General features: G+C 33.4%; 3 protein-coding genes across 3 annotated transcripts; all 3 read left to right on the plus strand.

The window, feature by feature from the left end:
* Nucleotides 1-24,480: 24,480 nt before the first annotated feature.
* On the plus strand, nucleotides 24,481-28,953 carry LOC149568250 (pleiotropic drug resistance protein TUR2-like). The gene is made up of 12 exons (XM_089816701.1): nucleotides 24,481-24,800; nucleotides 24,894-25,014; nucleotides 26,739-26,789; nucleotides 26,890-26,978; nucleotides 27,069-27,153; nucleotides 27,374-27,533; nucleotides 27,616-27,692; nucleotides 27,799-27,852; nucleotides 27,944-28,034; nucleotides 28,138-28,439; nucleotides 28,658-28,839; nucleotides 28,935-28,953. Exons 1-12 carry the CDS (start codon nucleotides 24,481-24,483, stop codon nucleotides 28,951-28,953), a joined length of 1,551 nt encoding a protein of 516 aa, XP_089672827.1.
* Nucleotides 28,954-28,996: 43 nt separating this feature from the next.
* LOC149568251 (ABC transporter G family member 36-like) lies at nucleotides 28,997-34,824 on the plus strand. The gene is made up of 14 exons (XM_089821241.1): nucleotides 28,997-29,354; nucleotides 30,133-30,293; nucleotides 30,410-30,513; nucleotides 30,614-30,773; nucleotides 30,872-31,000; nucleotides 31,542-31,705; nucleotides 31,816-32,148; nucleotides 32,253-32,543; nucleotides 32,708-32,791; nucleotides 32,889-33,022; nucleotides 33,146-33,373; nucleotides 33,686-33,857; nucleotides 33,949-34,203; nucleotides 34,339-34,824. Exons 1-14 carry the CDS (start codon nucleotides 29,122-29,124, stop codon nucleotides 34,603-34,605), a joined length of 2,715 nt encoding a protein of 904 aa, XP_089677367.1. The 5' UTR covers nucleotides 28,997-29,121; the 3' UTR covers nucleotides 34,606-34,824.
* A 10,463-nt stretch (nucleotides 34,825-45,287) lies between these two features.
* On the plus strand, nucleotides 45,288-45,872 carry LOC149568252 (ABC transporter G family member 53-like). Its single transcript, XM_089817534.1, has 2 exons — nucleotides 45,288-45,385; nucleotides 45,520-45,872. The coding sequence occupies exons 1-2, from the start codon at nucleotides 45,296-45,298 to the stop codon at nucleotides 45,784-45,786; spliced, it is 357 nt and encodes a 118-aa protein (XP_089673660.1). The 5' UTR covers nucleotides 45,288-45,295; the 3' UTR covers nucleotides 45,787-45,872.
* The last annotated feature ends 17,877 nt before the right edge of the window (nucleotides 45,873-63,749 follow it).

Consider the following 63,749-nt stretch of genomic DNA (forward strand, 5'->3'; position numbering starts at 1 on the left):
TTTCAACGTTTCTATACTTCACCTTCTTTGGGATGGTGACAGTTGCCATGACTCCAAACTTCTCTGTTGCAGCAATCGTTTCATCTGCATTTTATTCTGCATGGAATCTCTTTTGTGGCTTTCTCATTCCTCGGCCTGTAAGCCTATCTCTTTAAAACTTTGAACTACAATTTTTTTTTTTTGGTTCAAGCAATTTTTACTTATTATAGTTAAAAATCTAAAGCAGTTTCTGATGTTTAATAATGCAACCAAGCCTGTTCTATTTGAAACAAAAAATTCCTGTGTGGTGGAGATGGTACTACTGGCTCACCCCTATTTCTTGGACACTTTATGGTTTGGTTGGATCTCAGTTGGGTGATGTAGATACAGAGTTTGAGACAGCGGATGGAAAGCTAGCGGTGTCGAAGTTCATAGAAACTTATTTTGGAATCAGACATGACTTTCTGGGAATTGCAGCATTAGTGATTGTGTGCCTCCCTGTTGGCTTTGCCTCGCTGTTTGGCTGGGCCATCAAGTATCTTAACTTCCAAAAAAGATAGGGATTCCATACAAGCCTGTGTACATGACAATCATCTAGTTTGTTAGATTATATATCTCAAGAATTTGATGGGATTGTCTCATCCAACCATATGTGGGCAAAAAGATTTGCTTCAATTGAGGTCATGTAAAAAAAAAATTGTTGATAGGTCAGTATAACTCAACTTTTTTGTGTCTATGTAACCGTCATTTTATTGTTATACAATATTCAATTTTGTCTATACTTTTTAGTTCTTTTATCTGTTTTTCACCCTTTTCCTTTCATTGTAATTGCAATGGGTGTCGTCTTACAATCTTAATTAAGAATTTGAACCCCAAAAATTGCCTACAGTGCATGACCATCGTCTTAGTCATGGTGGAAGAGGTGTATGGGAATTTGGATTGTTGTAGTAACATAAAGGAGTTGAGAAGAAAATAAAATGTTACAACGCATCTGTAGCGCCCCACACATTCAAGAGAAGACTAGAAGTGTGCGATACTTGAAGAAGATTTATCTTCTTCTTTGTATCTAGATGGTAGAGGGGAGTACCCAAATCAGAATTCTAATCATTTTCAAAACTTCAGTTATACAAGCATGCACGCTCAACCCCTATCGATATTTTGTTTTATTTGATGTATGTACACTCAGGCTCCATTTGGTTGGGGAAGAGGAATTTGGCTCAAAATCTTATTATCTCCTAACCAAGTTTTCAAAAATCTGATTTTGCATTTTTGGAAGATAGTTGAACTGTTTGGTTGCAACAAAAGATGAATATACAAATCCATATTCTTCGTTTGGTTGCCAATTTAGACATTAGAATTGAAATTATTTTCAAATGCACCCGTTGTCAAAAACAGAGAAACCCCACAGCCATCGGCTAAGAACAATGCAAAGGAAATAATGATCTAATTGTAAAAATGTCTCAAGAATGACAAAAAAAATTTAGCCTTGCTTATTCGAAGGGATTTGAAGTTGATGATGAGGGAATAATCCTTGCTCTCCACTAAAAACTTCACTTGCAAGCTATAAAATTTCCACTGTATTTTGTTCATCAGGCTGATCCATTGTCTCAACTAGTCTGTATAGTTGTTGTCGGCATTCAGAATCCATTGTTGTTATCCTTTACAAAGCTATATAGCTAGGTTGTGCAAATTTTAGATACAATTTTGATTTGTTTTTCAACACTTGTTTCCTCAAATCATCCCCTCACAATTAGAATACAATGTGAAGGAATAAGGGAGATGGATTGAAACATTGCAGAGAAATCCAAAGCCACAGTCATCGTCAAAGAGAAACTCGCCCAATAAGAAATCGCAAAAAATCACGGACATGACAATTTTATTAAAACACATTCATAAAACACAAAACCTGGTTTTGATTTCGAATTCCACCTTTTTTTTGGAAGATACTTCATCCAATTTTGGCCAAAAAATGGAAGACAAAAGTAAAAACCAAATAATAAATTTAAGCAACCAAATGGGGCATTATGAATAGTGTTTTCATGCATTTAGGGGGGTTTTGGAGCACTTTTATCAAGAAGTGGGAAGAAGTGGGAATGTGGATGAACATAATCAAAATAAACAACTTGAAAAAATGGATAATCAATAATGATTTAAAATTGTGGTTTTACAAAAGATAAAATGGTTGAGTATGTAGAACATTAAGTTACAAGTGTGTTATAATATTAATGTGGAAATGAAGAAGTATTCTATAGAAATATTTTAGGCTGTTATGTAGACTAATCACATGAATCAAAAGAAGGCTCATTATATCATACTTGTTCAACCCAACCTAGAAACATGGTGATAGAGCTTACCTAGGGGTAGCTATTAAAGAGAAAGTCCAGTTGTTAGCATCACAATTGCCAATAGGTTCACATCAGTTCAAATGCAAGACATGTAGATGGAAAAGACCTAAAGAAGGGTGGGAAGAGAGGACTCGCATATTTTATTTAATGACACTTTTCTCATAGAGTTCACCACATATGAAGACATTTGGACTCTATACAAAATCATCTTAAAGATGGAAAATGTACATAATTTATTTGAGAAGAATAAGATCAACCAAACTGCTTGGTGTGAAACTATAACATAAGCTTAGATATGGAAAGAAATAGAGTTAAAAGATTGTGGCCCCATAGTCTCCTTTTCATAAAAATAAAATTATGCATATAGATTCAATTGTTGATGTTTGATTGAGACATTACATTCTGATTCAGGAATCATAATCACCATGAAATGGGAACATGAGCTTGTGAAAGAAAAAGGTTGTATTATCTAGTTTAATTGTACTTCTTGTTGCCTTGGAAAGCTCAACCTGGTACCATTGAAATTGTTAAATTTGTTTGAGGTAGTTTTCAAGGGAAGGGGCAACTACTCAGAATTGGACATTTGAATATATTCAAAACAAGACATGATGAAGAGAGGCTTAGTCATGTTCACTCCATTCAGGACCTATTGATGCACATTTCTCATGTTTGCTAGTGGTCATGTCTGCATGCCCACTATCCTCGTGGCTATGAGGGTTTCCCAATCATACAATAAGTCCAAGATGCACAATTTAATAGTCAAAGAGGAAGTTAAAATATATAAAAACTATCTCAGGTAAGTTCAAATAAATTTGGTTTACAATATCTGTGATTGGATAAAAGGAAAATGTAAGAAACATTTTGTGCTCATGGCTATTGGAAAAAGGGAAGCAAAAACTAAATTTGATGATGATGTTCTCATAATGGTAAACCATTTTTTGTAGTTCCCATAATTGTCTATCACTTTGTAATAGTGTACTAGCCATTTCATATGATGTTGTGTAAATATTTGGATAAAGTGTTTTTTCTAAGAAATATATATTTATATAAGATAAATTGTGATATTATTATTACATTCTATTGTATAGGTTTAAGTTATATTTGTTGATTTTATGAATAATAGTTTACAAGATTCTTTTATGAAAGTGAATGTCATATAGGTGATGTTCATATAGATGTAACATTGGACCTTACAAAAGATAGTCCATCTTAGTACTACAACTAAAATGCACTTGATCATAGGATTTCTTCCAAGGTGTTGTTTCTATTAGATGGGTAGAGTTTTAAATAAGATCTTGTTAATTTACAAAATATTTTGCTAATCTTTAAAAAAAGTTATTTTATTTAGCCAGTCCCTTATTCTCCCAATTTTGATATTGGTAGCTTAATAAGATATTCACAACAAGTTAGAGTCAGCAATTTCATCCTCTATTTTTTGAGGCTTTCTAATTTTTAAATTAAAAAATTTATGATTGCGAAGATACTTTAACTATAATAGTGTCGATTTAAAAGTCTTTACTCAATGAATTACTTGATGATTGTAATAAAATAAAATTGGAGAAATGGTCAAAATAATGATAAACAAAATAAAATGAATAAATTTATTAGTTAATCAATGAGAAACAATAATTATGGTGAAGTTCAAAGTTGGATGTAGACTTTAAATATAGATTGAAATTTTGAAATAAAATGTATACCTTGATGTCAACAATGAGAAATATAGAAAATGAGAATTTAAAAAAATCTTGGTAAAAATGCTAAGAAATTTTGAAATGCCTTGGTGTTTTGATATGTACATTAGTGAACAAACAAGAGAACAAGAAATGCTAAGATATAGAGTGGCATTAAGCAAGTCACATGAAATAAATATGCTTAAGGTGTCAAAATATGTATTTACACACTTGATACACATGCCAATGCATTAGCGTCAGTGACACAAATGGAAATCTTAACTATACTTTGGGACAAGACATAAAGGTCATCACAAAACATGAACCATGGCAAAAATATAGGATTCCCAAAATAATTTGCACCTCCTCCAAATCACTTTGCTAAGTCACCCTCCAAATCACATTCAAATATGATAACATAAAGGGTCATGGCTAAAATAAAAAGTTGGAGATAGAAATTGGCCATATATATTTGATTTCAATTTTTGATGTGATTCCAAGTCCATTCTTTTATAACTTTCACCACTAGCTTACAAAACAATAAAGACCAATTGGCTTGCAGACCTTAGGTTTTTGTCTGGTCTTGGAATTTGTTTGAAGTCCAAATCCCCCTTTGAATTTGACCTTAAATTTTCATGTAGCCTTAAAACTTGTTTCCAAACCCAAAACTCTATTTATAATTTGTGAAAATATGTGTACACTATAAAGCTCCATTACTCATTCATGGGTTGTAGACTAATATAAAAGTTTGCGAAGGTTTTTGGTTCTAAATACCTACTTTCACTTAGCACCAACAACTTCCCAAACAAACCATCTACTTTTTTTAGTTATGTGGGCCCACCAAAGATTTCATCCAAACAAGCATTCAATGTCAACCCAATGAGATTGTGAAGAAATAAGGTAAAAGTACATGATTGTATCACATTTTTATAAAGGAAATGGAAAATACATACAAATTTAAGAGATTTTTGTTTTGAATTTTAAAATGATAAAAATTAGTAAATGCAAAGCTCTTTTTCTTGTGGGTGAGAACTTAAACAATATAGTTTAAGAAATACATAAGCACATGAGTCATAGAACCATAAAAGTTTTTGGATGGCGATAGGTAGCAAAATACCAAGCAAAAGAAGAATCCACACAAGAACTCTACAAAACCAACTAACCTAAAATATAAAATACCAATACAACCAAATGGTTATTATCATTGTCAATGTCCCATAAATATCAAATTGACATATCTTCATCAATAATTTGAAGAAGCAATTCGTACCACTCTTGATTTATGATGCAAGAGCATCGATAGTACATCGACAATCAACATCAACCAAAAAGATTTACATTTTATGCTTTGTTAGATCTTTTACTTTAGGTAAACAAATTGTTTGTAAAAAGCAAAATATTTTCTTAAATATTTTTGCATGACTTATATTAGACCTATGGTTTTAGTTTTGTGTATTTTTTTTATATTTAATTTGTTCAATGAAACCAAATTTTATTCAAATTTAAATTATTGGTGATTGTGACTAAGTTTAGGAACCACTACGAGTGATGTGGTCTTATAGGGACAACTAATTTCATCATGTTGTAAGAGGTGTTGTAATAAATCTTAATGGAGATTCTAAATTCAAAGTCAAATTTGAACGTTGAGGTAAGTAGTGTTAAGTAACATGGATTGGTTTCTACAAATGTTATTATATTGCCATTGTTATTGATATTTTCCAAATGTAGATACCAATCTCATATAAATATAAGTGGAGACATGTCTCTATGATTAATCATTGTTAGTTAATATATATTAACAATATAAATCACAATATAACATATGTATTATATATATATGTAGTGTATATATCAACATTGCATTTTAAAATTAAATCAATCTGACTATATAGCTATAATCTTAAGACTTCCTCTTAGCTAGGGAGGATTTGTTATGGAACACAATATGCTCTCAACAATATGGAGATATATCATGTCAAAGTGATATTCCTAGAATGGCATATTTATGAATATAAACATAAATTCATCGACACACACACACACACACACACACACACACACACACACACACACACACACAAAAGTAAATTTGGACCTCTTTTTTGATGCGCATCTGTTGAAAATGTGACTAGAAAATGTCAAAAATGATTGTTACTAAACTAGAGTCACAATTTTGACGCACAAGACGAGTGTTAATGTATCAATGAAAATATCTATCCAAAATTATTGTCATCATTGTCACATGGCGGTGTCAGACAACTAGTTTGAAACATCAAAATTGTGAAGACCACAAGAGATTCTTCGTCGGGTATTGCACACAATTGATGACAGGCTTCGTCAAACTATCAAGGACTTTGAGATGATTCAATGGGTTAGTTATCCTCTCGACAGTTGGATGCGTTGAAATAAAAACAACTTCTAGAGATGTTTCTATAGGTTTCTTATATCGTCGACATCGGTAAGTGTCAAAATATCGACACTAGTCATAGTTAAAAAAGAAAAATCTTACCCTTTGACACTAATTGTATTGATTATCGTTGATAGGCCATCAGGGCTCAAGGATTTTTCTATAGAAGTTGTTACTCTCAATCTTTAATTGTTTCTTATATTTGTATGGGCACTCCAATTGATACTAAAAAGTTATGGTAGCTCTCAAGTAATTAAGGAATCATATATGCTAAGAATTTATTTGTAAATGGTGATATATTTCAACTTCAATGTTGTTTGAAGAGTTTCATTTATTGGAATTAGATTTCATAAATTGGTACAAAAATAACAAGTTTTACATTGGTTTTATAACATTATTGTAGAAATTGAAAAGAAAAAAAAAATAGCATCAACTAGAAAAGAAATTTGATTATAATAAATAATACATAGAAGGCACAACAAAAAAAACTTTATTTTTAACAAGGGAGGATCATTTATTAATAGTTGATACGATACTTAACAAAATACATGTCTTTTATTGAGTCTACCTACTTCAATTATAGATAGCAAATTGAACACATGTCAAAGGTTGTGAATGAATAATCTACACTAAAGGAACTTGAAGATCATGGATGAAACTGTAGCTAAAACAACCTACGGTGAGTGTAAAAAAAAAGAACAATTTTTGAACAATAGTTCATTAAATTTTATTAACTAATCAAGTTATGGTGGAACTAAGTCTTAAAATCATGATTCTACAGAGCTTATTGCATCTAAAAATCACATTTTATTAAAACTAAAATAAACTAGAAAATTAGCGGTGAAGTGTTGGAGTTATCAATGTAGTGAAATGGTAAAATTGGAGTCAACATCAATTTTCATACTCCTCCTTGATACTAAAAGGATGCACAATCTTATCCCGTAGTGTCAAAAATAATCTTATCGCGTAGAGTTTTTTTTTAATAAAAATCTTACCCTTTGATTTGCATCAGTGGTCTGTAGTTTGGAAGATGCTTCTATCTTCACTTCTATCACTTGTATCCCCCAATATACCTTTTTAGCATATATTCTATAGAATATAGACTCTTTTATGCACAGTAACTCTATATCAAATCAATGAGAGTTCTCAATATTTTCCTATTAGTCTTTCTGACAAATATCAATTGTGTGTCTTAAGTTAGCCATCTTAAACTATTTATAGTGATACTTAGTTCATGCTTGAAACATTCTCCCTGTCATATCTTTGAATAAGAAACTAAAGTCATAGTTTTGTGCTCAAGGGCCAATTTTATGACTGCATTCTTCAAGTCCAACAGTGGCGAGTTGTAACGCCCCGCCAAGGGATCCAAAAGAATTTACCTAAAGTTTCACTAAGTTTGCTAAACATTTTTTTTTATTTTTTTATTTTTTTTATAAGAAAGTATAACATACACATCAAACACATAGTAGCGGAAGCAATAACATGTAATCATCGACAACCATACATCGCAAGTTACATTTCTTAAGGATCCCAAGACGTTGAGTCACATTTAAATTTAATTAAATTCTAAGTCTAACAATTACCACATACATATGAAAGAATAATCAGAAAGTCCAATGTCCATAATATACATTTGTTCCGAATGCCTCTTGGCAAATTAATTCGGAATGCTCAATCATCCACTGTACAAGTCACAGGGTATGAAAGGCTTAAAAGAATATACATATGTAAAAATAGAAATGCATCAACCTCCACGAATCCATGATACAAAGTACAGTAAAAATATATGAAACTATTCACCATACGTGATACATCCATACATCCATAATGATAAAACATCTATCATAAAATCTAACCATCCATCATAATAATCCAAGAACATAGTGAAGGTAAATGCCAACCAAGAAAACTCCAGCCACGGCGACTACGGATGGATCTCAATGGTAAGAGTAAAAAGCACTACCACCTGACCGCGTAGAACCTAAATGGTCCACTCCCACCGCGCTGAGGAGATAGTCTCAAGTCCCAAATAGGATAACAAAAACTATAATCATAAATACTCTCTGAGTCCAGGAAATTCTATAAGTATGCTAACTCAAGGGTTCCTAAAAAGATCGACATCTAAACCCAGAGGTACCACAAAGGCACGTAGGAAACCTAATATGCAAGCGAGAAAGTGTCATTGCAAAAGTCACGTAGAAGTTACCCGAGCAATCCCTTAGGAATCCCGGGTCCCTACTAATCCTGCGGCCACTAGTATCCTCTCGTACTGACGAGGCATACTATGGAATGCAAGGTTGTAACCAAGCGTTCTCTCTACCCCATCCTAGTCTGTACTAGCACTCAAGGCATGGGAGAGAACATACAATTATCTTGTTAGGTTCATTTTCTCTCTTTTAGTGTAAATATTTTCACTTATTAAAATGACTTACAATGGGTTTCTCAAGGCAGCCTCTTAGGGCTCCGACCCCCATTGCAAGCCACTTCCCGACTCTACACATAGATAACCTACCCTAGGCTCATGAAATCACAAATCAAAGAATCATAATAAATTCACCTCAGTCCTATACAAGCAACTGAAAAACATCATAAAAGATAAGCCACAAAATTTACATCATTTCTTCATGAGCAATAGATAAGCATCAAATAATAATCATATGATCACAATAATTCTCTATCAGCAACTGAAGGCATCAATGATAGATCACAAAATCCAATGGTTCTCCAATGAGCAACCAGAAAGTATCCCAATAGTAAATTACAATACTGATCGAAGACTCCAAAATGGTCAAGTCAACACATGACATCATCAAGAACATAACAAACACTTCAGTCCTCTCAAGCGACCGAAAAGCAATCCAAGTATAACTGATCGAGACTCAAAAATGGTTATCAAATATAACTGATCGAGACTTGAAAATGGTTAAGTTAGGTATCTCAAATACATACACCTCAACTTCACACAAGGAACTGGAAAGCAATAACAAAAAGTAAATACATCCATCATAGAGCATACTATCACATTACCTTGGTTGGTTTGAAAAGATCGAGAACAAATCATCATAACCTCACATTCACAACTCCGGGCCTCTGGTAACAACCTAAACTGGTCAATACTAGAACAACCCCAAAACACAGAGAACACATAAAAAACATCAAAGTCTCACAGATTGGATTTGAAAGTATATTATTGAGTTAAGGTAAGGTTTATGTTCCATTTTAACGTCTATTTCAAGTAACTAAGTTTTCACAATCAGCCCTTACAATTAACCCATTTCTATAACAACTTCCATTAAATCAATAATCCAAATCTACAATTAAATCAAATAATATTCATTATTAATTAGCTTTAATTAAACAAATTTTAATTAAATTAATCAATAATTACTATTCTAATTACTTATTTTAATCCATTCACTAACTGTTAATTTATTAATATTTAACCAAAATTATTAATAAATTAATATTTACAAAAAAAAACTATGTTAAATACATTAATATTTAATTATTAAATATTAATAAAGATTAAAATATTATTAATTAAAATATATTAAAAATTTATTAATTAAAATATATTAAAAATTTATTAATTAAAATTTTAAATAATAATAAATTTTTTTATAAATAATAAAAATTATATATAAAAATGAAATTTATAAAAAAAAATTATAAACATACATTTTAATAAACCGCCGGCTTTAAGACCGCCTGCGGTTTGCCGCAGTCCTACGATCGCAGGGCCTGCGGCGGCAAGTACCCTGTACCTGTCATCGCAGTACCTGCGACACAGGTACTGTCGACTCTGCCAATATTGGGGTTGGGTACGGGGTAATTCCCTCCCCCCCACTATAATCATATTTATATATTTATTTTTTAAAATACAAATTTTTTTATAATCAAATTTTGTATTATTGAAATTTAAATTTGTTTGAAGATATTTATATATATAAATTTATAAATATGTTAAATTAATTCCTCTTTAATATATATATAAATATATTAAAAGAGATTGCCTCCTTTATATTGATAGAGAAAATATAGTCAATCATCTGAACTTCTAATTTAGAATTTCAATCTTAGATTCAACCCTTCCCATTTAAATCTTATGTATACAGAAGTTTATTGACAAGCATCTGATAAATTCCAATATTGTAATGTTTAAACATTCATCATAGAGAATTCAGATTTACAAACCCCAGACACGAAGAAGACAGGAAAGGATAATTGCGTGTTTAATCGATAATCAAAAACACAAGACCCTACCTGATCCTGATGCTATTATGCAATCTACAGGAACTGTAAGAGAATTCGCTCCTCTCAATAACCTTCCTCTGGAAAACTTTCTTGGTATCAGCCTTCTGAAATTTGCTTCCAAAAGTTGTCTCCCAAAAATTCCGTCCAAATTTGTGTGTCCCAAAAATGAACCCCCAAAGTTGTGATAAGAAGTTTTCTCCTCAAATCGGGGCACTAATTGTGCGTTCACCCGAGAAGACTCTTTGCACAACTCAGTTAACTCCCAAATTAACCTTTATTATCTTTTCTTTTATTTTGCATTCATCTTTCATGCACATTAAGTTGAATTATTAAATAACTTTATTTAATATTCCACTTGACTTCTATTTTAAATTAATTTATTACTTTAATCTCATGTGCACTTCATGAAATTAAAATAACATTATTAATTTCTATTATTTAATCTTTTAATTTATTTCTCATATTTAAACTCATGCTTAGATCATGCGATCTAGAATTCTTAATAATTTTATATCTTTCAACTTTTAATTTATTTTAGAAACTTAATTGATAACATATTTAATTAATTTAAATAACAATAATATTTAGCATTTATTTAAAAATGAACTCCAAATATATTATTATTAAATTAAATACATATTATCATATTCTAAATTTATCTTTGAACTTTAACCTCCAAATTTAATTCTTTTATTTAATTAATTTCTCAATTAATTAAATATTAAAGATATCATATTAATTCTCCATTAAATTAAATCATTAATTAATCTTTTTAATTAGATTTAATTAATAGAAAACACATCAAGGACTCATATAACAACATACGAAAACCCTTCATAGAAAAACACATACTAAATCAAAACAAAAAGGGTTATAATCACGAAATTACATCATTTGATGCATTCGGAGGGTACTTAACTCAGATACTTGTCCTAATTATCAATTAGGACAATTGGCTAAAGGGTTTAAGAATTGGACTTAAGAGTTTATCTCCCCTCTCTTACCATTGAGACAATGCGATAGGGTACGCTCATCCTAGCAATTCAGGGAAGTCGATACCCGGTACCTACAACTTGCATAAAATTCACGCATGTACAAACACAATATTCTAAACTAAACAGACAATGGCAGGAAGTGGTGCATCGTGTAGATCCCGACTAGCAGGTGACTACGACTCCCTTCCTTAACCACATCAGAAACACCATACATAAAGAAAACAAACACGCACACCATACACATGCAGTATGGGGTAAGTATCCATAAGAAAGCACATATGATAATAAACCATCTAACTAATCATTATCGATAACTGAAAACATTGAATAATCATCATACATGCATGAAATATAGAGTACCAAGTAATCTCATCATATAATAAACTGAGTGTAAACCAACATCTGATAATCTCTAACATAATAATACTAATCATCAAACATAGAATTGGCCTAAAAGAGTTTGGCAAGGATGACAGAATGCGACTTAGGGGAAGGCACTACACAAGTTTTGAAAAAAAATTCAATGTAGTATGTCAATCATCAATATATGTGAATAATGCACATGCTAGCAATAAAAAAGATTGAATTAGAGAACTATGAGAACATAAGTCCATTTTTGTCAAAGCATATCAAAGAGGTCTTTGAATATGACAGTGCCTTTAAATAATGACAGTGGCAAGTTACTTCGTAGGGTCATTTCATGACAAATAATCAAATTTTTTCATGACATAGAACACCATTGCACATGGCAAACAAAAAATAAACGTCATTATTTATAATAGCCACTTGTAATGACAATAACTACAATAAAGTAATGATGCACACTTTTTGCATACTAACAAAGGCATGTTGTTGTCTTCAAAACCTATAGAATTCTTGACCTTTTTCTAGGTAAGTGCACCAAGTTATGGTGCCAAAAGGGGGGTATAAGTGGCCACTTTTTCCTAAAATCAGAAATTTCTGAACTTTGACAAGAGTTTGAAGATAGTTACGCTCAAAATTTTAAGATATGACAAAAACAAAAGTAGTAGTCCTTTGAATCTAGTTTCTTTACTACTATTTTTTTTCAAAATGATTTAGTTTTAGGCCCTCAAAAAAGGGGCCACAGAAAGAGGTACCTTTTTTCTAGAAAAAATATAACATAGTGCAAATGTGGCTCCCCTAAAATTTAAACTTTTATTTTGAAATTCTTTAATCACTCTGATTAAAAGTTGCCTAACATCGTGTAGTTTATCCCAAAATTTTTGGGTAATTTTATAATGTGTATTCTTTTTTATGAATTTTGTAAGTGGAAACATCCTAAAAATGTGAAATACCTATGTGCTCCCCCTAGCAATTATTGAAAACTAATCCAAAATAAAAACTTCTTTTTTCAAAGTGTGTAGAATGGAGCCTAGTTTCTAAAAAACTAATTTTTTGCAAAATTTGATGAACGAGCTAAAATCTACACCCCAATTAGTACATGTTGGTTTTTGAGAGAAAATGGACATACATTCAAAAGAAATTATAGTTGAAAGGTTTGAAATAATATAAATTTGAAATAAATTATATGTTTGTATAGCTAATACAGAGATCTATAATACTATGTAACCTGATCTTATCGATTCTCAACCACAAGGAAACTTGAAGGAGAGCACAAAAGAAAAAACAAGAATTTTTTGTATGCTTGTTACAAAACACATCTCAAACTAGTTTAGAGCCTCCAAACCTTTGGGTTGGATCCCCAAGGAAATTCCAAGCCTTAGGCTTGGTGGTATCTAATTCTTTAGATAGTACATGCGCACAATAGTGTGTACGCGCTATAGTGCATGTGCACTATTAAAGCATTTTTAAATTCAAGGCTTAAATACAGGCTAGTATAGACTAGGATGGGGTAGAGAGAATGCTTGGTTATGACCTTGCATTCCATAGTAGGCCTCATCAGTACGAGAGGATACTAGTGGCCGCAGGATCAGTAGGGACCCGGGATTCCTAAGGGATTGCTCAGGTAACTTCTACGTGACTTTTGCGATGACACTTTCCCACTTGCATATTAGGTTTCCTACGTGTCTTGTGGTACCTCTAGGATTTAGATGTCAATCTTTTTTAGGAACCCTTGAGTTAGCATACTTATAGGATTTCTTGGACTTAGAGAGTATTTATGATTATAGGTTTTGTTATCCTATTTGGGACTTGAGACTATCTCCTCAGCGCGGTGGAAGTGGACCATTTAGGTTCCACGCGGTCAGGTGGTAGTGCTTTTTACTCTTACCATTGAGATCCGTTCTGTGGTCACTGTGGCTAGAGTTTTCGTGATTGGCATTTACCTTCACTATGTTCTTGGATTATTATGATGGATGGTTAGATTTTATGATAGATGTTTTATCATTATGGATGTATGGACATATCAAGTATGGTGAATAGTTTTGTATATATCTTTACTGTACTTTGTATCATGGATTCATGGAGGTTGATGTATTTCTATTTTTACATATGTATATTCTTTTAAGCCTTTCATACCTTATGACTTGTACAGTAGATGATTGAGCATTCTGAATTAATTTGCCAAGAGGCATTCGGAACAAATGTATAATATGGACATGGGACTTTCTGTTTATTCTTTCATATGTATGTGATAGTTGTTAGACTTAGAATTAATTAAATTTAAACATGACTCAACGTCTTGGGATCTTTAAGAAATGTAACTTGCAATGTATGTTTGTCGATGATTACATGTTATTGCTTCCGCTACTATGTGATTGATGTGTATGTTATATTTTCTTACTTTAAAAAAAAAAAATGTTTAGCAAACTTAATGAAACTTTAGGTTAATTCTTTTGGATCCCTTGGCGAGGTGTTACATTTGTGAGCATACATGATTACATTTTTTGTGCATGCTAGGTGGAGAAGTAAATTTTGAAGAAATATGTTGGATTTGTAATGAATTATAGTGACAATACATGTTACCAACATAATGCATACCTTGATCTTCTTGGGTTCGTGCTTGAGATTGTTCATCCATTATAAGGAATACTTGGCCACTTCCACCCTTATCATGGTAAGGATTAGAAATAGCTTCTATCTCATTCACCATGTGCTTATGGTTGTTCAGGAATATATATTGGTCATCTTCCCTATAGCAATTAGAACAACAATTGGTTAAATGGTCATCCTCAAAATCACTTTGCTCTAAGAATTCATCAATGATTTTCTCATGTTCAAACATAGGGATGTAATTATTGCATTCCTCTAATATGGGAAGATCATGATCAATAAAGATACCTTCATTAGGTACAGAGAGGGTATTAAAATATCACCTTTGATCGACACGTTTTACCCACCAAGTTCTTCTTTTGTTTTTAAATTTGAAGACAAGAGTCTAGGGGCACTAGCCACTAGTGGGGTCAAGGGGCAATGCCCCTTGTGGGGTCCTGGGGTAGTTCCTGAGGTGTACTCCCTATCATAGTATAGGGTGGGGTCTAGGGGTGGCGCCTCCAATACCAAGCACATTTTGCCTCTTATGATCCTTTTAAATTTTGCATTTTTTAAGCAATTTTTACCCAATTTTGATGTACTTGAATAACCTTGAGAATGCATTATTTTAAAAAAAATTCTTCAAAATATGCTTGTCTTTACTAATAACTCAAAACAACTTATGATAATGTAAAATTTAATTTACTTCTAAAGCAACTAATGAATCTAATTTCTAAGCCTACTTGCAAAATCTAAAACAAAACTCTAAAGCAATGCATCTATATGATTTAACCAATGCAAATTAAGATTAATTACTTAAGCAAGGCTAGCAATTGCAAAAGCTTTCATCCTATCACATTGTTCCTAACTCAAATCATCAAACTAACATGCCTTTGACACCTTTCCCCAGCAATGACGCCAAAATGATAGGCCAACATTGGGGAAAATGATAATAAAGAATTGATGATTTATAATGAAGTTTGGCTAGTCTATACATGTTAATCCGAGAGCATAAGCTTGTGAAAGGTATCTGAGCAATATGCTATCAAGGGATGTTAATTATGAATTGAGCAATATGGATACGGCTACAACACACAAAATTGAATCTATGAGAAACTAAAGAAATCCTGGTGACAGAAACTATCACTTTCTAGCGACAAGAACAATAGAAATAGAAATAACAATAATAACAAATTTAATAATTCACAAATCTAGCTAATCTAGAGGAAACAATTCCAATACTAGGCATATGAGTGATCCAATATAATAGTTTACTAATATGAATCTAATTTTTCTATATTGATTTATCTCTTAATATGATAGAAAATTTAGAATATGTTGGTCATTATTAATAATTTGTAATGAGAACGTGATAATCTTTCTTACCCAGCTATGATATTAATTTGCCCGCAAAACTATTTATGAAAACTAACTATTGAAATGAAGGAAAATCTTATTCTATTAACAAACTCAAACAAATGAAATGTAAGCTACTAAAATCACTAGCATTCTTCAAAGTGGGCCCTTCCTCCTTAGTTTTTTGAGTGATGAAATTCAAATGGTTCTTCCTTAAGAAATTTCAATCATGCAATGTTTATATTATTGATTTGAATGCTTTTTTTCCCATTTTCTGATATTACATAGCACATATATTTATATGTGTTTAGCTTACAAATATAGCACCAAACAAAATTATTTTGTTTTGCTAAAAACCAAGGAATATGAGGGTACGTACAAACTTACTTTTAGCCCGCAAATCCGAAATTGGTTTGTTATAATGGTGGACATATATGGAAGATATTATTGACGCTCATATCTTCACAAATGAATAGTATAAAATAGAAGACAACCTATGATGCTAATACCCACGTACTCCTTTGGTGGATAAAAATAGGTTTGTTATTAAGGAAACAAAAATCATGCCCATGCCATAATATCCAACATTTTGCAGCAACAATGTTGTCTTCAGCCAAAAACAATTTGCAACAATATTTGAATTTGTTTGGAGTTTAGTGGTTCTAATTTGAACATGAGACTATCTCATCTCCTTAGCAAAAATGCTTGATTGGATTCTCTGTTGTCCATGTATGAATTCAGCTAAGCTGGAGGAGTTCTATGCTAAGTTGGTAATAGCAGCAAAAGATAGAACAAACATTGAAAATTGAAATCCAAACTTGTAATAGTAAACCAGAAAAATCACATTTTGAAAACAGCCTCTAACTTTTCCATCATCCAGGTTCTAAAGATTCATCCATGTGGGATTGCAATTGGGCATGTTCTAGACAATATCCATGTCTTGGATTTTTGAGATTCATCTGTATCTATTCGCAAAAGGAAATGCAAAACTAACTGTCCTTATTTTTAGTTGGTAATTATTTATGTTAGTTTCCTTCTCAACATACTCCTTGGTCAATACTCTTAGAAGGAATAATGTTTTAAATTGTTGAGGAAATAATGAATGCCAATAAGATATAGCAAGCAATACATTTCAAAGTGGATGGAACTTTGTATTTCTAAAATAGCTACAGGAAGATGCATAGCGGGCAATAGGAAGAACCATAACTTGTTAGATAAATACAATTTCATCTATTTATTCACATATTCTATCTAATAACTATATTAAATATTACTCATACATATTTGATCATATTGCAACATAGAAGGAGAAAATGTAATAGAAAATGGAGATTGAAATGAGTGTGAAGGCTTATACGAAGGTTAAAATATGGTATAATTTGGGACATAAAATGCTCTCATCAAGTTATTTGAAAAAGTGAAATGTCGGCCAGGATTGGTATCGAAGCCTCACCATTATAGTTTACAAAACCCAATCAGGTTTTGTAAACTATATATTTTTATTGTTTTCTGCGTTTGAGGGCTTTATTTTACCCTCAAATAATAGAAGCGGTGTGAATTGCAAAGAAGGCCAGCAAAACTCAATCGAGTTTACCATAAAAATAAAAATAAACTGATTGCATCTCCATCCATGGTACCCCACAATTAAGGTAATTCTTCATTCTATTTGTCATTTATGTATTTATTTTTTATCAAATTTTATAATTTGGTTTTGTAATTTATAAGTTTCTTAATTGTTTTTAAATTTTTTTAATATAGATGCAGCAAGAAATCCAAGAAATTGAGGGAGAGAAGAAAGACCACCTACTACACAATCAACCCCTCCACCTATCATGACAAAACCACAAAACACTCCCCCCATTGTGACACAACCACAAAACCCTCCACCCATAGTGACACAGCCACAAAACCCTCCACTCAATGTTCTCATTCAACAACCACTGCCTCCTACAAACCTTCAGTGCATACAATTACATAATTTAAGTACTACACAAGAGGACATCATAAACTGCCTCTCACAAAATAATGCTAACATCACCCAAATGGTCAATAGGTTGCGATCATCTACACTTGATCACAACTCAACCCTAGCAAATACACTTGACTAAGCCAAAAAAGCAAATGATGTTTCTAAGGAGGTTACGAAATGGGGTACATGGAGAGATAGGTGTCACGTATTTTCCAATTGGTTATCATATCAACAAGTGAAAGATACAGACATAAAGAAAGGTACCATATTTTCTCTTTTCACCGATCCTATATCTGACAACTCCCTATTACACACAACCAAAACTTTTCCTATTCATTGGTGCACTCATGCTAGGATGAGATCATGCTTTTGGGATATGTGGTATATGGTATTTGATCTACCACCATGTAATAATTATGAGGTGCCTCTATATTTTTTGAGAAAGCTATATTGTGATTTCATCCTTAGTGAGAAGCCAAATTACTTTGACATCCATCAATTCTAGGGTAGAGGGAAAGGCTCTGTGCAGGATAGACCTGGAGCTCATAGGATAGTACCACAACATTAGAGGATAGTATCTCAGGATGGAGTGTCATCTTATCCATGTATACATTATGGGCATACTTTTTATTCATATAGAGGTGGGAATTTCACACTCCCAAATGATTTGATGGTGATGGTCTTTGGTGGACAGGGGACACAAGTTTGTTTGTTTTTTTGAGTTTTGACATGATATCATTTGATCACCTAAATATCATAAAAGTTTTAAAAATATATATTTTATAGATCAACTCCAAATTGATATGTGAACAATAGACAACAAAGGGTGCAGCAAGTAGTATGATAACACCACAGAGTACTCGTTTTGCCAAAGGTGTGAGACTAGGAGCAAGAACACCCAAGGTAAAGTTTTTTAAATATTCTTAAAAGTACAATAATACATTGGCTTTAAAATTTTGTTTCTTAATTGGTATGACACTAACAACCAACTTATAGATCCTCTCCCCCCCCCCCCCAACTCTCAGTTATTCTAAATATTCTAACAAGAAAGAGAGAGTGTGATGTATAGATGAGGATAGAGAGAGGTGGATGATGAGACATACATGTAGAGGTAGATAGGTGGAGAGGAAGGGAGAGATAAACCTATGGAGAGAAAAAGTATGGTAGTATTATGTGACAACATAAATCCAATAGAGAGTGGGATAGAGATATATATAGGGGAAAGGAGGGAGGGGAAGATACATGAAGAGAGGAATAAAGGTAGGGACACAACTATAGAGGTTAGAGAGGGAGAGAGAAGTATACACATGAATATTTACTCTCCATTGTATTACCAGGGAGAGAGAGGTTAGAGGAGGGGAGATAAGTCACTTTCTCTACATGTTGATATTATCTCAAATTAAAGGCTTGACATCACAATCTTCTAATCTATGAAAAATGATATATGCACCTTGATAGGATTTTATTGTAAATATGAATTTTCCAAGTTTAATTACACATAATATCTTCCAACCTACATAAATTGAGTTTTAGATTGGTAAGATGCAATTTTCTTCCTCATGTCATGTTATCTCAAATTAACAATTGAAAATCAAAATATTATTATTTATGTAAAAGAGGTGTGTATAGGTTGAAAGGATTTGATTGTGAATTTTAATTTCTAGATTGAATTACACATCATGTTTGTAACCTACACTTGCTTAGTTCATGGTCAGTAACATTTAGTTTTTTCTACACATTTGATATCATCTAAAACTAGTGGTTAGATACCACAACTTTCTACTTGAGACAAAACATGTATGTTAACCTCAATAGGATTTAAATGTAAATATGATATTATAGGTTGAGATACACATCAAGTTTAAAATACTATGCCAATTTAGTTCATGGTTGTTTAAGATATATATGTTTTTCTCTTCATTTGAATTTATGTCAAATTGAAGGTTAGTTATCACAAAAATAATAATCTTTAGTTAAAATATGTATGTGCACCTCGACATGAAAATACATTTTATTGTTGAACAATTTTAATATTGAAATGGGAGTTAATTAGTATTGCCAATATCTTAAATTTATATGACAAGTTACTCTTTTCATACCCTAAATAAGAAGCTAAAAAAAAATTGCAGCAAACACAACATGTGAACAAGATAACAATAGATTTTCCCATAAGAAAACCAAATGGAAAAAACCACAAATAAGGTTAAATCTCAATATTATCTAACTAATTATAGATTGTTATTAATATTACTACACAACTCATTGTAAGAGGGCTTACTATCCAGATGCTCCCCTTTTCCATCTTTAATGATGATTTTTTGTTAATTATTGTGGATCTCTGATAGATAAAACAATTACAAATAAATGCTTGTAGAGAATATCTTACTTGAAAGTTGCAAAGTATCTTTGCTCTTCTATGACAGCGATCTTGGTGATATATTTGTTTATCCTTCTCCTTCTACAGTAATTTTAACAATGAAGTGTTGTGTAACAAAATAATAGTGATAACAGAATGATGCTTATATAATATTGTTGCTGACTATAGGTACTCGAATGTCGTGAGATAGATGCTTTCCCTATGGCATCTTAGGCACATATATATAATGGTGAAAGATATGACCCTGAAGAGTCATGTCTCTATGTGGCCCAAGGGCCATGTAGGGACATGCCTCTTTGAAGGCATGTTTATTTAAATAATAACCAAACTTTCGCGTTAACAAATCAAGGCATAATAAACACCCGATAATAAATTAGAACATGATAAGAATAAACACCTGATACTAACAGGGCACGATATGTATGATACCCGATACAAAGCATAATAAATATAAGTGCTTGATCATTGTGAAGTCCACTGATTAATCAATAACATGTTCTCAGTACTACTGTTAATCCATGAACTATCGCAGGGATGTAAGAATATGTATGTGTATATATACGTACATTGATATATATACATATGTGTATGCTTATATCTCTGTGATTATGGAATTAGTAGTAGTTTCAGAATAACATTTAATTCAAGTTTTGCTTCTTCTGACACTAAACATTAACATTTTTATCATATAAGCCTTCTCAAGAGCTTCATATATCTTATCCATGATAAGCATGGTCTTCTTCAGTCAAACTTCATATATGTTGCATGAGGGTAACTCTTATGCATTCTCTTCCTACAATATAGTATTTATTTGAACTCTACCTCAAATAAATCTTTGTACATGAATATATATCCTAAGTCCCAACTATATCTTCATGCAATGGAGATGATTAGTAATGGCTCTTTAAGCCTTGATTAAACCTTTTTGAGAACACGTGTTTCACATCATTTACATATTTGCATGAAGCAAATACAATTTTATCATAGCTATGTTTATTTATTGCTCTTCCCTTTTTTATATATTTTATTTATTATATTTTCATATTAATCTAGAATATTTTTAAATAGAAGATATAGATCTTAGAAATTTGATTAGTAAATTTGAATTTTTTGTCTATATTACTACTTTATGATGTAATATTTCTATATTATTTATTATAAATAATAATTTGATATTTTTACGTATATTACTAATCTATTAGTTTTTGTAAGTTTCTTTTATTAAATTTTTGACAGAAAATTTGCAAGAGTTTGGCTGGAAAATTGAAAATCCTTCCCATTAATTATTTATCGGCCAGTTTTTATCTCCCTCCACTTTTAACTCTTGTTTTGATATTTATTAGTTGTTATCTCCACTTTTAACTATTGTTTTTCTTTTTCTATTTATTAGTTGTGATCTCCACATTAGTTCATGTTGTGATCTATTCAATTAACTTTTGATTTTTAAAATTGATTTAGATTTTAGTTTTTAAATTATTTTAATTTAATTTTTTTATATTAGTTTAATGTTTTCTTTAAATATTATTTTTTAGTTTCTATAATTTATTCAATCAATAGAATATTTATTAGACATGTCATTTTTATTTTCTCTTATTAATTTTTCATAATAGAATTTTTTATGGGTTTCTTTAAATGATTTTTTTTCATATTTGATCAATTTAATTTAAATAAATACTATTTATTAATTTATTTTTATTAGTTTAGTTTTTTCTTAAATATTGTTTTTCATTTTCTATTATTTATTTAGTCAATAGAATATTTGTTAGAGATGTCATTATTTTTCATATTATTTTTTTTGTATTTCTCTAATTAATTTTTCGTAATAAATTTTTTGATGGATTTTTTTTTTTAAATGATAATTTCTTCATATTTGATAAATTGAATTTAATTGTAAAATATTGAACACATTTCTTAAGCAATATTCAACTTTCCTAAATATTGTAAATTTTATATCTATGCTTTAATCTTCAACTTTTTAATTTGTTATTTTCATTTTAAAAAACTTATATTTACATTATTTAATGTTCATTCTACATTTTTCTCTTAATTCTTATCTCCTATCGACACACTTGTTGCATGTACAAAAACATGTGACTGCAAGTTTTTAGCATAAATAAAATTTTCTTTATGGTTTATTGAATATTATTATTAATTTAGAATATTTTTAATATAAAATAATTTAATATAATATAAATTATTCATGAATAATTTTTTTTGATAACTAATGTTTTCTATAAATGTAAAATGAAAGGTATTAAAATGACCGAATTGTTATATATATACTAATTAATTTCCACCAAGTATTAATAATTAGGGATTAGAATACATTAAAATTTACTCAATTGATGAAAATTAATGAAAAGGGACAAATTAAACAACTAATTATTTTTCCTTAGAAGAAAAAGTAAGATAAAAGGAATAAATAATTAAAATTGTTGAATAAAAGAGAGAATGGCATGCCATCAAACAAACAATAAAAAATCAATCCACCAATGTAAGAGAGTTGTTTGTAAAAAGCGTCGGTGTAGACCTTGGCCAATTTTTAGTGCTCGATATTAGAAATGATTAGAGAAAGAAGGAAAATAGGCTTTTGACTTTTCTTTGAAGACCAAATTCTAATTTTTTTCAATTTTTTTAAGAAGATTTTTCATATTCAATTCTCTAAATTGGTCACAATATGATACTAGTTTCATTGCTTATGATATCAAGCCTACCAAATTTGATCTTAATAGACTTATTGAAGAATTCAATCAAAGGCCTATTGGACAACTTACATTTTAATCTTAACAAGCGGAAGTAGAAGAAATATATACAATAAATAGAAGAAAGAGAATTATTTTATTTTTATTTTTTTTAAAACGGTAATTACAATGAAAATATATCAATTATAATAAAAGAAAGATTGCACATAAAAGACCACTACAACTTGAAAATCACATAACAAAATCCTAACTATACCTCTTTCCATACATATGTATCTTGGAGATATAAAAACCACATTGTCAACAGTTAGTAAAATACAAAATGACAAATAATCCAATTAAAACAGAATTCCACGTCTAAATGAGTCCAAAGAAAACACCGAAGGTAACGCCGACATAAGAATCAATGTATTGCATTGAAGTTAGAGAGAAATAATAAGCGAATGACACGTAGCTGCGGTGCTTAAATAGAGAGGCATGCGATGGGCTGATTATGGCAGTCGTTATTTTCGTAACTGCAGCTTCATCTGGTTCTGGATTCGGAGAGAAAGCGGGTCGTAAGGAGGAACATGGCAATATATAATCCTCAAATTCAACGCTGGCGATCTGGAGTGAGTTGCATGTTGCCTGTGAATTCGATCGACATGTAGAAAACGATCTAAAAATACATCCGATGCTTCGACTTCCAACGAAAATTGAATAATATGAAGAAAAACATGCATATGAGGTTTACGAACTCAAGTCTCATTGGAAAGAAGTTGCTGCATTAATTGCCTCTAAATCAGCCAAAATATTTCGTATAAAGCGATTGGATTTTAGCTTTCGGAAGTTGTGGCAGAACTTCTGGACTCATTGCCTCTGAATCGGAGTGAAGTTTTTCATTTAAAGGTCACGGGACACTTTTCTTTGCGAAATTTCGTGAAGTCATCGGCTTTAAATCGGGGGCGCGAAAGCTTTTCATGTGAAGCGACCGGAAGTGAAATTTCTAGAGGAATTTGAGGAGAATTTTCGATTTAAGGTGACCGGAAATTAGATGTACGATAATTCTACGAAATTTTCTGTATTTAGTGACTTAGGGTGAAAGTTTCCATTTAAAAGCATCTGAGTTTCGCGTTGCGAAATGTTTTAAAAAAAGCTGTAGTTTTTTAGGCTTTGAATTAGGGGGAAATTTTTCATTTAAAAGTAGCGGAGTTTCGCTTTGCGAAATTTTTGGAAGATTTTCTGCATCCATTGGCTCTAAATCAGGGCGAAAATTTTCATTTAAAAGGATCGGAGTTTCGTTTTGCGAAAATTTCGTGAAGAATTTAAGTATTCATTGCCTCTAAATCAGGGCGAGAAATCTCAGATACAGCGATCGGTTATTTGCTTTGCGTATTCGCGCAAGAATTTATGTATTCATTGCCTATAAATCAGGGTGCAAATTGTCAGAGAAAGCTACCAGATTTTCGAAGGAAGGAGGAAAAGCGGGTGAAAGATGGCAGTTCCAGTGGATTTAGAAGGCGGATCGTGGAAAGAAGAAGACAATGTGTTGTCCAGATCTTTCCGCTACGGCGAGGGGGCAGCGGAGGAGGAAGCCGCCCTCAAATGGGCTGCTCTCGAAAAGCTGCCGACTTATGACCGCCTGCGGAGCTCCCTTCTCCGCCATGTCGGCTCCACCGGTACCCTCCGATATCAGAATGTTGATGTTACTACATTAAACAATAAAACTCGCGGCGAATTCATCCAGAGGCTCTTGCAGGTCACTGAGGTCGACAATGAGCAGTTTTTGTTGAAGCTCAAGGAAAGACTTACCAGGTTACAATTTTTTTCTTTTCTGTTTTTTTTCTTGCTTTGAATGAAGATTCAGTAGAGTAGATGAATGATAAATAGCTAATATGGATTTTACAGGGTGGGGATTGTGATGCCTACAATAGAAGTTCGGTTTGAGAATTTGAATATCACTGGGGAAGCCTATGTCGGAAAGAGAGCTCTTCCCACGCTTGTCAATTCCACCATTAATACAATCCAGGTATGCCCAAATTCTGTCCTGCCAAGGGTTTTTTCTGCCTTTTTGAGATCGGATTAATAGGTTACAAAGTGTATGCTTCTAAATTTGGATTAGGGAAAAAATTTTAAGGAGTTATGATAAATTTCAATGCATTTTAAACGGCAGGAATACCAGCCTGCAATAGCTTTTAGTTTTTTTCTTTAGGAATTGAATATGCAAACCCTGATACATATTAGGGCTCATCTGAAGAGTATAGATTAGATATAAAATTAGCAAACTGGGTAGTATTCAATCCGTCTTGGCTGCATATACACTGGTATTATCTATCTTGTGAAGTTTCATCTAGTAGTTACCACAGAATTTTACTTAAGCTAAGGAAAATCTTGCTAAGCTGCATAAAAACCTATGAAGTATGAACGAGGAACTCATGTTTACAGCTTACTTGGTTTTCATGGTGGAAACCTTAATGCACCAGTCGAGAACACTCCCTTCACTGTGAATATGGAAGAAACGAAGCTTCCATCTTAAGATTTCTTAATTATACATAATTTAGGGCTTAATTATCCTATAGACTACATAAGGATCAGTCTAAAACAAATAAATAAATAGATTAGCGAAACATGCCAAACTCTGAGTATAATGCCCACATTACATAAACATAATAATAATAATAATAATTTAATAAATGTTTAATGCATAGGCATAATTAATCAAAAAGTCGGTATTAATTTTGGAAAAGTGGGTTTAAAACTAACCAATAAATAATTATATAATTATTAAACATATTGAATATATAAATTATTTAAAGGACATGTTATCTATGATCAATTATATAATACCATTCTAGCTTTGGAGATCTAATGGAAGAAGAGAAGGTAAATAGGAGAATAATGGAGTTAATATAAGCCATAATTTTGAAACAATAATATTATTCCATTTTTATAATAGAAATTTAATTTGTATAATGATATTTTAATGTTGAAATTTATATTGAAGCGATATTTTTGTAATAAGAATGGTATTTATAAATATTTTAGCTATAGTTAGATTTCTTTTTTCGTTTTGAATAGATACTTTGAAATACAAAATTGTAGAAACATCTATGTAAAAAAAGTACTCTTATTAAAATATTGTTTTAATATAAAACATTGTTTAATTTAAATATTAAGAATAGTTCAGGTATAAGAAAATCATTTTATTCATTTATTATAGTAAAAACATATGGTAATAAGTTAAATAGAGATCACTATTAATGAAAAATATATAGATCACACATATATTGTTCAAATTTAAACATTTTTAGAGCTCTTATTAGAGGCCATATACCTAACTAGCAAATCTAGAACTCTTATTTGCTTTGAACTTGTTTGTCCCTTTTATTTTATTTGGATGATTTATTTTGTGAAAATGTTTACTAGTTCTAATTATGTGAGTTGTATATTTCCATTAGTTATAAGTATGCAACTATTAATTTTTAGTTTTTATGTTCAAAATTTTTACACTTATTCCTAAATTGACACTACAACATATCTATTATAATAATTTGAAAGAGATTTTTAAAATTGAGGAAGATTAAAGTGTGAACATCTTTGACAAATTTTTAAATTGAAGTTCAAATTAAGACATATAATGCTTACCAACAACAACAAAAATCACTATCATTTAATAAAAAATTTAATGAAAAAAAAGACTTCTTTAATATTTTATTTAAGCTTGACAAATTATATTTGATTTCTTTACACTAGATTCTGAGGAACAAAGGGGTCTGGGACCTGTATCTGATGGTAGCTTGTCTGGTTAGAGGACTTCGTGGACATCCTCTTGCAGGAGGATTATAATGTAATAGAATTTAAGATATTCTCAATTAACTACATTGCAATCGATGTTGTTGTGCAGGGTGTTCTCGACTATCTACGCATATTTCGTTCGAAAAGGACAACTTTAACTATTCTTCATGATGTAAGTGGCATCATAAAGCCTTCACGGTGAGTTCATCGTCTTTGAAATTGAAGATGTGCAAAGTGTAGAATCGTGACACTTGTTTATCTCTTATAATCTTTCATTGATCTCTTCAGGATGACACTTCTTCTGGGTCCACCTGGTGCTGGTAAAACTACGTTGCTAACAACTTTGGCTGGAGAACCTGACCGCAGTTGCAAAGTGAGTAAATTTCTATATATTTATATAGGTCAGAGAAAGGATTTGTTCTATAGAGGGATGGTTGTGAATTTCTGTCAGTATGTGTGGATGCATTTGTTGTCAATAATTAGTCCTCCCCACCTAAGTCAGTATTGGTCAACCATGAAATATCTTATAAAGCAAATATTAAGGAGATTGCATGTATTTTCAGATATTTATAACACTAGCTTTCTCTTTACAGATTGGTGGCAACGTTACCTACAATGGACACTCGTTAACAGAATTCGTGCCGCAAAGAAGTTCTGTTTACATTAGCCAGCATGATTTGCATTTTGCAGAAATGACTGTGAGGGAAACGCTTGATTTTTCTGGCCAGTGCCAAGGAGTTGGGTCAAGATATGGTGAGTGCTTCTGCAGAAATTACTCACAATTGTATTGTCTTATCATTTCTGTAACCATATTGAATATACGTGGTTCTCACAGATCTCCTGCAAGAACTTTCTAGACGTGAGAAGCAGGCAAACATCAAACCAGATCTAGATGTTGACATCTTTATGAAGGTAGATGTTGGTACCAAACATATACTTTTGATTAAGAGTTCCTAATGAACTGATCTGCTCTCTAATTTATGCCAAGTTTGACATTTGATCTGTGTAACGGTTACAGGAAACTGCAATTGAAGGCCAGAAGACCAGCCTTGTCACAGATTATGTGTTAAAGGTTGGATTTCAGTAGTCCCATGTTAGGTAGTACAAATGCTTAATAAGATTCGGATTTTAAAGATTATAATAGTACCCTTGATTTGTTTCAGCTTCTAGGACTGGACATCTGCGCTGATATAATAGTAGGAGATCAAATGCGTCGTGGAATCTCTGGAGGTCAGAAGAAGAGAGTCACCACAGGTGTGTTTTACAAGGAAAGTTCCTTAGAAGTTTTGAAACATCGAAAGTTGAAATTATATCACTAAAAGATGCAATTTTTGTGTTTGTTATTAAATATTTACAGGGGAAATGCTAGTTGCTCGTCCCAAAGCTTTGTTTATGGATGAAATTTCAACAGGATTGGACAGCGCTACAACATACCAAATTATCAAGTGTTTGCGCCAACTTGTCCATGTTCTTGATGGCACAATGTTGATTTCTCTACTACAGCCTGCTCCTGAAACATATGAACTATTTGATGACATCATCTTATTGTCTGAAGGAGAGATTGTTTATCAAGGACCTCGAGAACGTGTGCTTGAATTTTTCGATTCCATGGGTTTCAAATGCCCCGACAGGAAAGGAGTAGCTGATTTCTTGCAGGAAGTAAGTGTGGGATCCTTCATTTAGTAGAGCCTGCTGAATTTTAGGTGCCAATTGATTTCACATCACAAAGATTCAGTCCATTTTCTCACATGATATATCCATTTTAGGTGCCAATTGGTACCAAAGTGATCAAGTACTATGTACAATGCAACTGCTAACGGATGAAATTCTTAATAGTATCAAATTTATTAACCATGCTTTTGGTTTTACTTGAACAGGTAACCTCAAGAAAGGACCAAAGGCAATATTGGGCCCGTACAAATCAACCGTATCGCTACATACCTGTCGAGGAATTTGCAGAGGCCTTCCGCTCATTTCATGTTGGTAAGAGTCTTATCGAAGAGTTGTCACATCCATATGACAAAACAAAGAACCATGTTGCCGCCCTTACATCTACCAAGTATGGTGTTAGTAGAATGAACATGCTCAAAGCTTGCTACTCTAGAGAAGTGCTCCTTATGAAGAGAAACTCTTTTGTTTACATATTCAAAACAGGACAGGTGAATCTCCATAATCCCAAATTTGAAGAACTTAAGCATTTCTCTTATTAAACTTTGTGAAAGAAAGGAGAATAAATTCTAACAAACAAGTATCGCAGATTATAGTTGTAGCGGCAATCACCACAACAATATTTTTGCGCACAGAAATGCACTAACGGACCATTACTGATGGAAATCTCTACATGGGTGCCCTGTTCTTTGGTTTAATCCATATGATGTTCAATGGCATACCAGAAATGGCAATGACAGTTGTCCGACTTCCAATTTTCTACAAACAAAGAGACCAACTATTATATCCAGCTTGGGCATATTCGATACCAAACTGGATAGTGAAGATCCCATTTTCTCTGGTAGAAGCAGTGATATGGGTTTTCATTACATACTATACTATTGGTTTTGCACCAGAGGCTGATAGGTAAGTCTTGTATTTCTCTATTTCTATTGCATAGACAATGGTGATGTGTAGAAAGACAACTGTTCCACTTACAATAGTTTGTATGGTAACGTTATAATGAAAAATATAACAATTAACTACAAGCATATTCAAGCATATATTTAAGGTCCTAACATTTAATGACATCTCCACTCAAATCATAGCAACCTAAAAGGTTTTAACTACAACAGTAACTACTCTCAAATCATGGGTTTGCTTACACTTCAAACTACATTCCTGGTGTGAAATCAAGACAACAACCCCTTACCGTAAGAAAATTCTCTAATTAATAGATGAAATTTAATTTCTTTATTCTTTCACAGAATTAATAAACAATGAATGCTAAATGATTCATTTCTACCCATAATGCAAACACTCTTCATTCTAGATAAAATATTGAAAGTTGGCTGCACATTATCTAGTATTTTCAACGTTGTTTTACAATGATAAATAGATCTAGTATACGACTCTTTACATGTGCTATATATCCTGTAAACTAGTTCGCAAACAATCATTTCTAGAAATGCTGATCAAATCATATTCTAAAGAAGCCACATTTTATAACGTGCTGATGCGTTAAGCTTATCTAATGTTACTTTTCCTTTGTGAAAAATGGCCTTAGATGTCAGAAATTTGACCATTATACTTTGTAGTGTATAATCTGACCGATATACTTTGCTTTGTATGGGACAAAATAATAATCAAAGAAGCATTGCAACAGGCTGTGCTCATTTTGAGAGATCCTTTCTTTTGTTCGCAGATGCTTTAAGCAAGTCTTTCTCCTCTTTTGGTTGCATCAAATGGGAATGGGACTTTTCAAGTTCGTGGGATCATTGGGTCGAAACATGATCGTCTCACAAACTTTTGGAGCATTTGCTAATCTTGTCGTGTTCCTCCTTGGAGGATTTGTGGTTTCCCGAGGTATATAGTCTCCTGATTTCTAAAAACCTTATTATTTACATTGAAGGAAATAACTTTCATGAACATTTTAGTTATGATAGAAAATTTTGAAATGAGCATTTATTATGTTGAAACAGTCGACGTACCCAGCTGGTGGATTTGGGCATATTGGTGTTCTCCATTGTCTTACAGCCAAAATGCCCTTGCTGTCAATGAATTTCTAGCTCCTAGATGGAACAAAGTAAGTGAATTTGCCTTTATTTAAAAGGATCATTGTATATCAAGAGTGGACAATCATACTAAACATTTCATTTCATCTCATATATATTACTTGTATGTAGCCAAGCAGTACTACCTCAAACAAGACATTGGGACATGAAATAATAGAAGCTCGTGGATTAATTGCCGAAGCTAGATTATATTGGATTGGTGTTGGAGCACTAATTGGGTTCTGTATAATCTTTAATATTTTATTTACCTTGGCTCTAGCATACCTCAATCGTGAGTCTTGGATTTTGTTAAGATTTAATTATCTTTTTCTTATTTCCCTTTTAATTTACATCTACAGCGGGCTCTAACAGAATCTTATTAATAAACAGCGTTGAGCAAATCACAAGCTGTACTATCTGAGGATATTATTGAAGAGAAACAGGTAAACAGAACTGGAGAAAGCAACCATGGAGAACAACTTGAGTCTGTTGATTTGACATCGGTGGTAAAATCCAGAGGTATGTCATGATCTCCACTCAAAATCTTTACTGCATGTGAAGTTCGAGTCTGCTCAAAAACAAGTTCCTCATTTTAGACAGACTTAAAATTAAAATTTAGAAAGGTAACTAGATAAGCTAGAGCTTTCTTGAAAGCCTTTTGCATACTTATGGATGTGTTAACCTGCCACTGGAAAAGATACGAATGTCTTATTCAACACTTCGAAAGAAACATATATTTCATGTTGAAAATGCAATTATCAATTCTGAACGTAGCAATTGAAGGTGGTTGAATGTTAAAATATAAATTGTGCACCTCGTATAAGATAACATTGTAACTAAAAATTATTAGAGAGAGGCCAATGAACGTGTGTTAATTTGTGGATGAAAACTTGAAAATTTTCAGTTTCTCAAATAAAATTTCTAGAAATTGATTGACAAATAGATCAAAGAGATTGTAACATGTTGAAACCCCACGATCATAAACACTACTTATAATTTCAACTGTTATGATATGAAAAAGTTAGCATTATTCATTCACAGAATGTAGAATATCTTTCAGGCCATGCAGATTTGTCAAAGAGAAGAGAAAGTCTAACTTCAAGCCATGATAGAGAACTGACTGATATTCAGCACTCGGTATTTCAGAAAAAAGGAATGGTCCTTCCTTTCCAACCATTATCAATTGCTTTTGAAAACATCAACTACTATGTTGACATGCCACAGGTGAGTGCAGTTAGACTTTCGTCGATCAAATTTAATTAATTGGCGATAATTTTGACATTCCCAGCTTTTATCAAATTTAATTATGGAATTAATAAATGGTATTGCGTTAGGAGATGAAAAATGAAGGTGTGGGTCAAGACAGGTTAAAACTCCTTTCCAACATAAGTGGATCCTTCAGGCCAGGGATGCTTACAGCCTTGGTTGGAGTTAGTGGAGCTGGAAAAACCACATTGATGGATGTCTTGGCGGGAAGAAAAACAGGAGGATACATTGAAGGAAATATATGCATATCTGGGTACCCTAAAAAACAGGAAACGTTCGCCCGCATCTCAGGATACTGTGAACAAAACGATATTCACTCTCCTAATCTCACAGTATATGAATCACTCGAGTACTCTGCATGGCTTCGACTTGCACAAGATGTTGATGAGAGAACTAGAACGGTGGGATTTTGAGCTCTACTCTTTGCATATGTACTTTCAATAGGTGCTCTTTTTGTGATGAAACTAAATGCTTTTCTCGGTGATTTCTCTTTTAATGACTACAGATGTTTGTACAAGAAGTGATGGAACTTGTGGAGCTTACTTCACAAAGGAATGCTCTGGTAGGGCTTCCTGGGCTAACGGGTCTTTCTACAGAACAAAGGAAAAGGCTTACCATAGCAGTGGAACTTGTTGCTAACCCATCCATAATTTTCATGGACGAGCCAACTTCGGGATTGGATGCTCGAGCTGCAGCTATAGTCATGCGGACTGTACGCAACACAGTTGATACTGGTCGTACAGTTGTTTGTACTATCCACCAACCTAGCATTGATATTTTTGAAGCTTTTGATGAGGTAAATTTAAACACTTTCATGAATTGAGTACTGTGAGTCATATAATTGTGTCATTTTGGATGAAAGAAGCTAAGTATTGTTGCGCTTCCAAATTGGGAACAGGGAAGCCCCCGCAGATGCTAACCAATGCTTAATGTTAACTTGTTTGGATTTCTGACTTGCAGCTTCTGCTCATGAAAAGAGGTGGCCAAGTGATCTACGCAGGACCGTTGGGTCGGCATTCTCATAAACTCGTTGAATATTTTGAGGTACTGTTGGTGTTTGTTCACTTCATGGCATTTGTTCACTTTCTATTTGTTGCCAACAGAAAGAGTAATGATTTATATTTTTTGTGTGACTAATTAGGCTGTTGAAGGTGTTCCACCAATTAAAGAAGGCTATAATCCAGCAACATGGGTGCTTGAAGTAACCTCTATATCTACTGAGGAAAGTCTTGGGGTAGACTTCGCAAATATATACAGACAATCTGCACTCTATGAGTATGTACATAATGATTGGAAGTTCCTTTAGAAGGAAATTTTCTCACCCATATATCACTAATAAGTCCTCATAAAAAGTGAAAAATTGTCATGTAATTGCTAACATCATTTTCTATTTTTTAGATTCAATCAATCCCTAATTAAAGAACTAAGCAGCCCTGCTCCAGACTCGAAGGATCTAAATTATCCAACAAAGTATGCACAGTCTTTCACAGTTCAATGCATGGCATGCTTATGGAAGCAGTCTATGTCTTACTGGCGAAATCCGCACTATGTTGTTGTGAGGTTTTTCTTTAGCACAGTGGTTGCACTGATATTTGGGACGATATTTTGGGACCTCGGGACAAAGAGGTTGGTTTTTCTCTTGACTGGTATAAAAGATTTGCTTTGCTCAAATAGAACCCACCTGAGTTGAGTTCTACAAATTTCCAGCAATTTCTTAGTGTTTGCCCACTAAACTAGAACATGTTCCGAAACAGCAGTCACCTGTTATACCAACAAATTACATCGACAAAAAAAAAATTAGATTTTTAAGTTACGCTACAATATTTTCCATGGGAAGATTCTACTAAAATATAATATTTCTAAAAGCTCTCCAAGGCGTTCTTGAAACTTTATTTCTGTTTTAAGATCTTATAAACAGTTTATTATTTGTTTTGACAGAGGCAATCAACAAGATTTATTTAATATTTTGGGAGCACTTTATTCTTCCGTTCTTTTCATTGGAGTAAGCAACTCATCAAGTGTGCAACCTGTGGTTGATGTCGAACGGACCGTAGTCTATAGAGAAAGAGCTGTTGCGATGTACTCGGAATTCCCTTATGCCTTTGGACAGGTACAGTAAAAGATATTGACATAATTTTATTATATTGTGTTTTCTATGCAACCTCAACTTAACCAAATGACAGTCTCATTTATTCGTGTAGGTGGCAATAGAGTTTCCCTATGTGCTTATGCAGTCCATAATTTACGCTCTCTTGGTCTATTCCATGGTCGCATTTGAGTGGACGGCAATCAAGTTTTTCTGGTTCCTCTTCTTCATGTATTTCACGTTTCTATACTTCACCTTCTTTGGGATGGTGACAGTTGCCATGACTCCAAACTTCTCTGTTGCAGCAATCGTTTCATCTGCATTTTATTCTACATGGAATCTCTTTTGTGGCTTTCTCATTCCTCGGCCTGTAAGCCTATCTCTTTAAGACTTTGAACTACAATTTTTTTTTTTTGGTTCAAGCAATTTTTACTTATTATAGTTAAAAATCTAAAGCAGATTCTAATGTTTAATAATGCAACCAAGCATGTTCTATTTGAAACAGAAAATTCCTGTGTGGTGGAGATGGTACTACTGGCTCACCCCTATTTCTTGGACACTTTATGGTTTGGTTGGATCTCAGTTGGGTGATGTAGATACAGAGTTTGAGACAGCGGATGGAAAGCTAGCGGTGTCGACGTTCATAGAAACTTATTTTGGAATCAGACATGACTTTCTGGGAATTGCAGCATTAGTGATTGTGTGCCTCCCTGTTGGCTTTGCCTCGCTGTTTGGCTGGGCCATCAAGTATCTTAACTTCCAAAAAAGATAGGGATTCCATACAAGCCTGTGTACATGACAATCATCTAGTTTGTTAGATTATATATCTCAAGAATTTGATGGGATTGTCTCATCCAACCATATGTGGGCAAAAAGATTTGCTTCAATTGAGGTCATGTAAAAAAAAAATTGTTGATAGGTCAGTATAACTCAACTTTTTTGTGTCTATGTAACCGTCATTTTATTGTTATACAATATTCAATTTTGTCTATACTTTTTAGTTCTTTTATCTGTTTTTCACCCTTTTCCTTTCGTTGTAATTGCAATGGGTGTCGCCTTACAATCTTAATTAAGAATTTGAACCCCAAAAATTGCCTACAGTGCATGACCATCGTCTTAGTCATGGTGGAAGAGGTGTATGGGAATTTGGATTGCTGTAGTAACATAAAGGAGTTGAGAAGAAAATAAAATGTTACAACGCATCTGTAGCGCCCCACACATTCAAGAGAAGACTAGAAGTGTGCGATACTTGAAGAAGATTTATCTTCTTCTTTGTATCTAGATGGTAGAGGGGAGTACCCAAATCAGAATTCTAATCATTTTCAAAACTTCAGTTATACAAGCATGCACGCTCAACCCCTATCTATATTTTGTTTTATTTGATGTATGTACACTCAGGCTCCATTTTGTTGGCGAAGAGGAATTTGGCTATAAATCTTATTATCTCCTAACCAGGTTTTCAAAAATCTGATTTTGCATTTTTGGAAGATAGTTGAACTGTTTGGTTGCAACAAAAGATGAATATACAAATCCATATTCTTCGTTTGGTTGCCAATTTAGACATTAGAATTGGAATTATTTTCAAATGCACCCGTTGTCAAAAACAGAGAAACCCCACAGCCATCGGCTAAGAACAATGCAAAGGAAATAATGATCTAATTGTAAAAATGTCTCAAGAATGACAAAAAAAATTTAGCCTTGCTTATTCGAAGGGATTTGAAGTTGATGATGAGGGAATAATCCTTGCTCTCCACTGAAAACTTCACTTGCAAGCTATAAAATTTCCATTGTATTTTGTTCATCAGGCTGATCCATTGTCTCAACTAGTCTGTATAGTTGTTGTCGGCATTCAGAATCCATTGTTGTTATCCTTTACAAAGCTATATAGCTAGGTTGTGCAAATTTTAGATACAATTTTGATTTGTTTTTCAACACCTGTTTCCTCAAATCATCCCCTCACAATTAGAATACAATGTGAAGGAATAAGGGAGATGGATTGAAACATTGCAGAGAAACCCAAAGCCACAGTCATCATCAAAGAGAAACTCGCCCAACAAGAAATCGCAAAAAATCACGGACATGACAATTTTATTAAAACACATTCATAAAACACAAAACCTGGTTTTGATTTCGAATTCCACCTTTTTTTTGGAAGATACTTCATCCAATTTTGGCCAAAAAATGGAAGACAAAAGTAAAAACCAAATAATAAATTTAAGCAACCAAATGGGGCATTATGAATAGTGTTTTCATGCATTTAGGGGGGTTTTGGAGCACTTTTATCAAGAAGTGGGAAGAAGTGGGAATGTGGATAAACATAATCAAAATAAACAACTTGAAAAAATGGATAATCAATAATGATTTAAAATTGTGGTTTTACAAAAGATAAAATGGTTGAGTATGTAGAACATTAAGTTACAAGTGTGTTATAATATTAATGTGGAAATGAAGAAGTATTCTATAGAAATATTTTAGGCTGTTATGTAGACTAATCACATGAATCAAAAGAAGGCTCATTATATCATACTTGTTCAACCCAACCTAGAAACATGGTGATAGAGCTTACCTAGGGGTAGCTATTAAAGAGAAAGTCCAGTTGTTAGCATCACAATTGCAAATAGGTTCACATCAGTTCAAATGCAAGACATGTAGATGGAAAAGACCTAAAGAAGGGTGGGAAGAGAGGACTCTCATATTTTATTTAATGACACTTTTCTCATAGAGTTCACCACATATGAAGACATTTGGACTCTATACAAAATCATCTTAAAGATGGAAAATGTACATAATTTATTTGAGAAGAATAAGATCAACCAAACTGCTTGGTGTGAAACTATAACATAAGCTTAGATATGGAAAGAAATAGAGTTAAAAGATTGTGGCCCCATCGTCTCCTTTTCATAAAAATAAAATTATGCATATAGATTCAATTGTTGATGTTTGATTGAGACATTACATTCTGATTCAGGAATCATAATCACCATGAAATGGGAACATGAGCTTGTGAAAGAAAAAGGTTGTATTATCTAGTTTAATTGTACTTCTTGTTGCCTTGGAAAGCTCAACCTGGTACCATTGAAATTGTTAAATTTGTTTGAGGTAGTTTTCAAGGGAAGGGGCAACTACTCAGAATTGGACATTTGAATATATTCAAGACAAGACATGATGAAGAGAGGCTTAGTCATGTTCACTCCATTCAGGACCTATTGCTGCACATTTCTCATGTTTGCTAGTGGTCATGTCTGCATGCCCACTATCCTCGTGGCTATGAGGGTTTCCCAATCATACAATAAGTCCAAGATGCACAATTTAATAGTCAAAGCGGAAGTTAAAATATATAAAAACTATCTCAGGTAAGTTCAAATAAATTTGGTTTACAATATCTGTGATTGGATAAAAGGAAAATGTAAGAAACATTTTGTGCTCATGGCTATTGGAAAAAGGGAAGCAAAAACTAAATTTGATGATGATGTTCTCATAATGGTAAACCATTTTTTGTAGTTCCCATAATTGTCTATCACTTTGTAATAGTGTACAGGCCATTTCATATGATGTTGTGTAAATATTTGGATAAAGTGTTTTTTCTAAGAAATATATATTTATATAAGATAAATTGTGATATTATTATTACATTCTATTGTATAGGTTTAAGTTATATTTGTTGATTTTATGAATAATAGTTTACAAGATTCTTTTATGAAAGTGAATGTCATATAGGTGATGTTCATATAGATGTAACATTGGACCTTACAAAAGATAGTCCATCTTAGTACTACAACTAAAATGCACTTGATCATAGGATTTCTTCCAAGGTGTTGTTTCTATTAGATGGGTAGAGTTTTAAATAAGATCTTGTTAATTTACAGAATATTTTGCTAATCTTTAAAAAAAGTTATTTTATTTAGCCAGTCCCTTATTCTCCCAATTTTGATATTGGTAGCTTAATAAGATATTCACAAGAAGTTAGAGTCAGCAATTTCATCCTCTATTTGTTGAGGCTTTCTAATTTTTAAATTAAAAAATTTATTATTGCGAAGATACTTTAACTATAATAGTGTCGATTTAAAAGTCTTTACTCAATGAATTACTTGATGATTGTAATAAAATAAAATTGGAGAAATGGTCAAAATAATGATAAACAAAATAAAATGAATAAATTTATTAGTTAATCAATGAGAAACAATAATTATGGTGAAGTTCAAAGTTGGATGTAGACTTTAAATATAGATTGAAATTTTGAAATAAAATGTATACCTTGATGTCAACAATGAGAAATATAGAAAATGAGAATTTAAAAAAATCTTGGTAAAAATGCTAAGAAATTTTGAAATGCCTTGGTGTTTTGATATGTACATTAGTGAACAAACAAGAGAACAAGAAATGCTAAGATATAGAGTGGCATTAAGCAAGTCACATGAAATAAATATGCTTAAGGTGTCAAAATATGTATTTACACACTTGATACACATGCCAATGCATTAGCGTCAGTGACACAAATGGAAATCTTAACTATACTTTGGGACAAGACATAAAGGTCATCACAAAACATGAACCATGGCAAAAATATAGGATTCCCAAAATAATTTGCACCTCCTCCAAACCACTTTGCTAAGTCACCCTCCAAATCACATTCAAATATGATAACATAAAGGGTCATGGCTAAAATAAAAAGTTGGAGATAGAAATTGGCCATATATATTTGATTTCAATTTTTGATGTGATTCCAAGTCCATTCTTTTATAACTTTCACCACTAGCTTACAAATCAATAAAGACCAATTGGCTTGCAGACCTTAGGTTTTTGTCTGGTCTTGGAATTTGTTTGAAGTCCAAATCCCCCTTTGAATTTGACCTTAAATTTTCATGTAGCCTTAAAAATTGTTTCCAAACCCAAAACTCTATTTATAATTTGTGAAAATATGTGTACACTATAAAGCTCCATTACTCATTCATGGGTTGTAGACTAATATAAAAGTTTGCGAAGGTTTTTTGTTCTAAATACCTACTTTCACTTAGCACCAACAACTTCCCAAACAAACCATCTACTTTTTTTAGTTATGTGGGCCCACCAAAGATTTCATCCAAACAAGCATTCAATGTCAACCCAATGAGATTGTGAAGAAATAAGGTAAAAGTACATGATTGTATCACATTTTTATAAAGGAAATGGAAAATACATACAAATTTAAGAGATTTTTGTTTTGAATTTTAAAATGATAAAAATTAGTAAATGCAAAGCTCTTTTTCTTGTGGGTGAGAACTTAAACAATATAGTTTAAGAAAGACATAAGCACATGAGTCATAGAACCATAAAAGTTTTTGGATGGCGATAGGTAGCAAAATACCAAGCAAAAGAAGAATCCACACAAGAACTCTACAAAACCAACTAACCTAAAATATAAAATACCAATACAACCAAATGGTTATTATCATTGTCAATGTCCCATAAATATCAAATTGACATCTCTTCATCAATAATTTGAAGAAGCAATTCGTACCACTCTTGATTTATGATGCAAGAGCATCGATAGTACATCGACAATCAACATCAACCAAAAAGATTTACATTTTATGCTTTGTTAGATCTTTTACTTTAGGTAAACAAATTGTTTGTAATAAGCAAAATATTTTCTTAAATATTTTTGCATGACTTATATTAGACCTATGGTTTTAGTTTTGTGTATTTTTTTTATATTTAATTTGTTCAATGAAACCAAATTTTATTCAAATTTAAATTATTGGTGATTGTGACTAAGTTTAGGAACCACTACGAGTGATGTGGTCTTATAGGGACAACTAATTTCATCATGTTGTAAGAGGTGTTGTAATAAATCTTAATGGAGATTCTAAATTCAAAGTCAAATTTGAACGTTGAGGTAAGTAGTGTTAAGTAACATGGATTGGTTTCTACAAATGTTATTATATTGCCATTGTTATTGATATTTTCCAAATGTAGATACCAATCTCATATAAATATAAGTGGAGACATGTCTCTATGATTAATCATTGTTAGTTAATATATATTAACAATATAAATCACAATATAACATATGTATTATATATATATGTAGTGTATATATCAACATTGCATTTTAAAATTAAATCAATCTGACTATATAGCTATAATCTTAAGACTTCCTCTTAGCTAGGGAGGATTTGTTATGGAACACAATATGCTCTCAAGAATATGGAGATATATCATCTCAAAGTGATATTCCTAGAATGGCATATTTATGAATATCAACATAAATTCATCGACACACACACACACACACACACACACACACACACAAAAGTAAATTTGGACCTCTTTTTTCATGCGCATCTGTTGAAAATGTAACTAGAAAATGTCAAAAATGATTGTTACTAAACTAGAGTCACAATTTTGATGCACAAGATGAGTGTTAATGTATCAATGAAAATATCTATCCAAAATTATTGTCATCATTGTCACATGGCGGTGTCAGACAACTAGTTTGAAACATCAAAATTGTGAAGACCACAAGAGATGCTTCGTCGGGTATTGCACACAATTGATGACAAGCTTCGTCAAACTATCAAAGACTTTGAGATGATTCAACGGGTTAGTTATCGTCTCGACAGTTGGATGCGTTGAAATAAAAACAACTTCTAGAGATGTTTCTGTAGGTTTCTTATATCGTCGACATCGGTAAGTGTCAAAATATCGACACCAGTCATAGTTAAAAAAGAAAAATCTTACCCTTTGACACTAATTGTATTGATTATCGTTGATAGGCCATCAGGGCTCAAGGATTTTTCTATAGAAGTTGTTACTCTCAATCTTTAATTGTTTCTTATATTTGTATGGGCACTCCAATTGATACTAAAAAGTTATGGTAGCTCTCAAGTAATTAAGGAATCATATATGCTAAGAATTTATTTGTAAATGGTGATATATTTCAACTTCAATGTTGTTTGAAGAGTTTCATTTATTGGAATTAGATTTCATAAATTGGTACAAAAATAACAAGTTTTACATTGGTTTTATAACATTATTGTAGAAATTGAAAAGAAAAAAAAAATAGCATCAACTAGAAAAGAAATTTGATTATAATAAATAATACATAGAAGGCACAACAAACAAAACTTTATTTTGAACAAGGGAGGATCATTTATTAATAGTTGATACGATACTTAACAAAATACATGTCTTTTATTGAGTCTACCTACTTCAATTATAGATAGCAGATTGAACACATGTCAAAGGTTGTGAATGAATAATCTACACTAAAGGAACTTGAAGATCATGGATGAAACTGTAGCTAAAACAACCTACGGTGAGTGTAAAAAAAAAGAACAATTTTTGAACAATAGTTCATTAAATTTTATTAACTAATCAAGTTATGGTGGAACTAAGTCTTAAAATCATGATTCTACAGAGCTTATTGCATCTAAAAAATCACATATTATTAAAACTAAAATAAACTAGAAAATTAGCGGTGAAGTGTTGGAGTTATCAATGTAGTGAAATGGTAAAATTGGAGTCAACATCAATTTTCATACTCCTCCTTGATACTAAAAGGATGCACAATCTTATCCCGTAGTGTCAAAAATAATCTTATCGCGTAGAGTTTTTTTTTAATAAAAATCTTACCCTTTGATTTGCATCAGTGGTCTGTAGTTTGGAAGATGCTTCTATCTTCACTTCTATCACTTGTAGCCCCCAATATACCTTTTTAGCATATATTCTATAGAATATAGACTCTTTTATGCACAGAAACTCTATATCAAATCAATGAGAGTTATCAATATTTTCCTATTAGTCTTTCTGACAAATATCAATTGTGTGTCTTAAGTTAGCCATCTTAAACTATTTATAGTGATACTTAGTTCATGCTTGAAACATTCTCCCTGTCATATCTTTGAATAAGAAACTAAAGTCATAGTTTTGTGCTCAAGGGCCAATTTTATGACTGCATTCTTCAAGTCCAACAGTGGCGAGTTGTAACGCCCCGCCAAGGGATCCAAAAGAATTTACCTAAAGTTTCACTAAGTTTGCTAAACATTTTTTTTTATTTTTTTATTTTTTTTATAAGAAAGTATAACATACACATCAAACACATAGTAGCGGAAGCAATAACATGTAATCATCGACAACCATACATCGCAAGTTACATTTCTTAAGGATCCCAAGACGTTGAGTCACATTTAAATTTAATTAAATTCTAAGTCTAACAATTACCACATACATATGAAAGAATAATCAGAAAGTCCAATGTCCATAATATACATTTGTTCCGAATGCCTCTTGGCAAATTAATTCGGAATGCTCAATCATCCACTGTACAAGTCACAGGGTATGAAAGGCTTAAAAGAATATACATATGTAAAAATAGAAATGCATCAACCTCCACGAATCCATGATACAAAGTACAGTAAAAATATATGAAACTATTCACCATACGTGATACATCCATACATCCATAATGATAAAACATCTATCATAAAATCTAACCATCCATCATAATAATCCAAGAACATAGTGAAGGTAAATGCCAACCAAGAAAACTCCAACCACGGCGACTACGGACGGATCTCAATGGTAAGAGTAAAAAGCACTACCACCTGACCGCGTAGAACCTAAATGGTCCACTCCCACCGCGCTGAGGAGATAGTCTCAAGTCCCAAATAGGATAACAAAAACTATAATCATAAATACTCTCTAAGTCCAGGAAATTCTATAAGTATGCTAACTCAAGGGTTCCTAAAAAGATCGACATCTAAACCCAGAGGTACCACAAAGGCACGTAGGAAACATGATATGCAAGCGAGAAAGTGTCATTGCAAAAGTCACGTAGAAGTTACCCGAGCAATCCCTTAGGAATCCCGGGTCCCTACTGATCCTGCGGCCACTAGTATCCTCTCGTACTGATGAGGCATACTATGGAATGCAAGGTTGTAACCAAGCGTTCTCTCTACCCCATCCTAGTCTGTACTAGCACTCAAGGCATGGGAGAGAACATACAATTATCTTGTTAGGTTCATTTTCTCTCATTTAGTGTAAATGTTTTCACTTATTAAAATGACTTACAATGGGTTTCTCAAGGCAGCCTCTTAGGGCTCCGACCCCCATTGCAAGCCATTTCCCGACTCTACACATAGATAACCTACCCTAGGCTCATGAAATCACAAATCAAAGAATCATAATAAATTCACCTCAGTCCTATACAAGCAACTGAAAAACATCATAAAAGATAAGCCACAAAATTTACATCATTTCTTCATGAGCAACAGATAAGCATCAAATAATAATCATATGATCACAATAATTCTCTATCAGCAACTGAAGGCATCAATGATAGATCACAAAATCCAATGGTTCTCCAATGAGCAACCAGAAAGTATCCCAATAGTAAATTACAATACTGATCGAAGACTCCAAAATGGTCAAGTCAACACATGACATCATCAAGAACATAACAAACACTTCAGTCCTCTCAAGCGACCGAAAAGCAATCCAAGTATAACTGATCGAGACTCAAAAATGGTTATCAAATATAACTGATCGAGACTCGAAAATGGTTAAGTTAGGTATCTCAAATACATACACCTCAGCTTCACACAAGGAACTGGAAAGCAATAACAAACAGTAAATACATCCATCATAGAGCATACTATCACATTACCTTGGTTGGTTTGAAAAGATCGAGAACAAATCATCATAACCTCACATTCACAACCCCGGGCCTCTGGTAACAACCTAAACTGGTTAATACTAGAACAACCCCAAAACACAGAGAACACATAGAAAACATCAAAGTCTCACAGATTGGATTTGAAAGTATATTATTGAGTTAAGGTAAGGTTTATGTTCCATTTTAACGTCTATTTCAAGTAACTAAGTTTTCACAATCAGCCCTTACAATTAACCCATTTCTATAACAACTTCCATTAAATCAATAATCCAAATCTACAATTAAATCAAATAATATTCATTATTAATTAGCTTTAATTAAACAAATTTTAATTAAATTAATCAATAATTACTATTCTAATTACTTATTTTAATCCATTCACTAACTGTTAATTTATTAATATTTAACCAAAATTATTAATAAATTAATATTTACAAAAAAAAACTATGTTAAATACATTAATATTTAATTATTAAATATTAATAAAGATTAAAATATTATTAATTAAAATATATTAAAAATTTATTAATTAAAATATATTAAAAATTTATTAATTAAAATATATTAAAAATTTATTAATTAAAATTTTAAATAATAATAAATTTTTTTATAAATAATAAAAATTATATATAAAAATGAAATTTATAAAAAAAAATTATAAACATACATTTTAATAAACCGCCGGCTTTAAGACCGCCTGCGGTTTGCCGCAGTCCTGCGGTCGCAGGGCCTGCGGCGGCAAGTACCCTGTACCTGTCATCGCAGTACCTGCGACACAGGTACTGTCGACTCTGCCAACAGTGGGGGTGGGTACGGGGTAATTCCCTCCCCCCCCACTATAATCATATTTATATATTTATTTTTTAAAATACAAATTTTTTTATAATCAAATTTTTTTTTATTGAAATTTAAATTTGTTTGAAGATATTTATATATATAAATTTATAAATATGTTAAATTAATTCCTCTTTAATATATATATAAATATATTAAAAGAGATTGCCTCCTTTATATTGATAGAGAAAATATAGTCAATCATCTGAACTTCTAATTTAGAATTTCAGTCTTAGATTCAACCCTTCCCATTTAAATCTTATGTATACAGAAGTTTATTGACAAGCATCTGATAAATTCCAATATTGTAATGTTTAAACATTCATCATAGAGAATTCAGATTTACAAACCCCATACACGAAGAAGACAGGAAAGGATAATTGCGTGTTTAATCGATAATCAAAAACACAAGACCCTACCTGATCCTGATGCTATTATGCAATCTCCAGGAACTGTAAGAGAATTCGCTCCTCTCAATAACCTTCCTTTGGAAAAATTTCTTGGTATCAGCCTTCTGAAATTTGCTTTCAAAAGTTGTCTCCCAAAAATTCCCATCCAAATTCGTGTGTCCCAAAAATGAACCCCCAAAGTTGTGATAAGAAGTTTTCTCCTCAAATCGGGGCACTAATTGTGCGTTCACCCGAGAAGACTCTTTGCACAACTCAGTTAACTCCCAAATTAACCTTTATTATCTTTTCTTTTATTTTGCATTCATCTTTCATGCACATTAAGTTGAATTATTAAATAACTTTATTTAATATTCCACTTGACTTCTATTTTAAATTAATTTATTACTTTAATCTCATGTGCACTTCATGAAATTAAAATAACATTATTAATTTCTATTATTTAATCTTTTAATTTATTTCTCATATTTAAACTCATGCTTAGATCATGCGATCTAGAATTCTTAATAATTTTATATCTTTCAACGTTTCTATACTTCACCTTCTTTGGGATGGTGACAGTTGCCATGACTCCAAACTTCTCTGTTGCAGCAATCGTTTCATCTGCATTTTATTCTGCATGGAATCTCTTTTGTGGCTTTCTCATTCCTCGGCCTGTAAGCCTATCTCTTTAAAACTTTGAACTACAATTTTTTTTTTTGGTTCAAGCAATTTTTACTTATTATAGTTAAAAATCTAAAGCAGTTTCTGATGTTTAATAATGCAACCAACCCTGTTCTATTTGAAACAGAAAATTCCTGTGTGGTGGAGATGGTACTACTGGCTCACCCCTATTTCTTGGACACTTTATGGTTTGGTTGGATCTCAGTTGGGTGATGTAGATACAGAGTTTGAGACAGCGGATGGAAAGCTAGCGGTGTCGAAGTTCATAGAAACTTATTTTGGAATCAGACATGACTTTCTGGGAATTGCAGCATTAGTGATTGTGTGCCTCCCTGTTGGCTTTGCCTCGCTGTTTGGCTGGGCCATCAAGTATCTTAACTTCCAAAAAAGATAGGGATTCCATACAAGCCTGTGTACATGACAATCATCTAGTTTGTTAGATTATATATCTCAAGAATTTGATGGGATTGTCTCATCCAACCATATGTGGGCAAAAAGATTTGCTTCAATTGAGGTCATGTAAAAAAAAAATTGTTGATAGGTCAGTATAACTCAACTTTTTTGTGTCTATGTAACCGTCATTTTATTGTTATACAATATTCAATTTTGTCTATACTTTTTAGTTCTTTTATCTGTTTTTCACCCTTTTCCTTTCGCTGTAATTGCAATGGGTGTCGCCTTACAATCTTAATTAAGAATTTGAACCCCAAAAATTGCCTACAGTGCATGACCATCGTCTTAGTCATGGTGGAAGAGGTGTATGGGAATTTGGATTGCTGTAGTAACATAAAGGAGTTGAGAAGAAAATAAAATGTTACAACGCATCTGTAGCGCCCCACACATTCAAGAGAAGACTAGAAGTGTGCGATACTTGAAGAAGATTTATCTTCTTCTTTGTATCTAGATGGTAGAGGGGAGTACCCAAATCAGAATTCTAATCATTTTCAAAACTTCAGTTATACAAGCATGCACGCTCAACCCCTATCGATATTTTGTTTTATTTGATGTATGTACACTCAGGCTCCATTTGGTTGGGGAAGAGGAATTTGGCTCAAAATCTTATTATCTCCTAACCAGGTTTTCAAAAATTTGATTTTGCATTTTTGGAAGATAGTTGAACTGTTTGGTTGCAACAAAAGATGAATATACAAATCCATATTCTTCGTTTGGTTGCCAATTTAGACATTAGAATTGGAATTATTTTCAAATGCACCCGTTGTCAAAAACAGAGAAACCCCACAGCCATCGGCTAAGAACAATGCAAAGGAAATAATGATCTAATTGTAAAAATGTCTCAAGAATGACAAAAAAAAATTAGCCTTGCTTATTCGAAGGGATTTGAAGTTGATGATGAGGGAATAATCCTTGCTCTCCACTAAAAACTTCACTTGCAAGCTATAAAATTTCCACTGTATTTTGTTCATCAGGCTGATCCATTGTCTCAACTAGTTTGTATAGTTGTTGTCGGCATTCAGAATCCATTGTTGTTATCCTTTACAAAGCTATATAGCTAGGTTGTGCAAATTTTAGATACAATTTTGATTTGTTTTTCAACACCTGTTTCCTCAAATCATCCCCTCACAATTAGAATACAATGTGAAGGAATAAGTGAGATGGATTGAAACATTGCAGAGAAACCCAAAGCCACAGTCATCGTCAAAGAGAAACTCGCCCAACAAGAAATCGCAAAAAATCACGGACATGACAATTTTATTAAAACACATTCATAAAACACAAAACCTGGTTTTGATTTCGAATTCCACCTTTTTTTTGGAAGATACTTCATCCAATTTTGGCCAAAAAATGGAAGACAAAAGTAAAAACCAAATAATAAATTTAAGCAACCAAATGGGGCATTATGAATAGTGTTTTCATGCATTTAGGGGGGTTTTGGAGCACTTTTATCAAGAAGTGGGAAGAAGTGGGAATGTGGATAAACATAATCAAAATAAACAACTTGAAAAAATGGATAATCAATAATGATTTAAAATTGTGGTTTTACAAAAGATAAAATGGTTGAGTATGTAGAACATTAAGTTACAAGTGTGTTATAATATTAATGTGGAAATGAAGAAGTATTCTATAGAAATATTTTAGGCTGTTATGTAGACTAATCACATGAATCAAAAGAAGGCTCATTATATCATACTTGTTCAACCCAACCTAGAAACATGTTGATAGAGCTTACCTAGGGGTAGCTATTAAAGAGAAAGTCCAGTTGTTAGCATCACAATTGCAAATAGGTTCACATCAGTTCAAATGCAAGACATGTAGATGGAAAAGACCTAAAGAAGGGTGGGAAGAGAGGACTCGCATATTTTATTTAATGACACTTTTCTCATAGACTTCACCACATATGAAGACATTTGGACTCTAATCAAAATCATCTTAAAGATGGAAAATGTACATAATTTATTTGAGAAGAATAAGATCAACCAAACTGCTTGGTGTGAAACTATAACATAAGCTTAGATATGGAAAGAAATAGAGTTAAAAGATTGTGGCCCCATAGTCTCCTTTTCATAAAAATAAAATTATGCATATAGATTCAATTGTTGATGTTTGATTGAGACATTAGATTCTGATTCAGGAATCATAATCACCATGAAATGGGAACATGAGCTTGTGAAAGAAAAAGGTTGTATTATCTAGTTTAATTGTACTTCTTGTTGCCTTGGAAAGCTCAACCTGGTACCATTGAAATTGTTAAATTTGTTTGAGGTAGTTTTCAAGGGAAGGTGCAACTACTCAGAATTGGACATTTGAATATATTCAAGACAAGACATGATGAAGAGAGGCTTAGTCATGTTCACTCCATTCAGGACCTATTGCTGCACATTTCTCATGTTTGCTAGTGGTCATGTCTGCATGCCCACTATCCTCGTGGCTATGAGGGTTTCCCAATCATACAATAAGTCCAAGATGCACAATTTAATAGTCAAAGCTGAAGTTAAAATATATAAAAACTATCTCAGGTAAGTTCAAATAAATTTGGTTTACAATATCTGTGATTGGATAAAAGGAAAATGTAAGAAACATTTTGTGCTCATGGCTATTGGAAAAAGGGAAGCAAAAACTAAATTTGATGATGATGTTCTCATAATGGTAAACCATTTTTTGTAGTTCCCATAATTGTCTATCACTTTGTAATAGTGTACAAGCCATTTCATATGATGTTGTGTAAATATTTGGATAAAGTGTTTTTTCTAAGAAATATATATTTATATAAGATAAATTGTGATATTATTATTACATTCTATTGTATAGGTTTAAGTTATATTTGTTGATTTTATGAATAATAGTTTACAAGATTCTTTTATGAAAGTGAATGTCATATAGGTGATGTTCATATAGATGTAACATTGGACCTTACAAAAGATAGTCCATCTTAGTACTACAACTAAAATGCACTTGATCATAGGATTTCTTCCAAGGTGTTGTTTCTATTAGATGGGTAGAGTTTTAAATAAGATCTTGTTAATTTATAGAATATTTTGCTAATCTTTAAAAAAAGTTATTTTATTTAGCCAGTCCCTTATTCTCCCAATTTTGATATTGGTAGCTTAATAAGATATTCACAACAAGTTAGAGTCAGCAATTTCATCCTCTATTTGTTTGAAGTCCAAATCCCCCTTTGAATTTGACCTTAAATTTTCATGTAGCCTTAAAACTTGTTTCCAAACCCAAAACTCCATTTATAATTTGTGAAAATATGTGTACACTATAAAGCTCCATTACTCATTCATGGGTTGTAGACTAATATAAAAGTTTGCGAAGGTCTTTGGTTCTAAATACCCACTTTCACTTAGCACCAACAACTTCCCAAACAAAGCATCTACTTGTTTTAGTTATGTGGGCCCACCAAAGATTTCATCCAAACAAGCATTCAATGTCAACCCAATGAGATTGTGAAGAAATAAGGTAAAAGTACATGATTGTATCACATTTTTATAAAGGAAATGGAAAATACATACAAATTTAAGAGATTTTTGTTTTGAATTTTAAAATGATAAAAATTAGTAAATGCAAAGCTCTTTTTCTTGTGGGTGAGAACTTAAACAATATAGTTTAAGAAAGACATAAGCACATGAGTCATAGAACCATAAAAGTTTTTGGATGGCGATAGCTAGCAAAATACCAAGCAAAAGAAGAATCCACACAAGAACTCTACAAAACCAAATAACCTAAAATATAAAATACCAATACAACCAAATGGTTATTATCATTGTCAATGTCCCATAAATATCAAATTGACATCTCTTCATCAATAATATGAAGAAGCAATTCGTACATTGGTACAAAATGGATAGAGAAATAAGATGAATAAATTGACATCTCTTCATCAATAATTTGAAGAGAGAGAGAGAGAGAGAGAGAGAGAGAGAGAGAGAGAGAGAGAGGGAGGGAGGGAGGGAGGGAGAGATTGATAGGGAGTAGAGGATGGGGGTTCAAAGAGTACATGGGATATGATGCACAGAGAGAAAGAGAGAGAGAGAGAGAGAGAGAGAGAGAGAGAGAGAGAGAGAGAGAGAGAGAGAGAGAGAGAGAGAGAGGAAAACAAATTAGAGAGAGGGGAGGAGGGATGAGGGAAAGAGTATGAGATAGGATGCACAAAGAGAGAGGGAGTAGTGGATAGGAAAGAGAGAGGGTGATATTGATAGGGGGTAGAGGATGGGGATTCAAAGAGTACATGGAATAGTATATATAGAAAGAGAGAGAGGGACACAGAGTAGGGGAGGGAAAGAGAGGGTGAGATTGATAAGGAGTAGAGGATAGGGGTTCAAAGAGTACATAGGATGCATAGAAAGAGAGAGAGGAAGATAGAGAGAGAGACATAGAGAGAGAGAGAGGATAAGGGAAAGAGTATGAGATAGGATGCAAAGAAAGAGAGAGAGGATGGGGTAGAGAGAGAGAGACAGCGAGAGAGAGAGAGAGAGAGATTAGTGCATAGGAAAGAGAGAGGGTGAGATTGATAGGGGTAGAGGATGGGGGTTCAAAGAGTACATGGAATAGGATGCATAGAAAGAGAGAGAGAGAGAGAGAGAGAGGGATACAGAGTAGGGGATGGGAGTGGGATAAGGAGAGAGAGAGGGAGAGGGAGGGAGAGGGAGAGAGAGGGGGAGAGAGGGAGAGGGAGAGAGTGAGATAGAGAGAGAGGGAGTAGAGGATGGGGGATCAAAGGGTACATGGCATACAATGAATAGAAAGAAAGAGAGGGGAACACAATAGGGGATGTGAGAGGGTGGGAGAGAGGGAGAGAGAGGGATGGCGATTCAAAGACTATGCAGGATAGAGAATATAAAGAGAGAGAGAGGGACAAAGAGTATTGGATGATAGAGGGAGAGGGAGGGAGGGAGAGGGAGAGAGGGAGAGAGAGATAGAGAGGGGGAGAGGGAGAGGGAGAGGGAGAGGGAGAGGGAGAGGGAGAGGGAGAGGGAGAGACAAACAGAGAGAGAGAGAGAGAGAAGGATGGAGAGGGAGAGAGAGCAAGTAGCAGATAGGAGAGAGAGGGGTAGAGATTGATAGGGAGTAGAGGATGGGGGTTCAAAGAGTTCGTGGGATAGGATGCATAGAAAGAGAGAGAGGGACAGATTTGTATGTGTGAGAGAGAGAGTATGAGATAGGATGTAGAGAGAGAGAGAGGATGGGGAGAGAGAGAGAGAGTAGGTGATGGGAGTTCAAAGCGTACATGGGATAGGATGCATAGAAAGAGAGAGGGACATAGACTAGGGGATGGGAGAGGGAGAGGGAGAGGGAGGGAGAGATGGAGAGAGAGAGAGAGAGAGAGAGAGAGAGAGGGAGGGAGTAGAGGATGCGAGATCAAAGAGCACATGGGATACAATGCATAGAAAGAGAGAGATGGACATGTAGTAGGGGATGTGAGAGGGTGGGATTGGGATTGGGATATATATATATATATATATAGAGAGAGAGAGAGAGAGATGGTGGTTCAAAGCGTACATGGAATAGGATGCATATATATATAGAGAGAGAGGGACATAAAGTATTGGATGATAGAGGGAGAGGGAGGGAGGTTGTGAGAGAGAGGGGAAGAGAGAGAGAGAGAGAGAGAGAGAGAGAGAGAGAGAGAGAGGGAGAGGGAGAGGAGGAGAATGAGGGAGAGGGAGAGAGAGACGGAGAGGGAGGAGGGAAAGAGTAATGGGAGGGAGAGATGGAGGGAGAGGGAGAGAGAGAGAGAGAGAGAGAGAGAGAGAGAGAGAGAGGAGAGGGAGAGTGAGAGGGAGAGAAGGAGGGAGAGGGAGACAGAGTGAGTAGCGAATAGAAGAGAGAGAGGGAGAGATTGATAGGGTGTAGAGGATGGGGTTTCAAAGAGTACATGGGATAGGGTGAATAGAAAGTGATAGAGTGACATAGATTAGGGGGTGGGGGAGAGAGAAGGGGAGGGAGAGCGAGAGAGAGAGAGAGAGAGAGAGAAGAGGGGATGAGGGAAAGAGTATGAGATAGGATGCAAAGAAAGAGAGAGAGGATGGGGTAGAGAGAGGTGGGGGAGAAATGGAGAGAGGGGAATGGAGAGGGAGGGAGGGAGAGAGGAATGGGGCCTCAAAGAGTATGTGGGATAGGATGTATATAAAGAGAGAGAGAGAGAGAGAGAGAGGGACATAGAGTAGTGGATGATAGAGGGAGGGAGAAAGAGAGAGTACAGGATAGGATGCATAGAGAGAGAGGATGGTGTAGGGAGAGAGGGAGGGAGAAATGGAGAGAGAGGGTGGAGGGAGAGAGGGGGGAGAGCGTGCATGCACTATTGAGAATTCCATTTCTCCATAGCACGTACACACTTTAGCGCACATGCACTATTGAGAATTTAATTTTTCCATAGTGCGTATGCACTATAGCATGCACGTGTTATGGCTTGGGCTCAACAAGCCTATGACTAGGCCATAGTGCATACACGCTATAGTGCATGTGCGCTATTGGAAATTTTGAATAATAATAAAAGTGTCATCTTTTTGGCACCACAACTTGGTGCACTCACCCTTCTCTCAATATAGACATAACTTTTTCTATGATAGACTTTAAGGAGCTTGGAGAGAATAGGGATCTCAAGATTTCTTTTTTATTTTTGGAAAAATAAGGATGGTAATAAATTAAAACCAAGAAGAAACTCTTGGTATCAACTAAATAAACTCTATGGTCTCTAGTTCCTAATGCTCTCATACCCCTCCAATCTCAAATTCATCTTTCATCCTATGATCTACATTCATTCACCTTCATTTGACTTGTATAGATTCATAGCTCGTACTTGTAGAGAGTCTCGTAAGATATTGATAGTAACAAAGATAGTATAAGAAACTTGAAGCCAGTAAACTTAGAAGATTAATATACCTTAATATTAAAAATAAAATACTTTCTCCTTCTTGGTTGGAGACTTCAAAGTTCAAACATCCCCATCTACAATAATGACAGTAATGCATGTGAGAGAGACAATAATGACATGATACAAAATAATTTGTAACTAAAATGCTTTTAACAAGTTTATTTTGAGCTTCACTTGGTTTCGAGAATCCTTTCATGTTGTCTACTTAACAAGTCCAACCACGTGAAGGTGGAAGCTCATTTAGCCTCCCCCCCCCCCCCCCCCCCCATAATCACTCTAAATTACCATTAACAACTAAGTAAGTATTTCATTCATTCATTTTAGAAGTATATTATTGAATCATTATAATCACATAACATACATTAACACAACATACAATTAATCAATATATATAAACATTCATCAATAATTTGTGAACACATTAATCATTATATTCACATAGCATTCATTAACATGACATATAATTCATTATACCTATAAACATTCATCAATAATTCATGAACATGTCAATCATTATAATCACATAACAATATTCAATAACATGACATAAAATTAATCAGCATCCATAAAAATCCATCAACATTCATCATCAATAAGCAACATTCATAAAAATCCTCCAACACATTGATCATCAAACAAGGTTTTTAATATTAATTTCTTCTTTTGTTTTTTGTTTTTTGAAGATAAAGGCTAATAGGCACATCATGACTATCTTCAGCATCCTATGAGTCTTGTGGTTCTTATCCTACGACATGAGGCTTCCTTTTCTTTCTTCAAGGACAAGTTTGATGTGCCCCTACAATAAGAAATAAATAGGTTTAATTCTAAACAATTTTTTTAATATTATAAGTATTTCATTAATCTAAAGAACATATCAAGGATTTTTCTTTACTTGATAGTGTCACATCATCTATTGTCACATTTTGTTCAACCCCAACCTCAACATGCTCAACACTAACATCACACTCTACATACTCAAAAATTATCACATAAAGGTTCCACCAATTGCAATTTAAGATGTTAAATTTTATTAATAATTACATGATTAATTTTCAAAATAAATTGAATATGTACTTGTGTCATTGTGATGCACATTGAGGTCTTCATCATGTGTAGGATCCATGCCTTCATCGTCATGAGTAAGATCTGTGTCAGGAGTAGTAGGGTGTAGTGAAATGTCATAAGCGCATTGTTATCATTGTTTGAAATTAACATCAAATAGATTATTTTTCATGAAGTTATCAAGTATGGTTATTATTCATTTGGCCTATAAACCTTTGTGTCAACCGCTACGCTAGAATCTTCTACACCTGTTTATGCAGTGCTGGGAAACCACTAATTTATAGCCTTGCTTGAAGCCAATTTGTTTCTCCTCTTCTGTGGGCACTAGATTAAATTCAATGCCCTACATTTTTTGCATAATATCATCAATAATTAATGTATATCTTAATTGTAATTTTATAATAAAAATTTGATATGAAATTTCATTTACTACTACTTACAAGGCATGAGAGAATTTTCATATATCCACTAGAGCCAAGATGGTGTTTACCAACCTTCTCTTTCCTAGCTTGTGTTGCCTTCGATGTGTCCTGCAGCCTATATATGTAAACTTTGAAATATGTTTAAAATATGCTATATTATATAAATCCACAATCACACTTCTAGAAATATGTTAAATTATATAAATCCACAAATGAATTAAACATGTAAATTGTAATAAAAAAGTTGTCAACATTTTTTGTAAAAAAGACAAGTTTTGGAAGATGGAAAGTCATCCATCTTGGATGGGATCTTAGAGGAGGTGAAAGGTCATTTTTTTGTATAAAAAAATGTAATTTCATATAGAAGAGAGGAGAGGAGATGTGGAGTTAGAAAGATAAGGAGCAGGGTGTAAGAGTTTGTCTAATAAATCAATCATTTTTTTGTGAAATACTGTTGATATATTGGTATTTTTATTGAAGTCTTATTATCTCCTCCTTTGTCTCAAGGTTATGGTGATTATTAAGTTTCTTATATGTGGCAATGAATATCTAGAGATACTGTTGATATTATAGGTGTTCATAACATCTCTGGATTATGGAAAAAAGGCCTCACTAGTCACTATTAGACGGTAAATATTGTGCAAATTTAGAATGAAGAATACATTGATTGTATGATTCTCATTGTATGGGGATTAGGGAAGGTTTTAATTGTTTATTTTTTTTCTTCATAGTTATCTTATGGGTTTGAATCATAATCATAATTTTTGTTGCAAGGAAAAATAGCGAATCAACATTCTTGAAAAAAAATGTGATAGAGGCCTAGTTATGGTGCGCATGTGTGTTTTAAGGTTGGTATGCATTCATGAGATGTTGAAGATTCTCTTGGAAGGATGGAATAGATGAGAGACTGAAGCTTATGAGACCATACCTATTTTTGTTGGGTGGTGGGTTAGTTCCTCTATCCCTTAGTCTCTTCTCTTTTGCATCCTTAATGATTTCATTCCACTCCAGCTATTACACAATAGGAGGATGCTCATGCTTTGGGTTGAGATTTAGAGCCCTTCTGTACTAGTCTCCCACAATCTTTAGATCTTTGCAAGATTTTTTTAGAAGTTGGGCTCTATTCAAAATATTTTGACCAAAGAACTCCTTCACAATTTGTATGAGATGATCTTTTAATTCAGGGGCTTTCTCAATCCAACTTTTAAGAAAAAACAAAATTTTCAAATAAAAAATTAGTTCAAGCTATGTACATTGAATATATTACAAAAAATGGATGAATGTAAACATGTAGCAACCAATTATATCAAGCTACGTACCTTGTATGTAATGTGGGCCCAAATATCTTCAATGTTAAATCATAAAAAGTTTCATAAAAAAGATTGTTTCCTGCAAAATCATCACGACATCATTAGTCGAAAATGAGTCATGAATAAGTAAACTACAACTGCACTCTAAATAATTACAATTTTAAAGTACCTAGAAGCTTAGGAAATTTTAAGGGAATCATGTCTTTCTCGGCCATCAATAATGATGTCTCCAATGATCCAGTACAAGTAATGGGGGTTGCTCTAGGAAAGGCTGGTAAATTATCAACAATATTGGTATTAGTTCTATCACCATGAGAAGGTGTACCTATCCCTGCACAAAGTTAATCAATGTTATAATATAATCAAATGAATAGGAAAGTACAAATATTATCATATTTAACACATAAAAAAAAGTAGCAAAACCAAAAATTTAGACTAGCTAGCAAAGACCTTCAAAAAAGGATGGATGGGTTGGATACTAAAGTGGGTAACTTGGAAAAAATTGGTTAAGAAATTGGCAGATTAGAATTGCAATATATTGAAGACCATGGCTGACAACTTCAACACCTGTTGAACAAGCTAGAATAGAGCAAAGCCAAGACTCTAATGCTATGAAAGAGGACCAAGGCCTGAGCAAGCACACCAGGGCTAATTCCAAGAAGAATGAAGGTGCAGAAGTAAAAGAGTTGGATGACATGAAAGCATCTATAGATAATATGAACATCCTAGTAGACCAAGCAGGGGACCTTCTGAAGACTTTGTAGCTATCTGTACACTCGAAAGTGTCCCACTCTAAACCCTTCTATCCAAATGATTCCATGAGTTTGGAATGTTTGGATGCTGGCTTAGAGCTCTCTATCCATGGAGTGCAAGAGAGTGTATTTCAAGTTCAAGGGCTCTCAACCGAGCCTTAGGAATATTCTTCTTGCTAGTAAACCATGTAATGGGAGGTTCCAAAGACAAGATGCAAGAACGCAAATGTCTTAAGGAGTTCCTCAAGAATGCAATGCAAGTATGGAAACTAAGCTAAAATGCTATGGTATGAGAGAATGTAGACAAGAAATAGAAGTTCTCCACAAAGCTCCAAAGAAACCTATTAGAAAACCTGTAGCATAACAATACTCAAAAGATGGATGCTTTGAGGGGGAAAGCTCTCTCCCTTTTAAAGTCGTACGGATGGTAGAGATCAAGATGAAGATGGTGGATGATCAATGGTGGAATTTGAAAAGAGGAGTGATCCATGTGCACACACAAGTCAACCAATAGAATATAAGTTGACTTTTCATATAAGACAAAAGTCACAAAGCCTTTTCTTTTAATTGCAAAATAGAAAAAGGACTTTATGTGTGCACTTTAAGTGGGTTAGAAGAATGGGGTCTTTTATTTAATCAAAAGGGGACATGTCCTTTTAATCAAATAATGAACTTAGGATGGCATAGTCAAACTATAGGTTATAATCAAATAAATTGATTATTAGCAATTCAGTCTAGGCAAATGATTAAATTAATTTAGCCAAAATGTTGAAAAGGGGGCTAATAGTCTAGATGACCATTTTAGGTGATTACATTTGTCCCTCTTTGACTAATGCGTAATCGATCTGGGAACACATTATGTCAAAGAAAATAGAAAGCCAAGTAGGCGGTGATAGATATAGATATCTAATTTTGAAGAACGAAATGTAGAAAAAGATAGCAAGTCCTAAATGTATAGCCTGATAGTGGTAGTATTGAACACTAGGAAAAGATTATGTTAGAATTCAAGAAGAATGCTAACACTTAGCAAAGTAGATAGATCGAGAACAAGTGAGAAGATCAAACAAATGCTCCTAAGAAATAGATAGCTATAGCAATCAGCAATGCAATATTTCTGCCCCCTCGGGATCGAAATCAAAATGAGGTAAGGGGATGCAGAAATTGGCTAGACATGAGAAAATTAGAATATAGAAATGTCCAAGATGACAGATAGATGATTAGAACCCAAGAATGACTATAAGAAACTGATAAAATGCCCTAGTTTGACTAGAGTTGACCTTGAAGGATATAGCATAAAAATTAGGTCGAAATGAGTAGAAAGGTGATTTTAGACATGAAAAAATGAATTGAAGTAGATATGAAGTATGGAAATGATGAAGACATGAAGAAATGAAGATGCCCCAATGATGATTCGTAGATTAGACCTTAAAAGGTCAGCTAACTGCTTAGAAGAAAGTAGAATTTTAAAAGACAATTTTGACCATCAAGATGAACTCAAATTTGGATTTCGATCCCGAAAATGAATCCAAGATGTTGAAATTATTTAAGAGGTCAAAACTTTATATAATTTGATGATAAGATAGAAAAGAGATGAAGCGAAAGATTAAGAAGGTGAAAAGACATGAACAAGAAGAAAGTAAAGAAATATATGAAAGGAGTTAGCCGATATGTCTGTGAAAAGATGAAGAGAGAGCTCTCCCCATATGCAAGAATGCAATACTAAGCTAGAAAATGAACCTAAAATGCAAGCTAATATGAAAATTGGTTTACCAACAAGAAGTGCATAACATATAGACTCTTAATTTCATCATTGAGCATTTATTAGGGACATCATGAGATCATACAACCATCACTAGTATAACTATGAGGATATGAATATGATCAATATCAGATAGGTGTGTGGAAATCCAATCTAAGCATCAGAGAGATGTAAGTCAAGATAACTATGCGATTAGATTCCCTAAGTTTAATTTAGCAAGATTACACCTATATCAAGGCATAAGCGCCAGGATAAACCCCCGAGTGCGATCTTGAAAAAAAAAAAATAGTCAAGGATGATACGTTTATAAGTCAAAGTGTCAAATAGGACAAGCCTGAATGCTTAAAACTCTATAGACAAATATAGTATACCCACAAGCAGAAATCAAGAAAACATGCCCCATGCCCCTAGTCTTCTAGTCAATGACATCCTTGAAAGACTATTAGGGAGGGAACACATGGCAAAGAAATCATCATAGATAGCACGCAAAGTAGATAAAGATCAGCATATCTTAATTGTTAAAGTGTTTAAGTGTGTGTGTGTAAGTCACTTGGCCATTTCTTCAAGACTTGATTCTAATAATGAGAAATATCGTGACATCGAAGATTGTAGGTAAACTATCTGAAAAGTGTTGAAAAACACTTGATGTCAAGGTGGGGGAAGTGTTGAGAAACACTATTTTATGAGTTGTCAAAGAAACCCTAATGCACAAGAATACCTCAATAAGCTAAGTAGCTATGCCCCTAAGATGAGGACAAGAAACAGTTCCAAGCTAGGAAATGTGTAGTGAAATGGATGATTGAGACTGATAGACATAGCTGCAAGGGTTTCAAGTAGTGCCTATTTCTAGGTTTTCACCACTTGACAGATTTTTTTAGGACTTCTTTCAATTTTTTTTGTATTTTTGAATTTTTGAATTTTTTTGGTGATACATCAAAGTGCCTATTGCTAGGTTTTCACTAAGATGATCATTTTCTCAAGACATTTTCTGATTTTTAGGATTTCTTCAGCATCATATATGATTTTTTGGATTTTTTAGAAGGTTTTTAGAGATTAATAGTTCTTGAGCAAGATCACATCATTTTCTCCTGATGTCTAGCAAGGTATAGGATACAATGGAGAAACAAGCCAATGGACAAGCAAAGATGCATAAGAAAGGAATGTGAAGCAAGTAAAAGTGATCCTCAAGAACTGACTCCTCAAGAGTACCCAAGGTAGGGAAAGAGGTGAAATAGTCATATGAAGCATATTTTTGATAAGCAATCTAAGTAATGAGAAAGATAGCATGTAGGATAAGCAATGAAGCCAACAAGTGAGATAGCATGAAGTGTGTAGTCCAAAAGAGTAGCCATGTCAAGAGACCTATGAGAACCATGTTTCATTTATTGTGATCAAGACCAAGGGGTCAACTAGATAGGATAGGGATGGGATAGAGAAATGAGAATAAAGCTCAAGATGGAGGATATGACTGAATAAGAAAGCACAAATAGAGAATCTCATGGATAAGATTGCCAATATGCAAAGATAGCTCAACATTGTCAAGATAAAAGATAGAAGAGGGGATAGATGGATGGTGGAAAAATTACGCATGACGCCTGTTTGCCAAGTTTTCATCTTGGTACTTATCCAAGGTGTCACAAGAAGTAGTTTTCACCATAGGATGGGTTTATTTCTCTTGACTTTTGCTACCAAGCTGCCACAAGAAGTGGTTTTCACCAAGGCACATTTTCTTTTTTTTTCTTTTCTTTTCTTTTTTTTTTCTTTTTTTCTTTTTTGAATTTTTAGAAAGAGCTCAAGCTTTTTGAATGTAGATAGTGCTCCTATAGGAAAGATAAGTCATGATAAGCCAAGACCATAGAAAGGTATGCTCAAAGATGTTGATAGGGTGATGAAAGAGAAATGGTAGTAGGAAGAGTATATGGAGGATAAGAGTTCATGTATAGAAAGTAAGTGTGAGCTTTAGAGAATTTCATGAGGGTAGTTGAAATATTGGACAAGATCAACATTGACACACACCTTGAAGGGTATTGGAATGATGGAGGAATCATGGATGAAGTAGCTTGAAGTTTAGATGTATGAGGTGGTAGAAGAGATTTGGAAAAAAGTGGAGTGGAAGGCTTTGCAATATTTTTAGAAAGATTTTTGGAAGAAGATGGAATGGAAGCCTTTGGAAGCTTGAATGTCAACTTTGAAGTATTTTCAATATTCAAGTCTTTTAAAAGAGACTTGGGAATCCATATAACTTTAGATTTTCCTTTGGATACTTCAAAACACGTTTCTTCAATAATGGATTTAGGAACCCATATTTTCTTTGATTTAGCTTTTTTAATAGTGGACCTTTGTGGTCTCTTTTGTGCTTTCTCCTTCTTAGCATTCACATGTTGATTAGATGGGACATAGTGATCTTTCTTTTTCAATGGATTCTTATGTTTATTTTCACTTCCAAAGGACTTGGGATTTGTGGATGAATAAGGATGATATGACTGGTTTAGATGTATAGATGGGTGAAAAGTCATCAAGGATGAGTGTCTTTGTTGATCTTGAGGTATTATAGGAGAGCTAGGGAATGAGCTAGGAGTGAATGTAGGAGATGGAGGAACATAAGGCCCCAATATGGATGGAAGGTTTGAATGCTTTAGCTTAGATAGATAAGGACCAAGGATAGATTTAGAAGATGCAAAAGGATAGAGGGAAGGGATATCAACATCTTTAGAGTGAGAAACATGGTCAAAGCCATCAATAGACTCATGAGTACCTTTGATAGGAACAACATTTTTAATAGAAGTACTTGAAGCTTGAGCACAATTTTGAAGTGGATGTGGAGAAGTAGAACATGAGGGGATGCTTTGATCTTGACAAGTAGATTTGGATAGCATATGAAGAGAACTTTTCTCATAATTCTCAATAAGCTCAAGGGAGATAATGGAAGTGGTATCTTCATCATACTTAGGAGGTGGACAAGATATAGGATATGGAGGGGAAAAATCTTGAAAGAGATGAAAGGGTGCGTGATCTTGATCTTTCTTGACATTTATAGCTTTTTCTTTTTGAAAGTCCTCTTGACATGGAGCCACTTCTAAGGACAAGGGAGAATGAAGAGTGAATGGAGTAGTGCTTGGATTAGGCATAGTAATGCATGAAGGTTCAGGATGTTTAGGATTAGTGGCATGGAAAAAGTTTGTAACCAAGTGAAGGTTAGCTTGAGTTTCTTTTAGAGGTAGCCCTTGAGGATACACGTAATCAATGTGGAAAGCATTAGGTTCTTTATTTGATGGAGGCATGTTGGAAAGCTTTTAGGTGTTGGGAGATGCACGAGTGTTAGAAGAAGTGGAGGTCTCAAGGAAGCCATCACTAGACATAGGTTCATTAATATGATCTTTCTCAAGAAAAGTATCCTCATCACATGAGTCATTAGAGGTATCAATAATTCCATTATCAATAAGATCTTGGATTTTATGTTTCAGCTCAATGCAATCTGAAGTACTATGCTCATTATGTTGATGATAAGCACAATAGATATCCAAGAATGGGTTTCCATATGAGCTAGACTTAGGTAACATGATGATCTCATTGCTAAGAAATTTTTGCAAAGTGTCATCATAAGAATCTTCCAAGGGAGCAAAAGTTTTATTAGAAGTATGTCTAGAGTCCTTTTGTTGTTTCTCAAGTAAATGGTATGCATCCATGTCTTCATCATTGTCTTGGTCAAAGATAGGTCCATCATGACATCTTGGAATAAGCTCAAACTAGGTATCACTTTCTTTCTCTCTAAGGAGGTTTTTAGATCTAGAAGATGAAGACATTTGATGTCTCAGAATAGAATATGTAGACCTTGAAGAAGATGAACCATGTGTATGTAAAGGTCTCAAGGAGAATTATTTAAGAATGAAATCTTCTCCTCTAACCTTTTCTCAAGTTTAGACTTCATTTCTGTCATGCGCTTAGAGAGATGAAGGTAGGAAAGATCATTTGTCTCTTCTAGTTCTTTGTATTGTGCATATAGACCTTGAAACTCTTTAGCGGCATGGAGGATATCATGATCATCTAGATTTGGCCAAGGTTTGATAGCATAAGCTTTGAATGCCATAGTGGTAGACAAATAATCAAGCATGAAGGAGACTAGAGGAAGCTAACAAGGTGACATAAGATAACTTGATGTCCAAACTAGAGAGGTAGATTATTCACTTGCCAATATAGTAAAGATAGAGTAAAGTGACTTGTCAAGAAAGTGTCCAAGTTACTTATGACACTAGTGACTCAAGTCAAGAGCTAGGCAAGAAGCCAAATAGCCAAGTAGATAGAGCAAGTGGGGTAACAAGTGAACAACTTTCCCAACCCAAGAGTGTAATCAAGAAATCAAGGTAACCATTTTAGCAAAAGGATAACTAGCAAGCATGCATAGACCATTAAGACAAAAAGACCAAGAGAACTAAGACTAAAGAGCCACTTTAAGCATGTTTAAGCACTAAAGACATAACAAATCACAACCAAATGATGAAACCCCCCTTAGTAAGTAACACAAGAAAAATGTTAAGATTTGATGCTTTGACTTGGTTGACAAAGTTTGACAATAGTTGATAGCATAGCAAATTTGATGTTCAAAAACAATTTCTTTCCAAGCAACATAGTGACACATGGAGTAGTCTTCAAACAATCAAGCAAGGGACAAAGCAACCTTGCATGATACAAGCATATGTGAGGTCTTAAAAGAAATCCCTAGAACTATCATCATGTGCATGTTCAAAAGATTTTCACAGGTCTAGCACATTCAAGAACACATCAAGAAATATCTACCTAAAAGTCATGGTTCATTACTCAACAACTTGGCCCATGCTTGATGCTCCTTTGCCTCACACCAAGCACTTGCCCACAACAGATATTGGCTTTATCATGGAAGTGCCATAAGCACAACCAAGGGAACACATATGCTCAATGTAACATCTTGGGGTGATCCAGGTAGTCCACTAGGATCGATCCTTGCACCAAGAAGTTGAGCGGCTAAAAAGGGTAGTTACTAACTTAGGGTGTTTAGATAGGGCTTCCGTTCATAGTGTTCCTCTTGCTCCCAATTACGGGACACCTCACCTTGCGATGAGTAACCGATCTTGCAACCATAAGAGTACCTTAAGCATTCTTGCCTAGTGATCTCCTTATGGTCAAAATCCCATAAGCGATCACACTAGGTGAAGACAAACACCACATCTACCAAGGTTTTGTGTCCTTGATAGCCTTGAGTTTATAGTGGGTTGGAAGAGCCAGGTAATCTGCTTGTCCCCACTTAGGTCATTCCTCTCAGGTTGTCCAAGAGCAGGCCCTCTAAAGGATCCTAACTACCACAAAATGGATCCACTCTCAAGGGTCAAAATTTTTGATTCACCTCAAGGGTGAAGAGCATACTCTCCTACCTTGATTGCTTCTCCCAAACACACCAAAAAGATTCAGTTGCCTCTTACTCTTGAAACCAAATGGTAAGTCAAGATTTTTGATTCACCACAAGGGTGAAGAGCATACTCTCCTATCACCAAAAGATCCCAATTGTAAGTTTTAATGTGCCTAAAAATAAATAACTAGTATATGCCGCACATGTAAAAAGTAAAGAACAAGAAAAATTGAGTTTTTATGCGTTGGGCAGCCCTGCAAACAATTGTTAGTAGCCTTTGTGCATTTGAAGCTTTGACATACGTTCTTTTTATGCAATGTTTCAATTTTTTTCACA

This window comes from Cupressus sempervirens, chromosome 3 (genome assembly GCF_028749045.1).
Source record: "Cupressus sempervirens isolate cs-2001-9-10 chromosome 3, ASM2874904v1, whole genome shotgun sequence".
Taxonomy (NCBI): Eukaryota; Viridiplantae; Streptophyta; class Pinopsida; order Cupressales; family Cupressaceae; genus Cupressus; species Cupressus sempervirens.

Coding starts and splice junctions, on each gene's coding strand:
- LOC149568250 (XM_089816701.1), top strand. CDS start 24,481: ATGGCAGTTCCAGTGGATTTAGAAGGCGGATCGTGGAAAGAAGAAGAC. Junction 25,015..26,738: donor CCACCATTAATACAATCCAG/GTATGCCCAAAT, acceptor TCTTTACACTAG/ATTCTGAGGAACAAAGGGGT. Junction 26,979..27,068: donor GGCATCATAAAGCCTTCACG/GTGAGTTCATCG, acceptor TGATCTCTTCAG/GATGACACTTCTTCTGGGTC.
- LOC149568251 (XM_089821241.1), top strand. CDS start 29,122: ATGGGTGCCCTGTTCTTTGGTTTAATCCATATGATGTTCAATGGCATA. Junction 29,355..30,132: donor TTTGCACCAGAGGCTGATAG/GTAAGTCTTGTA, acceptor TTTTGTTCGCAG/ATGCTTTAAGCAAGTCTTTC. Junction 33,374..33,685: donor TGGGACCTCGGGACAAAGAG/GTTGGTTTTTCT, acceptor TTGTTTTGACAG/AGGCAATCAACAAGATTTAT.
- LOC149568252 (XM_089817534.1), top strand. CDS start 45,296: ATGACTCCAAACTTCTCTGTTGCAGCAATCGTTTCATCTGCATTTTAT. Junction 45,386..45,519: donor GCTTTCTCATTCCTCGGCCT/GTAAGCCTATCT, acceptor TATTTGAAACAG/AAAATTCCTGTGTGGTGGAG.